The sequence below is a fragment of the Pongo abelii genome, chromosome 1, assembly GCF_028885655.2.
Source record: "Pongo abelii isolate AG06213 chromosome 1, NHGRI_mPonAbe1-v2.0_pri, whole genome shotgun sequence".
Taxonomy (NCBI): domain Eukaryota; kingdom Metazoa; phylum Chordata; class Mammalia; order Primates; family Hominidae; genus Pongo; species Pongo abelii.
Window position 1 is genome coordinate 143666760 of NC_071985.2, and position 72089 is coordinate 143738848.

Below are 72089 nucleotides of genomic sequence, written 5' to 3' on the forward strand. Positions count from 1 at the left end.
CATTAAACCTCTTTCCTTTATAAATTACCCAGTCTTGGGTATGTCTTTATTAGCAGCATGAGAAAGACTAATACACTAACAAAATCCATTTTGACATTAAAAGTGGCACTGCAATTCATGCTGGGAAATACTGAACTTGGAGGAGGTGGGGGACCAGGTAGTTTCTTGGTTGGGCTGCACCTTCAAAATCCCAATCTCAGTATATCCAATCATTCTTTATCTATTTTCCCACAGGAAAGTACTCCCCAAGGGTGGTTGTGATCTGGGCTACAATGGCACCATAATAGGGCCTCCCAATTCAAACCTGGAGGCAATGCTACTTTCTGGTGCCTCTCAATGTGGATGGAGAAAGGAGCAACAGAATGTTGAGGAACCAGCATTCCTCTGATCACACCTGGGACTCCAGGCCCCTCAATACAGCCAGGTGAAATTATAGAATATAACAAATGTGTTCAACATGTGATCCTCTTCCTGAATGGGACAACAAAGGCCAAAGGATTTGGGTCAAGCAATAAGGGCAGCATGTCCCTGCAGAAGTTGTAACCTTAGGGCTCAAATAGACAGCCTGAATGGCTATCCCAGGCAATCCTCACCCAGATAATTGGATAAGAGCATCTGCAGCCTTTGAAGGTTTGTGGATCAGCAGTAGAGTGAGGAAGCACTAATCTTTCCTCATCTCATTGCTGCAGAAGCCTCTGCCCCGCCTGGCATAACAACACCCTGAGGAGAATCAGCACAGCTATGGAGAGAGGAGATAAACAGTGCTGGATTTGTCATCCCAGAGTGAAGACTCTCTTGTCCTACAATCTTGTTGTGAGAGAATGACTCGTACACAACAACTTGGATGTTCTTCATGCTTCAAGACCAGTAAGTCTCACTGAACTCACTCGCCACCATAGTGATAGATAACTGAATAGCCTTCAGTTATGAGCTGGCCAAACAGGTAGGTATTGCCAACACCTGTTGCTGTTTATACCTTAATAATTTAGGGAATGTAGAAACTGAATTGGAGAAGGTGGGGTGCTCAACTGGGATGGTTATTAGCTGTACACCTGCATTCTCTCTACACTCATTTTTTTTTTACCTCTTTAGTTGGCTTAATCCAAGCACTCAGGTTGTTTGTTGAGGACCATTTTCCAGGAAGGCCTGATCATCCTCCTGGGTGTGGTTCTTCCAGTGAACATGATGAAGTGCTGTCTCAAAATGACAAGGAGGCTCTGAAAGCAAACTGCATCCATACAGGTTGTTCAGGGGCACAGCAGACTCAAACCCAGCTCCATCTTTAAATTTGAGGCAGGTAGTGGTCTTGTCAGATTTAAGAGGTTTTATCTGTCATTTCAGTGTCCCAGCAGGGGTCAGGGGAGGGGTGGACTATTGGGAAAGGTGGTCTCAGGTGCACAGTCTTTCAACCCCTTCATGACCACATAAGAGTGGCTTTGGGCCTGGGACACTTCCTTACAGGGTGATAAGGAGCCCTCATAGCCTTTTGTTGGGCATATCACTGTGTTTGGGAGTGTGTATCTCTATTCTGGTCTTGACAGATACTTTTTGTCCTACTTAAAGTGGGTATGTCATATAACACCTGGCCACCCTCACTGTTATATCTATTCCCAATAGGGACAGAATGGGGTGCTTTACCTGTAGCACAAGATGACTGTGTACAGACCCCATCTCCTTGTATTGGCTGTGGAACAAACCCACTAGCCATAGGCATTATTAAAGCTGATCTTGCACTATTTCTATGTGAGTGAAGAGTTGTTCCATCTAATACCTATGTGAGTCGTGTGTCTCTTGGCAATTACAATACCTTGCAAACCAGGCAGTGGGAAGACATCTGGGGACTGCTGCTCCTGATGGTGGGCACTGTTATACACTTTTCTATCTTCCACTTAGTGGGACTCCTCCCCTGGAGGTGGTAACAGGTGTCATTTTCTTGACATTAATTTTATGTATCAACTTGGCTAGCTTAATGTGCCCAGTTCTTTGGTAAAATGCCATCTAGATGTCACTATATAGGTCGCTTTTAGATGTAATTAATATTTAAACTCAAAGCAGACATTGAGTAATGCAAATTACCCTCTATAATATGAATGTGACTCAACTCATCAGTTGAAGATCTTTAAAAAGGCAAAAGTTCTCTAAAGAAAAAGGTGTTCTTTTCAAGACTGAAATGTAAAAATCCACCCTGGGTTTCTAACCCACTGCTTTGTGAATTTTGAACTGAAGACTGCAACATCAACTCTTACCTGAATGTCCAGCCTGCAGGCCTGCCCTCTGGATGTCAGACTTGCCAGCCCCACAGCTGATCCAATTCCTTAAAACAAATCTTTCTCTGTCTCTGTCTCTTTCTCTTTTTTTCTGTCTGTCTGTCCCTCCTCACACACACACACCTGCACACACACTTCCTCGGGAGAACACTGATTAATATACCATAATTATCAAAGAATTAGGCAGCTGTGTCATGGGAGAGGCAAGGATTTTGAGCATTGTCTATGCTGATGCAAATAAAAGACACAGCTGAAATATCTCCAGGAATTAGTAATCTGTAATCTGGAAACTTGAGGAAAGGCAATTCTCATTATAAAGTGGTAGAGGCCAGTCATAGTAGTTAATGCCTGTAATCCCAACACTTTGGGAGGCTGAAGTGGGAGGATAGCTTGATACAGGAGTTTGAAACCACCCTGGGCGACATAGTACCCCATTTCAAATAAAAACAAAACTTTTAAAAATAAATAAATATGTCCTTTGTAGGGACATGGATGAAGCTGGAAACCATAACTCTGAGCAAACTATCGCATGGACAGAAAGATAAACACTACATGTTTTCACTCATAGATACTGTGGCCTTGTGAATAGGAATGTCTGCCCATACATCAGGATTGAAAATAATGCGTGAAGATCAATTAATCAAAGAAGTCTTGGATAAATTCCTTAATTGTCATGAGCAAACATATGATGAAGAATTTCTGAACACTTTTACTCATCTTTCACAAGAGGATCTTGTGTCCAAAAGGGGAGTGTTTGGAACTGATTCTTCGGAAAACATTTTTACCTAAGCAAAGTTACTCATAAAAATGAAGCTAATGACTACCACCTTAGAAATAAAACCATTTTTCTTCATACTTCATGACAATGTTTGGAAGAACAGGTAGACAATTTCCTAGATTTGGAAGATTTGGACATGCATGAAGAGATGAAACCCCAAATAAGTGAGGATTTGCTGCTGCTCCCAGGAGAAGTGGAGTAGGATGTAAGCACCAGCATTCCTTCCTGTATCCTTCTGTGGCACAGCCTCCCACCTGTGAAGTGAAGCCAAAGCCTACTGTAAAAAGAATGGACAAACAGATGGAAGAGATATGTGGAGATGAAGTTCAACCCTTCTCACTTGATGAGGAATTCGATTATGACAATGTGACACTAACCTCCAAGTTTAGTCCTGCAGAGATAGAGACCATCAAAGAGCTAGGCAAGCAAAAGAGAAAGGTCACCAGCCCAGACTTAGAGGAACCCTGTGACTGATTCACAGAGGCATTTTTTGTGTGTTTATTTTAATTTTGTTCTTATTCAACTAACATTAGAATAAAAAATAATCCAACTATAAAAAATAAAATAAATAAATAAAAGTGGCAGAGAACTTGGCCAAATTGTGTTCCAGTATTTTGTGGAAATTAGACCCTTTGATGAACTTGGATATTTAGCTGAGGGGATTTCTAAATGAAGAGTTAAAGGTACAGCCAGTTTTCTTCTTGCTACTGTGATAAAATGAAAGGAGACAGATAAATGGAAGAAGAAACAACTAAGCAATTAAAAAAAAAGTAACAATGATTTGGAAGATTCTCAGCCTATCCAGATAGCATGCTCTGGACACAGTGACAAGGGGGTGGCTGGACAATCATTTGCTAAAGATACTAGGCATGTGACTCATGAATCCAATCAAGCGATCTCAGTAGAAGTCAGGAATAGAGATGTAGTTAGTCAGAAATGATCTGTAGAAGACTTTTTCTGATGGTGCAAACCCTTGTAAATCGCACAAGATTTTTGAGAATTTTACCCAAGTAGAAACATTGCTAGTCTTGAGGAAAAGAGACAGAGACAGGGTGAAGTGAAGAAATAATAACTTTGCAGAGCCGTGAATGTAGAGTCCAGCTGGGCTGCCAACACAGGCCCAGAGGACACAGGCCCAGGAGGTGGAGCTATCTTCTCCTTGGCTACCACCAAGGAAAGTGGAGCTACCACCCAGGCCTGAGAAGGTGGGGTTGTTGCCTGGGTGGGCCTGTAGGATCAGTCCACCACCCCAGTGGGCCCAGAGAACAGAGCAAGGTGGCAAAGAGGATGATTCTCAAGCTCCAAAATCTAATGGAATTTGTCATGCTATGTTTCTGACTTGCTTGGGACACAAGATCCCCTTCCTTCTAATTTCTTCGGAAATGAGAATGTCTATCCTTTACCTGTCACCATTGTATTTTGGAAGCAGATAACTTGTCTGTTTTTCCAGGTTCACAGCTGGAGATGAACTTCTCCCCAGCATGATTCATACCTGTAATCTTACCCATTCTTGATTTAGATAAGATTTGGATTTTGAGTTGATGCTAGAATGGGTTAATACTTTTGAGGATGTTGGGTTGGGATGAATATATTTCTTTTTTTTTTAAATTAATTAATTAATTTATTATTATTATACATTAGGTTTTAGGGTACATGTGCGCAATGTGCAGGTTAGTTACATATGTATACATGTGCGATGCTGGTGCGCTGCACCCACTAACTCGTCATCTAGCATTAGGTATATCTCCCAATGCTATCCCTCCCCCCTCCCCCCACCCCACAACAGTCCCCAGAGTGTGATGTTCCCCTTCCTGTGTCCATGTGTTCTCATTGTTCAGTTCCCACCTATGAGTAAAAATATGCGGTGTTTGGTTTTTTGTTCTTGTGATAGTTTACTGAGAATGATGATTTCCAATTTCATCCATGTCCCTACAAAGGACATGAACTCATCATTTTTTATGGCTGCATAGTATTCCATGGTGTATATGTGCCACATTTTCTTAATCCAGTCTATCATTGTTGGACATTTGGCTTGGTTCCAAGTCTTTGCTATTGTGAATAATGCCGCAATAAACATACGTGTGCATGTGTCTTTATAGCAGCATGATTTATAGTCCTTTGGGTATATACCCAGTAATGGGATGGCTGGGTCAAATGGAATTTCTAGTTCTAGATCCCTGAGGAATTGCCACACTGACTTCCACAAGGGTTGAACTAGTTTACAGTCCCACCAACAGTGTAAAAGTGTTCCTATTTCTCCACATCCTCTCCAGCACCTGTTGTTTCCTGACTTTTTAATGATCGCCATTCCAAATGTTGGGAGATGGTATCTCATTGTGGTTTTTAGCATGAAACATTGCTGAATTTTGTCAAAGGCCTTTTCTGCATCTATTGAGATAATCATGTGGTTTTTGTCTTTGGTTCTGTTTATATGATGGATTACATTTATTGATTTGCATATATTGAACCAGCCTTGCATCCCAGGGATGAAGCCCACTTGATCATGGTGGATAAGCTTTTTGACGTGCTGCTGGATTCGGTTTGCCAGTATTTTATTGAGGATTTTTGCATCAATGTTCATCAAGGATATTGGTCTAAAGTTCTCTTTTTTGGTTGTGTCTCTGCCCGGCTTTGGTATCAGGATGATGCTGGCCTCATAAAATGAGTTAGGGAGGATTCCCTCTTTTTCTATTGATTGGGATAGTTTCAGAAGTAATGGTACTAGTTCCTCCTTGTACCTCTGGTAGAATTCGGCTGTGAATCCATCTGGTCCTGGACTCTTTTTGGTTGGTAAGCTATTGATTATTGCCACAATTTCAGATCCTGTTATTGGTCTATTCAGAGATTCAACTTCTTCCTGGTTTAGTCTTGGGAGAGTGTATGTGTCGAGGAATTGATCCATTTCTTCTAGATTTTCTAGTTTATTTGCGTAGAGGTGTTTGTAGTATTCTCTGATGGTACTTTGTATTTCTGTGGGATCGCTGGTGATATCCCCTTTATCATTTTTTATTGCATCTATTTGATTCTTCTCTCTTTTTTTCTTTATTAATCTTGCTAGTGGTCTATCAATTTTGTTGATCCTTTCAAAAAACCAGCTCCTGGATTCATTAATTTTTTGAAGGGTTTTTTGTGTCTCTATTTCCTTCAGTTCTGCTCTGATTTTAGTTATTTCTTGCCTCTGCTAGCTTTTGAATGTGTTTGCTCTTGCTTTTCTAGTTCTTTTAATTGTGATGTTAGGGTGTCAATTTTGGATCTTTCCTGCTTTCTCTTGTGGGCATTTAGTGCTATAAATTTCCCTCTACACACTGCTTTGAATGCATCCCAGAGATTCTGGTATGTTGTGTCTTGGTTCTCGTTGGTTTCAAAGAACATCTTTATTTCTGACTTCATTTCGTTATGTACCCAGTAGTCATTCAGGAGCAGGTTGTTCAGTTTCCATGTAGTTGAGCTGTTTTGAGTGAGATTCTTAATCCTGAGTTCTAGCTTGATTGCACTGTGATCTGAGAGACAGTTTGTTATAATTTCTGTTCTTTTACATTTACTGAAGAGAGCTTTACTTCTAAGCATGTGGTCAATTTTGGAATAGGTGTGGTGTGGTGCTGAAAAAAATGTATATTATGTTGATTTGGTGTGGAGAGTTCTGTAGATGCCTATGAGGTCCACTTGGTGCAGAGCTGAGTTCAATTCCTGGGTATCCTTGTTGACTTTCAGTCTTGTTGACCTGTCTAATGTTGACAGTGGGGTGTTAAAGTCTCCCATTATTAATGTGTGGGAGTCTAAGTCTCTTTGTAGGTCACTCAGGACTTGCTGTATGAATCTGGGTGCTCCTGTATTGGGTGCATATATATTTAGGATAGTTAGCTCTTCTTGTTGAATTAATCCCTTTACCATTATGTAATGGCCTTCTTTGTCTCTTTTGATCTTTGTTGGTTTAAAGTCTGTTTTATCAGAGACTAGGATTGCAACCCCTGCCTTTTTTTGTTTTCCATTTGCTTGGTAGATCTTCCTCCATCCTTTTATTTTGAGCCTATGTGTGTCTCTGCACGTGAGATGGGTTTCCTGAATACAGCACACTGATGGGTCTTGACTCTTTATCCAGTTTGCCAGTCTGTGTCTTTTAATTGGAGCATTTAGTCCATTTACATTTAAAGTTAATATTGTTATGTGTGAATTTGATCCTGTCATTATGATGTTAGCTGGTTATTTTGCTCGTTAGTTGATGCAGTCTCTTCCTAGTCTCGATGGTCTTTACATTTTGGCATGATTTTGCAGTGGCTGGTACTGGTTGTGCCTTTCCATGTTTAGTGCTTCCTTCAGGAGCTCTTTTAGGGCAGGCCTGGTGGTGACAAAATTTCTCAGCATTTGCTTGTCTGTAGAGTATTTTATTTCTCCTTCACTTATGAAGCTTACTTTGGCCGGATATGAAATTCTGGGTCGAAAATTCTTTTCCTTAAGAATGTTGAATATTGGCCCCCACTCTCTTCTGGCTTGTAGAGTTTCTGCCAAGAGATCTGCTGTTAGTCTGATGGGCCTCCCTTTGAGGGTAACCTGACCTTTCTCTCTGGCTGCCCTTAACATTTTTTCCTTCATTTCAACTTTGGTGAATCTGACAATTATGTGTCTTGGAGTTGCTCTTCTCGAGGAGTATCTTTGTGGTGTTCTCTGTATTTCCTGAATCTGAATGTTGGCCTGCTTTGCTAGATTGGGGAAGTTCTCCTGGATAATATCCTGCAGAGTGTTTTCGAACTTGGTTCCATGGGATGAATGTATTTCTTATGTGAGAAGGACATGACCTTTGTGGGGACTGAGGAAGGAATGTGGTATTTACTTGTGTCAGCCCTGGAAAACAATAAGAAAAGATGTTTGCCCTGTTTTATTAATTTTTCATTGTTTAATAATAAAGTTTTAACTAATCTAGTTCAAAATGCTGCCAGAATCAGAAGTCTCTTGTAATTATTTGTATTTTCTATTCAGAATAATAACAAGTAAATAATTGATATTAGAATAAAATCCAGTACCATTGCTAAAATTATGAAACAAGTCCAAGTGAAACCCTAAGCTTACTGCCTCTTTATACAACACATTTATCTTATAGAAACAAGGATTTCTTTCAAGTCACAGAACCATCAAAATGAAACCTAACATGATAGAATGACAATGATAATGACAACAACAGTAACAAATACAAGAGCAACATGGGCTCATATTCACTAAATCATGTTTTGAGCATTTTGGGTTGGGATTTCTATAGTTGTTCTATAAGATCAAAAGGCTGCAATGCAAAGAACCAAGCTCATATGTGCTGAATGACAACAAAGTAAGCACTTTTAAACATGGATTACATTCAATCATTCAATAAATGAACATTGACCACTGACCACATGCTGGACACTAGGGAAAGGTGATGTCATCAGCAAAACAGCTATGGTTCTTAGATGTTTTTAGTCCAGAAGACAGACATTAACAAGTTGTCATGTCAACGAATATAATGTTTTAATTTCTGATAAGCATTGTAAAGGAATAGCACAGAATGTCACAAGTAAATGTAGAAAAGTGACCTAATTTAGATTAGCAGGTCAGAAATATTTCCCTGAGGAAAGCAGAGTTGAGGTTTTAGTGAGTACGGTTTAGTCAGGAAAGGAAAATGAGTGCCAGGCAGAGGAATTTTGTGCAAAGTTCCTGATTAGGGAATATCTTGGCATGTTTGATCCAGACTGAAAGTTCATGTAGTGAAGCTGAAATAGACTGGGTTTAGAGAGGGACAGGCAGGAACCAGATCGTGTAGAATCCTGCAGGCCATAGTGTGGAGACAAGACTTTTGCCTAAGTGCAATAGGAGTATTTTTAGACTTTTGTGCAAAAAAGTGACATAATTCAATTTATGTGTGTGTGTTTTAAATCACTGAGTCTAGCACATGGAGAATGAATTGAAGACCACTGAAAATGATGACCAAGTTATTAAGTCAGCCCTGGGAAGAGGCCTGTCTTCAGCTTCTTATAATGATAAACTTGTTTGTACAAATATTTTTAAGAGCTGAGTGCATGGCACTTGAAAAACAACAACAAACAAGGAGGCCTGGAAGTCTAAAATAATGATGTTTCTCCCTTATTCCCTCCAAATTGTATATGCTTTCAGACATTATGCTTTAAAATGACCTAGTATAATGGTTTTGCAGCCAGAAAAGCAGCCTCTTGGGCCAATTCAAGTCTACTTAAAACATTTCCTGAAATATAATTCAGATGGAAACTGAAAGCAACAAAGAGCTACTTACATACTAGGCTTGATTCTAGGAAATCAATTGCTTTTCTGTTCTAGAAAAACAAAAACATGATTTTTTAAAAAAAATCTAAACTTGCAGCACACCACATAAAAAAATCATGCAAGGATAACTAAACCACTATACTGTTGGGTGCTTCTGCAGACACTCTTTAGATATCACATTCTTCCATTGGGGCCACCTGTGCTTCAAGGTCCAGACAAATTTTATGGCATGTGCAGCTACTGCTTAGATAGGAACTTTCCTAGACTTCTCAAAATGTCTATTCAATTTAAACTCTATGCTTCTGTCCTCCCGTGGTACATTTTTCCACAGAGTTTCCAAAGTCCAGTGTCTGCACTATTTGCAACTGTCATTGTTTTGGCAGACAGTCTCCTCCTCTCCTGCAGCAGAATAGCTACTGAAATAACATATTGTAAAAGGTAAAGCTGAGTTTTATTATTTGAAATTTGACCCCAACATGCTTAGAGAGGGAAATGCTCATATTTGTAAAACCTCATGATGTGCCTATCGGAGCGGACAGAGAAAATATAAGGATTGAAGTACTAGAGGAAACCTAATAACAAATTATGCCAAATTGCTCTGTGGGAGAATTTTTATTTGCTCCTAAAAGCAAAGTAGTAGGTAGGAGGAAAGAAGATAGAATGAGGAAGAGGATAGAGTGAAGGCAGAAATGTGGAAAGGGGATATTCTTCAGTATAGTGAGAGCTTGAGGGTCCCCTCAATTTGTGATGGGCAAAGGAAACATAGAAAAAACATGGCTGCCCATATCCATATCTTCAGTAAAATCTATTACACCCATATGTGCTTTTTTGATTGTCTTCTATTTGAGAGTGACGGCTACAGAAGGTGCTATATCCTGCTTTCTCAGATTAAATAATTACCCCAACCGTCAGAAAATGAGGTCACCTTCATCATTACTACAATAGTCATACAGCAAGAATCAGCAGTGGCCCAGCGTGGTCTCAGCATGCCCTTGAAACCACCCAAATATTACAGGAAAATAATGAGAATCAGTCCTCAATTTGCTTTTTTTTCCTTTGGGAGGGCATGCAGTTTGAGATGGTATGCTTGAGGTAGAAAATATGTTTTGTTTCAGTAGGTGACTGCTATGGTTTGTATGTGGTTTCTGTCTGTCAAAACTCATGTTAAAATTTGATCCCCAATGTGGTAGTGTTGGGAGGTGAGGCTAGTGGGAGATGTTTAGGTCATGGGGGCAGATCCCTCATGAATAGATTAGTGACTTCCCATTGGGGCCAGTAAATTCTCACTCTTGCAGGAGTAGATTAGTTCCCAAGGATGCAGGTTGTTAAAAAGAGTCTACCTTCCTCAGTATTTCTTCCTTGCTTTCTCCCTCCCCACACTCACCCCTGCTTCTTCTTTCTTCCATGAATGGGCGTAACAAAAAGCTCTCATCAGATACATCTGCCTAATCTTGGCCTTTCTAGACATCAGAATCATTATCCAAGTAAACGTCTTTCAATTGTTTTTTAATAAAACAGGGATTCTGCTGTAGCAACACAAACAGACTAAGAGAGTGACTATGTCTTAGTCACTAAGGCTGTTGGAAACCTCACAATCATGGCAGAAGGCAAGGAGGAGCAAGTCACATGTTATGTGGATAGCAGCAGGCAAAGAGAGAGCTTGTGTAGAGAAACTCCCTTTTTTAACCCCTCAGATCTCATGAGACCCATTCAACTATCATGAGAACAGCAAAGGAAAGGCCTGCCCTTATGATTCAATTATCTCTCACTGAGTCCCTCCCACAACACGTGGGAATTCAAGAGGAGATTTGAGTGGGGGACACAGCCAAACCATATCATTCCACCCCAGCCCCTCCCAAATCCATGTCCTCACATTCAACACCAATTATGCCTTTCCAACAATACCCCAAAGTCTAAACTCATTTCAGCATTAACTCAAAAGTGCATAGTCCAAAGTCTCATCTAAGACAAAACAAGTCCCTTCCACCTATGAGCCTGTAAAATCAAAAGCAAGTTAGTTACTTCTGAGATACAATGGAGGTATAGGCATCAGGTAAATACAGCCATTCCAAATGGGAGAAATTGGCCTAAACAAAGGGGCTACAGGCCCCATGCAAGTCCAAAATCCAGCAGGGCAGTCAAATCTTAAAGTTCCAAATGATAACCTTTGACTCCATGTCTCACATCCAGGTCACACTGATGCAAGAGGTGAGCTCCCATGGTCTTGGGCAGCTCTGCCCCTGTGGTTTTGCAGGGTACAGCCTCCCTCTGAGTTGCCTTCATGGGCTGGGATTGAGTGAAGCTTTTCCAGGCGCATGGTCCAAGCTGTCAGTGTATCTACCATTCTGGGGTCTGGAGGATGGTGGCCCTCTTCTCACAGCTCCACTAGGCAGTGCCCCAGTAGGGACTCTGTGTGGAGGCTCTGACCCAACATTTCCCTTCCACACTGCCCTAGCACATGTTCTCCATGAGAGACCCACCCTTGCAGCAAACTTCTGCCTGGACATCCAGGCATTTCCATACATCCTCTGAAATCTAGGCAGAGGTTCCCAAACCCCAATTCTTGACCTCTGTGCACTGGCAGGCTCAACACCACGTGGAAGTGGCCAAGACTTGAGGCTTGCACCATCTAAAGCCACAGCCTGAGCTCTACACTGGTGCATTTTAGCTATGGCTGGAGCAGCTTGGAGGCACGGCATCAAATCCCTAGGCTGCACACAGCATGGGGACCCTGGGCCTGGCCCAGGAAACCACTTTTTCCTCCTAGGCCTCAGGGCCTGTGATGGGAGGGGCTGCTGAGAAGACCTCTGACATGCCCTGGAGACATTTTCCCCACTGTCTTGGGGATTAATATTCAGCTACGTATTACTTATGCAAATCTCTGCAGCTTGCTTGAATTTCTTCTCAGAATGTGGGATTTCCTTTTCTATCACATTGTCAGGCTGCAAATTTGCTGAACTTTTATGATCTGCATCCCTTATAAAACTCAATGTTTTTAATAGCACCCAAGTCACCTCTGGAATGCTTCGCTGTTTAAAAATTTATTCTGCCAGATACCCTAAATCATCTCTCTCAAGTTCAAAGTTCCAAAATCTCTAGGGCATGAGCAAAATGCCACCCATCTCTTTGCTAAAACATAACAAGAGTCAACTTTGCTCCAGTTCCCAATAAGTTCCTTATCTCCATCTGAGACCACCTCAGCCTGGATTTCATTGTCCATATTGCTATCAGCATTTTGAGCAAAGCCATTCAACAAGTCTCTAGGAAGTTCCAAACTTGGTACAGCAATTAGAGCATTGTGTTCAGAGAAGAATTTATGGCCAGGGCTCCAGTGCCTCAGAGGTGGGCTAGCATGAAACAAGCCAGGGCCAAGTACAAAGAGGTGGTGAGATGCTGAGATGCCATTCACAGTATATGGACTCAGAAATGGGGGACACAGAAGCCCATTCATAAGACGTGGCTACTCAGTGGGTTATAGGAGCTCAGGAATTAGGTAGGAGTCGATTCAATTTGTTGATCTTGCAGAACTGCAGTGTGTTGGTCTTCAGAGGCTGAAGTGTTGTCTACAAGTCGCAGTGTACTTTGAGAACAAATAGTGGCCTGAGAAAGAGACTGGGGCCAACTGACCCAGCTAGAGAAAGTTCAGGTTGAAGAAGGGAACACAGCAGAGCAGGGCTTTGCAGTGAGATCACCTATTCAATATCCCCCTCTGCAGACAAGGAAACTTAAACACTAAATAGACATTTTCTAAGAAAAAAATATTTTTAGCATTTGTAATGTATTTCCAAATACATTACCAGGTGTTACTTAGGTTTTACCATACTTTTACTGCCATCAATAATGATCATATGTTTTTGTATTTCTCTGTCAAGAATGTCATGTATCATAAACTTTACGAGTTCTTCATTATTAGGAAAAGTATTTATTTTGCATGTATCTATAAATGGCTTTTTTTCTTTATATAAAATTCGATCAGGTGTGGTGGCTCACACCTGTAATCCCAGCACTTTGGGAGGCCGAGGTGGACGGATCACCTGAGGTCAGGAGTTTGAGACTAGCCTGGTGAACATGGCAAAACCTTAACTCTACTAAAAATACAAAAATTAGCCAAGGTGGTGTGCACCTGTAATCCTAGCTAGTAGGGAGGCTGAGGCAGGAGAATCACGTGAACACCAGAGGCAGAGTTTACAGTGAGCCAAGATAGCACCACTGCACTCCAGCCTGGGTGACAGAGCAAGACTCCATCTCAAAATAATAATGATAATAGTAATAATAACAAAATTCTACATCACCAGATCATGTTTTCTATAGTGTTAGGGATGAGAAGCTTGATACTCCTTATGTTATAGGTAAATAATAGTCCATTGGAAAACTTTTAATTATCTTTGGACTTTGGAAACTGCACCAGGATAGATATAAATATTTGTAATAATAATAAAAGAAAAAAAGAAAAAAAAAAAGAAATGTTTAGCATGTAGACAACAATCTAACCCACATCGATAGTTTGCAAAGGTGTCAGTGTACTATGAGAACATGGAGGAAGTATTTAGGATTATATGAGTACTTTCCTTATCTTTTATTTGGCATAATTTTTAAGGCACCAATGTGTATAATATAATTTATAATAATTACCATCAAAAATAAATCGAGTAGATTTGAAAAAAAAAAAAAAAAAGATAAAGAAAATGTTCTTATGGTATTCTTTAATTATTTTTGGGAATCCTTTTGCTTCTATTCCTCCATCTGGAACTCCTATAATGCAGATAATGCACCTCCTGGATTTATTCTCTATGTGTTTTCTTTCATGGTGGGTCTATATTCATTTGCTATGCTTTTGAGGAGAATTTCTTGATCTAATTTTCTTAACATTAATCAGTTTTGAGCAGCATTCATTCTTCTCATTCAGTACCTGTTTTGATTTTATATCCAAACAATTGCATCTTTTTATTTTTGAGACCAGATGATATGGTTTGGCTGTGTCTCCATCCAAATCTCATCTTGAATTACCACATGTTGTGGGAGGGACCTGGTGGAAGGTAATTGAATCATTGGGGTAGGTCTTTCCCATGCTGTTCTCATGATATGTGAATAAGTTTCATGAGATCTGATGGTAATATAAAGGGGAGTTTCCCTGTACAGGCTCTTCTTTCGTCTGCCGTCATGTAAGATGTGACTTTCACCTTCTGCCATGATTGTGAGGCTTCCCTAGCCACATGGAACTGCAAGTCCAATAAACCTCTTTCTTTTGTAAATTGCCCAGACTCAGGTATGTCTTTCTCAGCAGTGTGAAAACAAACTAATTCACCATGTTAGTGTTCACAAGATGTTCCTTTTATCAGGAGAGACTTCTCTTTTAATCAGAGCAAAGGTACATCTATTCTCATATAGGATATGACTTAGAACTCCTTAAATAGCTGTACTGCTCCCAATATAATCTCTTCTTCAATTTGGCAAATTTATCCTGATTGCTTAGCTTAATCAGGATCTTCTGAACTACTGATTTACTACATGCGTCTAAGTATATATTTGTATGTTTGCTTGACCTGTCTTGTCATATCATTAAGAGTCTAAATCATTTGTCCTAAATTGAGGAAGCACCAATGTATTAGCTTGGTTTAGGTGCACACCATTGTACTAGTGAACTGTGATCAGTGGGGAGATGATCTGTTAGAGATTGTAACTGAGTTAAGTCTCTACCTTGAATTTGTATCATATTTTACAAATATTGAATATACCACAGGTCATTTGTTTACTCACCTATTTGTTAATTCATTTAAACAGTATTTGTTAAGTATCTGTTTTATACTATGTAGTATTTGAAGTGCTAGAGATAATAGCAGTGAACAAAACAGGTACAAAGACCCATCACATGAAACTTTCTAAAGGAGCTATAGAGGATATAAATAAATAAATAAATCAGCAAAATACATCAGATGATGATAAGTCCTATGGAAAAAAAGAGGGGAGAAATAAAAATTTGAGTCAGAGGAAGAGAGAAGTTTATGAATTTGAGTGTTCATACAAGATACCATACACCATTGATGTTTGGGAAAACGTTTGGAAGAAGAGAGTGAGTAGCAGTACATATCTGAAGGAAGAGTTTTGTAAGTACTTTGAATACCATGTGCAACATCTTGGACAGGACAAATCCTGTCAAGGAACAGCAAGAAGGGAGCAGCATGCAGTAGGAAGTGAGGTGCAGAAGAGGTTAGGAGAAAGATTTATTAAGCCAATATCAAGACTTTCGTTTTTAAGGATCTTTTAAAGATTTACAAGTCATTGGGAAATTTGGGGCATTGAAATTACATTATCTAACTTACAATGTAAAAAGAACCACACAAATTGTTGAAATAGAGAAAGAATAGAAGCAGAGAGTCATATTGGCGTTTCCTGTAATCATCTCAATGAGAGATAATGGCGACATACAGGAAAGGTGGCAGGAAAGGGGCCAAAAAGTGGTCAGAGTCTGGGTCTATTTTAAAAGTAGAGGTGTCACTTTATATATAATATATAATATATATATTATAATTATATATATTATATATATATTATATATTATATATATTATATATATATTATATATTATATATATTATATATTATATATAATATATATTTTTATTATATATAATATATATTTTTATTATATATATAATATATATAATATATATTATTATTATATAAATATAATGTATATATAATTAGATAACTAAGTACATAGATGTCCAGTATGGAATCTAAATTGTTACTAGAAGTGAAAGAAATTGGAAACAGAAAGTAGAGTAGGAATAAAAGAATACCGTAAGTTCCCTGTAATAAACTTGATTAATATTGGTATTCTGATATATAAAATAGTAAATTCCTGGTTGTCTAGCTTTAATTTCCTTCAAAGCATAGCCTGAAATGCCCGAAATAAAGGCTTGCTTGTAGATGGCTTAATTGGGAATATGATTCTAGGGAGCAGAAATGAGAAATAGAATGAAACAGGGAAGGAAGGAAAGTCAATCAAAGAATGGGTTATCAATTCAGCACTGCTGTGATAGAGACGTCAATTCAAATGGAGTCTTGAGAAATGTTACAGAATGCATTTCAGAACCATTCCCCCAACAAGCTGACAAAGGAAAGAATTTATCCATCAGTTCTCATCTTTTATTGATAAAGTTTGGCTTATGTTTCAATTTTTGAGAGAATGAGTGCTAAGTGTGTTTTAGTGTGAGATCTGTGCTGCAGGATCTGAAAAGCCTCATGGCAAGAAACAAATGCCACAGGGCACTGGACTGAAGCAAAGTGCTCATCAGCATGAAGCTTATCCCAGCCCATGTAGGACTGGTTCCAATAACAGAACCTGGAGTATGAAGTAGATCCATGATACATTTGAAGTGGTATACAAGTAATGCTGGTACAGTCCAACTCATAATACCATTCAATCCACTTGCCCTCTCCAGTGGGACAGCCCATCATAGAGTCTCTTTCAAGGTCTTATCAGGTGGGAATTGTTGAGATTTAACAAAAGGTTAGTAGGAAAAACTATCTCCTGCCTACAAGAGCAGATTTTGAGACTATGATTGATTGTTTTTATGAAGACATCTGAACTCTTTAATTATAGGGGTTTGAATGTTTTTTATGGCATGTGTCATTGAAAAATTATTTACGTAAGTTCTTGGGGAATAGGTGGTATTTGGTTACATGAGTAAGTTATTTAGTGGTGATTTGTGAGATTTTGGGGCACCCATCACCACAGCAGTATACACTGTACCCAATTTGTAGTCTTTTATCCCTTTTTCATCTGCCTCTTATACCACTTATCTTAGTCCTTCCATGCTGCTGTAACAAAATATCACAGACTAGGTCATTTATACATCAGAGAAATTCATTTTTCACAGTTTTAGAGGCTGGGGAGTCCAAGATCAAGGCACCAGCAGATCTGATGTCTGGTGAAGGCTCACTCTCTGCTTCCAAGATGGTGCAATGTATGTGTCCTGACACGAGGAAAAAGGCAAAAGGGATTAGGGCACCCCTTTCAACCTCTTTTATAAGAACACTAATCCTATTCGTGAGGGTGGCGTGCTCATGATGTAATCACTTCTTAAAAGGCCCACCTCTTAATACTATCACTTTCAGTATTAGGTTACAGTGTATAAATTTTGAAGGGACACATACATTCAAACCATAGCACCACTTATTTGAGATTTCTTTAATCCTCAGGCAGCACTTTGGATGTTGCAGTTTGTTTGTAAACTGAGCCAAACCTCACCCTAAGAAGTTTAAACCCTTAAGTTACCTTCATTTTTTTTTTAACTGTGGTGGCTGCTGCTACTGTGGTTTCATCTTTTGAAAAACCAACCATGAAACCACAGTAGCAGCAACAATAGCAAAGACTTGGACCCAACCCAAATGTCCAACAATGATAGACTGGATTAAGAAAATGTGGCACATATACACCATGGAATACTATGCAGCCATAAAAAATGATGAGTTCATATCCTTTGTAGGGACGTGGATGAAATTGGAAATCATCATTCTCAGTAAACTATCACAAGGACAAAAAACCAAACAACGCATGTTCTCACTCATAGATGGCAATTGAACAATGAGAACACATGGACACAGGAAGGGGAACATCACACTCTGGGGACTGTTGTGGGGTGGGGGGAGGGATAGCATTAGGAGATATACCTAATGTTAATGGTGAGTTAATGGGTGCAGCACACCAGCATGGCACATGTATACATATGTAACTAACCTGCACATTGTGCACATGTACCCTAAAACTTAAAGTATAATAATAAAAAAAAAAGAAAGAAAAACCAAGCAATGCCCTGTGGTTGCTGCTACCGTGGTTTCATTGCTTGAAAAAAACAAGCGATGCCCTGTGTTCCAAAAAATTAAAAACACCTCTAGTTCCTTATTGTGGTCAAGGCAAATTATACTTACCTATGCTCTGGTTATGTATTGCTACTTATAAATACATCAAAATTTAGTGGCTTGAAATAAAAAATATTTTATTGCAGTTAACTACAATATTGTATAACACATACAATGATTTCATTACTATGTCAGTCAGAAACTCAGGTTAGGCTTGACTGGGTGACACTTTGACTCCAAATGGTTCCAACTAAAGATCCTGTGGTATTTAGTTAACAGATGCACTGATTTTGTGGGGCCAGGATGGCCTCACTCACATGTCTGTGGCCTTGTTGACAACGTTAGAGGCTTGAGCCCATTTGTGAATATCAACTATAGTGCTTACATTTGGTCTTGTCTCTTCAGCATGACAGTCTTAGGGTAGTTGGACTTCTTACATGGCAGATTAGGGACCCCAAGGAACATTCATAGCTTATTATTTTCTTTTTCCATGGCTTTTCAGGCAATTAACAAATGTCAGCCAACTCTAACATCCTTATAATTACCGAAGACCCATATACCGTTTAAAGGCCCACAGCCTAACCCAATGCTTCATTTTCCACTTGCGTCTCATTCCAGTTCACCTACATGTAAGAAGTTACCATCTTTCCACTTATTACTGCCAGTATAGACTTTATGGATCTTTGGCCAATTAGTGATTCACTCTAAAATACCAACCCTATGGAGTTGTGTGCCAGGATCTCCATTACCATCTGTCTTATTCTATGTTCTCCCAAATTCAGAGCCTGGGAGAAAGGCCTGACTAAAAAGAATTTTCTTTAGAAAAATGACCCTAAAAGAAAATATAAAGAAACAGGAGACAGGATCAGGGAAGTAAAACAGGAAAGGAGGATAGGCCAATGAAATAATGTTATTGATTTGGTCACCACTGTGGGTCACTGCTATTCCATTTCACCACAGTTCTCTAAAACATGTTATGAGAGGCACGTCAGAATGGAACACACAGAAAACAAGAAGGAAAGGCATTTCCTTATTGGCTTCTAGCATGCATGATAACTTTCTCACAGTTCTATGTTATACATGAAAAGGTGTTGAGCAAGTTCTTGCTGGAATACTAGCTGCAGAAGCATTGAAAATATGAAGCACCAACCCAGTGATGCCTGTGCAAAGCTGCTGAAATGGTGATGTCAGCAGAGGATATAGTAAGATATGAGGCCAGTGGAATTTTGAAAGTGTATACAAGAAGTTTTCAACATACCTGAGAACATAACTCCAGGCATAAAATTATCTGTTCTAATTCCAGTCTTTGGGTTTTCCTATTTTTTTGTCTGAAAAGATCTTTATTTTTAGTTTTAATACTAATTAATTTTTACAATAGTTAGAATTTTAGTTGGATTAGTTTTTGTTTATTTTTATTCATAAAAATTCTATTAGTATAGATTTAGGGAGTACAAAGGCAGATTTCTTACATGCCTATATTGTATAGCAGTGGAATCTTGGCTTTTATTGTATCCATCACCCACATAGTGAACATTGTACCTAATAGGTAACTTTTCAACCCTCTCCCCACTTCTACCTACCCATCTTCTGTAGTCTCCAATGTCTGTTATTTATAGAAGCCAAATTGAAATACATTGCTGCTGCAGCTAGGGATGGCCCCCAAAAATATTGCTGTGAAATGTTCTCTGTGGACAGATTTTAAACAGTTGACAGGTAAGCAATTTTGTGTAAAGGAAAAAGTGGCCTGAAGTAAGGCTATGTACAGAATCTTGAGCAGTGGAGAATGGTTTATGTAGTTGGCCTTGGCACAATTGTAGGATCAGAAGTAAGCAGGTCTGTAGGTAAATCTATAGGAGTGAGTGCCTAAAGTGTGTGGATCTTTATGTCTTAAGTCAATGTCAACCAGAGCATATAGGTTTTAGAGAGACACTGAACAAATCAGGTGGCTAAAAAGACTTATCCAGTAGATTTGAGCCAGGCTTTATCCTCAGCTACCTAGTGTTTGCACAGAACAGATACGGTGGCAGGGATGAAATCTTTGCATGGACCCATCAACCTGGGCTTCCTCTCACCAAGGCCAATCTCACTACATGTTAAATATTGGCCCAAAGACAACAAAAATTGACACTGAGCCTTCAGTATAGTACCACCCTTCAAGAAGACCAACCAGACCACTAGATGTCAAGGTGATCAAATCAGTCCTTTTGCACCTTGGAGGAGTCCGTGACTTTTTTTTTTTTTTTTTTACTGAAATTGACATAAATTCTGGGTATGGATATTCCCCTGTTGAGAGTGGTTCAGCCAGCACCTATTCGAGGACTTGTAGTGTCTGTTTAAATGTCATGAAATCCTACTAAACATCAGCTTAGAGAAAGTTTTGAAAGTTTTACTTTAAAATAAAGAGGCACAACCATGCGAATGTAACCATGGAATCCACTAGTCCTTATACATCATTGAAAAGCTGCCAGCCTAACAAAACTGGAATGGCCAGTAGAGACCACTGTGGGGTTGGGGACTGTCATTCAATATGCAGTATATAATTGGATAACTAAAGGATATTATATGCTAGCTGGAATATATGAGCCTGGGAACCAAAGAGTTAAAGTAGGAGTATTCTCCATCGAATTATTTGTGAATTTGTGATCCATTGTCTAGTCTGCTGGACTAGAGGGCCACTTCTCAGGGTGAAGTTAAGCAGTTTTTCTACCAGGGGTCATAGTAAAGTTCTACTAAATCTGAAACTATAGCTGCCACCTGGTCATTTTATGAATTTCATGTTTGTAGACAAGCCAGCAGGCAATTAAAAGGATTGATCTACTGGCAAGCTTAAATGATTATGGTTTCTGTGAGGAAATAATATATAATGGAAGCAGGGAGGAGTATGGCTGGCACTCAAAGGATTCCCTGGGATACTCTTGGTGCTTGCATGGCCTGTTAAGATGCACTGGAAGTAACCACAGCCTTATTAAAGCACAGAAATAGGTCTTCTGGTTTCTCAGAAATGAAGAAATGTTTCTCTCCACTGAGAAGGCAACCTAGACAAGGAGAACTCCTGATCAAGTATGAGCAAAACCTAGAATGGGTAATAGAGGAGAAGATCTTGAATATCAGTTATGTTCATAAAATCAGTTGCAGCAAAGAGGACTATAGCTTAGACTTTCCTATTGTGTGTGTGTGTGTGTGTGTGTGTGTGTGTATATATGTATTTAAACTAAGGACCAGCCACAAAATTGAAGAAGCCATTAAGGAAAGGTTGATCTTTGCATAAGATGGGGCAATATGGATGGGATACCCACAACATCTGTGAAGTCCATCTCCCTTTATCACTCACCCTTGCACATTCCAATGGCACCTCACTGCAAACATCAGAGATCCTTCATCTAAGGATTTTTTCTCAGCCCACACGTGGGCCAGGTCAGGAGTGCAAGGGGGTTATGCATTCAGGACCAGTCCTTATCCAGAAATGAAAGGAAGTTGGAAGAAAAGTACCCCAGGTTTCTAAGCCACCCAAGAGGGAAATTGGAGGCAGATTTTACATTGTTTCCTAGAGTTACCTGAGGAGATCTAACTCCTGGTTCCCACAACAAAACCTGCTAGATATGTTCCCAGTCACTGGCTTCATTCCGTTCCAGTTTTCACTTTCCCACTGTCCTACCCCGTTTCTTATGAGCACCTTCCAAATAAATATCCCTTTCTCACAAATCCTTGTCTAGGAACTAAAGCTCCAAAAATACAGCCTAACAGCCACTCTGTTCATTGTAAAATAAAGATAGAAAAATAAATTGTCTTGTAGGATTGAAATCAAGATAATATGAGATATTTAGTGTCCAGATCTTAGAGTCCATTTATTAAAAAGGGACAATAATAATGATGATTATGATGATTCACTCAGCAAACACAAAAGGACTACAATAAAGTGCTTGGGTTTCAGTCTTAAGATCCATTTATTAGCAGCTCTGTGATTTTGGGCAAGTTACTAAATTTCCTTGTGTCCTAGCTTTTCTAAAATTGGGAGAAAACATTTGTTGGGAGAATTAAAATAGAATAATCCACACAAAGTAGTGAAACCTGTCCAGGGCATTACAAATGTCTAATAAATAATATCCTTGTTATCATTCATTGTGTACTAAGTGCCAAAAACTTTGTCCTTGCCTGTGAGTTAAAATTCTCAGCTACTGAACCTACTGCGAAAGTAATAAACTTAGTCCTGTGTGAGCAGCTCTAACATTTCGCAACAATAGACCTCAAAAATCTTATGAGCTCTTCCCCTGGCCCGCTCCCAAACTGGAGATGAATGTCAACATATTTCAAGCTAGGTTTGAAATACCACATACTTTGAACAACTGTGAAAGATCTCAAATTTCTCTTCTAGTAACAACAATGGAAGCAGGGAGGAGTATGGCTGGCACTCAAAGGATTCTCTGCAGTTTCTGGGAAACATGCAGTTTCCAAGAAGTCAGCTCAAATACATCCAGCCTATCCACACTAGGCAACAGTTGGGAAATTCCCTTTGTCATCTGGCTTAGTCACTGAATTTCCTTTTGGTTTCTATTTCCTATAGAGAACTTTCAAAAATCCCCCTTTCTGTTATTCCATATTTTGTATTCAAATTGTCTCCTTTTTCGAGCAGGGAAAACGGGGTGGGAAGAATAAAAACCCCAGGACTGAGTGAAGAAAAAGTAAACGAGAAATCACCACAGTGAAAGTAAACGACGAGAGTTTGAACTCCTAGCAAGTTCTCATTGAAGCAGCTTTCTTTTTTCTTTGAGACCGAGTCTCGCTCTGTCGCCCAGGCTGAAGTGCAGTGGCGCAGTCTCGGCTCACTGCAAGCTCTGCCTCCCAGGTTCAAGTCATTCTCCTGCCTCAAACTGCGGGGACCACAGGCGGCCGCCACCATGCCCAGGTAACTTTTTGTATATTTTTAGTAGAGACGGGGTTTCACCGTGTTAGCCAGGATGGTCTCAATCTCCTGACCTCGTCATCCACCCGCCTTGGCCTCCCGACATGCTGGGATTACAGGCTGAGCCACCGTGCCCAGTCCCTCATGGAAGCAGCTTTCTTACTAGCTCTAAAATACCTCTTCTTCCGATTTTATAATCAAGATAATGAGAGGTGACAGCGTGCTGGCAGCCCTCGCAGCCCTCCCTCAATCTCGATGCCTCCTCTGCCTGGGCATCCACTCTGGCGGCCCTTGAGGAGCCCTTCAGCCCTCTGCTGCACTGTGGGAGCCCCTTCCTGGGCTGGCGGAGGCTGGAGCTGGCTCCCTCAGCTTGCCGGGAGGTGTGGAGGGAGAGGCATGGGTGGGAACTGGGGCTGCGCCCGGCACTTGAGGGCCAGCGCGAGTTCTGGGTGGGCTTGGGCTCCGCAGACCCTGCACTCGGGGCGGTCCCTGCACTCGGAGCGGCCCCGGGCAGTGAGGGGTTTAGCACCTGGGCCAGCAGCTGCTGTGCTAGACTTCTCACGGGGCCTTAGCTGCCTCCCAGTGGGGCAGGGCTGGGGACCTGCAGCCTGCCATGCCTGAGCCTCCTCCCCTCTCCCTCTTCCCACCCCACCCTGCCATGGGCTCCTGCGCTGCCTGAGCCTCCCTGAGGAGTGCCGCCCCCTGCTCCACAGCGCCCCATCCCATCCATCGCCCTGTCCCATCCGTCGCCCAAGGACTGAGGAGTGCCAGTGCATGGCGCGGGACTGGCAGGCAGCTCCACCTTAGGCCCAGTGCAAGATCCACTGGGTGAAGCCAGCTGGGCTCCTGAGTCTAGTGGGAACTTGGAGAATCTTTATGTCTAGCTAAGGGATTGTAAATACACCAATCAGCACTCTGTATCTATTTAATCTGGTGGGGACTTGGAGAATCTTTATGTCTAGCTAAGGGATTGTAAATGCACCAATCAGCACTCTGTATCTAGCTCAAGGTTTGTAAATGCACCAATCAGCACTCTGTATCTAGCTCAAGGTTTGTAAATACGCCAATCCACACTCTGTATCTAGCTAATCTAGTGGGGACGTGAAGAACTTTTGTGTCCAGCTCAGGGATTGTAAACGCACCAATCAGCACCCTGTCAAAACGGACCAATCAGCTCTCTGTAAAATGGACCAATCGGCTCTCTGTAAAATGGACCAATCCGCAGGATGTGGGTGGGGCCAGATAAGAGAAGGAGCCAGCAGTGGCAACCCGCTGGGGTCACCTTCCAGGTTGTGGAAACTTTGTTCTTTCACTCTTTGCAATAAATCTTGCTGCTGCTCACTCTTTGGGTCCACACTGCCTTTATGAGCTGTTGACACTCACCATGAAGGTCTGCAGCTTCACTCCTGATGCCAGCGAGACCACAAACCCACCAGGAGGAACAAACAACTCCAGACACGCAGCCTTAAGAGCTGTAACACTCACCGCGAAGGTCTGAAGCTTCACTCCTGAGCCAGCCAGACCACGAACCCACCAGAAGGAAGAAACTCCAAACACATCCGAACATCAGAAGGAGCAAACTCCGGACACGCCACCTTTAAGAACTGTGACACTCACCGCTAGGGGCCGTGGCTTCATTCTTGCAGTCAGTGAGACCAAGAACCCACCAATTCCGGACACAGTAAGACTGGGGCAAGAGGTGGAAGAGATTTGCAAGATTCAGTTGGTTTTAAAAACATTCTACAAAGGATAGGATGCAGCTTAGCCTGATGTGGTATATCAGACCTCAGTAAAGAATAAATTGTATTCTTATCAGACAGGCAGCAGAATTCATTAAGTACCAGCTGTGTCTGCCTCCTGCTTAATTAGACACCAATGTGTGTGGTGACTAAACTAAGAGTTTGAAATGCCTTCAAATTATTTTTCTTCCTTTGCAATTTTATGACTTATTCGGGAATCATAATTTCCACTTAAGTTACCTTCGTCCTTCATAAAATCTGATTAAACTGACTTGAACTTCAGCATGAAAGTTTCAAGAACTATGATTGTTATTATTTTCGTGAGAAAGAACAATGAATATGATGCAATGTAAGTAGCTTGCAAACATTAGGTCAAGAAAAAAATGTTGAAACCCGGAGAGAAGTTTCATGAAAACAGTAATGTATTTTTAGTCATAGTCTTGTACTTTGTTTGAAAGTAGATTTCTTCCTTTAGCATTAGCCCTGACTTAATTCATGTTGGTTTCTTGGCATCTACTCACTTAACTAACCCCTTTTGTGTTGGGTTCTGCTTCTACTACTCTATTGCCTTTACTATTATGAATCACCTAATTTAACAGTTGCCCAACTGGACCCCTCAATACTGTCTGGCAACTGTTCACTCATTGAAGTTCTCTCCTTTGAATTTCTTACCATGACACATACTTCAAGCATTTTGTACTAGTTTGATTTCCATTTATATCCCCAATAAGAGCCTTTTCCTTTTCCTCGAAATTCAAACCAAAAACTATGCAAAATAAGCAAAAGCAAGCAATAACAACTACATATACAAATGCAGGCGCAAAACCCAAACTAGAATTGTATGGCTGAAAACAGCTGTTTTCTTTCAGAAATCCTTCCACTACCACTTCTGAGCATTTTCTCTTAGTATTTTTTTTTTGGAATTTTCCTTCTTTGCACTTTTTAAAATCTCCTGCAGCTCACTGTCTCTCTTTCATAAGCCAGCAGTTATACTGATGTTAATAAATCGTTGTTTATTTACTTTTACTTTTTTAGAAAACAAGCTGAAAGAATTGAGTGAAATGCCACAGAGATACAGATAGCCAGTTGTAGGGCTGGGGTTGGAAATCAAGTCTAATTTAATGCAAGGGCAAAATGTGCATTTTGTGTGTGTATTTTGAACCATTCTTGCATTGTTTTTATTTGCAAAGGTTATAGGGCTCAAACAGGGAGAATGCATCCCAGAACACTAAGTTATGAATAACAGAGCAACAGTTATGTTTGTGGCTTGAACACATTAAATCTGCAATAATGTTTTAGAAATTTGGCTTTACTAAAAGCATTAAAGATGCTATCCAGATGACATTAGGGGACAACATGTAAAATACTATTATTAATATAGATATACAATGCTATTGTCATTCATAAGAAAGTCTGAACACTCAGACACATTCATTACCTCTCCCACTAGTGATATCATCCCAAAGCATAAGATCTTGTAAGCTCTCAATATCTGCTTATAGATTTGGCTTATGTATCTTTTGTTTTTCTAGCTAATTGTTGTAGATCATCACTTCAAGGTGCCCGTGTCTTTCTAGTGTAAAAATTATTCTGGCCTCCGCTGCATACAAATCAGGCAACAAGAATTCTACAAATATAAGGTACTAATATTACATTGAAAGTAGATTAGAATGAGAAGAGACCTGGCATTTGAGTCTCTAAATTTATTGCAGAATTGCCTCTTTCTGGGTCAGGCTTGCACTAGGCATTTCCTGACTCCCATGTCCTAGTGCTACACCATTTGCAAATGGAGCTTCTATTTTCTGCCGCCAAGCAGTTTCTGTTTTAATTTATGTCAACATAATGATTTCCAGGGCATTAGCTATGAGGAAGCAGGGAGAATGGGTCTTCATAATTGTAAAATGACAGTTTTTGAAATCTGCTAGTAAAGAGATGGAGAATCCAAACCTTTTCATTGTAAGATTTTAGTGAAAGAACTCGTCAAGCGGATACTGAAGTTTTAGCTGCTTTAGTAAATAACCACCTTTAAAATGGAAGAAAACTATTCTTTATGATAAGGCAAAGTAGGAAAGCATATTTTTTATGGCATTTGCTTTTTCTCATATAGCTCAAAATGTTTTTTTAACCAGAGACTCTTTAGGTTATAGGGATTGATGCTCAGAAGTTAGAAAAAAACAGGTTAAGTATTATTAAAGGAAGTTGTTTTACTCATTCAGTCAATCATAAAATAATCATGCTTTGCAGTTTTGGTTTAATAAAGCACATTAGTAACTATGTAAAAAATTTTAAATATATCTCTAAGAAGCAAACAACTATGATTTGTTAGATAATGCTGCATAATGACTTGGTAGTATTTAATGTAATGCAATTTGACTGGACATAGATCTAACTATGAAAAAATGAAGCTGACACAAAGTAAAATGAACAGTGTAATATATTAATAAAGAATATCATAAAGAATTAATATAGGAACCCAGGGAGGTAAAAACTAAAAAACATAACTAAGCCAAAAACCAATGGAATAAGAGTTAGATTCAAACTAGTAGGTTAGACGCAGGAAATGGATTTTCGTATGCCTATCAAATATTTAAGAACCAGTAGAATGGCCTATAGTAGACATATAAAGGGCCTAGGACTTATTTTTATTTTAAAATAAAGTCTCTTTATTTTATAGGACTCTTTTTATTTTAAAACATTTTTTTTTCCAGAAACTTAGGCAATGCTGGGGAGTAGTATGTCCCCAGGTTCAGTAAGCAGAATGACTTCCTTTGCTTATTAAACAAACACTAGAAATTCCAGCCTATCCCATCTGTTCCCTTGCAGGCAAAGTAACATCCTAGACATGGCTTTAGAGATCCACATGTCAGACCCCATGTGCCTCATCGAGAACTTTAATGAGCAGCTGAAGGTTAATCAGGAAGCTTTGGAGATCCTGTCTGCCATTACGCAACCTGTAGTTGTGGTAGCGATTGTGGGCCTCTATCGCACTGGCAAATCCTACCTGATGAACAAGCTGGCTGGGAAGAACAAGGGTGAGTGGTACCAGCAAAGCTCTGCCAAACCCTTCTGTCCATTCACACAGTCACCATCCAGTACAGGGAAGCAAGGAGAGAGTAAGACATGAGGATGAATATTAAAAGCCAATGTTTAGGTCACAGCTGGTCTTTTTATCTTTTGGAAGATGAAGACCAGTTCTCTGTTCCTGACATATCACCTCTTTTTTTTTCTTTGCCTTGATTTCTTCTTGTAAAATGTATAATATATTCTCCTTGTAAGGAGTAAGACATCAATGAAGTAATTCCCATATACATAATTATAAACTAGCAACATTTTAGTAGCATAATTTTTTTTAATATCAAAGTTCCAACCTATGGTATTTGATATTGTTTTTCCATTTCTGCATCATCATTCAAATCAATACTGGTTGTACATTCTGCTATCTCCTCATCTTGCTTTCCTTAAACTCTAGCTAAATGATCAAGCAAATCCCCAATTTCCAGAGTTTCTCTTCTATTACAACCTCTCACTCCCCCTGCCAGGCTTCTCTGTTGCATGTACCGTGCAGTCTCAAACCAAGGGAATTTGGATATGGTGTGTGCCTCATCCCAACTGGCCAAATCACACATTAGTTCTGCTTGACACTGAGGGCCTGGGAGATGTCGAGAAGGTGAGGAAGAAGGATTCCTTTTTATAACCTCCTAATCTCTGAACAGTCTCTTCACAGGGAGATTTTGGGTTTATTTTTCTAAATTTGTAGTTCCACTTGACCAATGTATATCCCCCATTGTTTTCCTTTGTATTTTTACTATTCAGAGTTTGGAAGCCTGACGTGAGAAAATACATTTATAAGCCAGAATCAGTATTAGAAGAGCAGTGTTGATGTTGAGCTAGGCAATTAACGCAAATGCATAAACATGATGCATATAAAATCACTGTTACAAGCCTGATCCTGTAGATTATACTACTTAATAGTGGGTTCTGTTCTTAAATGAACTTGTGTTCCAATCAGAGCTCTAGCACTTGTAGCTTTCTGACTTTGATAAGAGAAGTAAGTCTCTCCAAATGTTTTATTTTTTCTTTGGTCTTTCTTATTCAACTCACTACTTAAAAACAGTAGATACATGGGCCTTTCCTAGTTATATGCTGGTAAGTACTTAACAACCAGCTCAAGGACAAAACAACAAAAACAAAAACAACCATGATTTGTAGCACTTGACTATTTTCTGAATACTCCCATCATAATTGATTTCAAGCTACCAAGGTTAATTCACTAAACTCAGACTTGGGAAGACATGCACACAATTTGCTGTCATGAGTTGGTATCAGTTGGCTCCAGCACACAAGTGAATCTTTCTCTTGAACTTCCATTGTTTTTTTTCTGTGTGTTTTTTTTCTTTGTTTTTGATTTGCCAGGATTTAAAGATGATAAGCCACAATTTAAGCCTCAGTTTCCTTACCTACAAAATGGAGATACTAACTATAAACTCATCTCACAGCACTATTTTTTAGAATTCGATAAGATCATTAATGTGAACTGCATTATTGATACTGATTATTCAATAAAATAGGTATATGTACTGGGTATATAGGCCAATTTTGTTTTATATGCTGGAAAATCTTGGTTTTAAGTACTCTGATCACCCCACTAATTTTAACTATCCCTTTTGCAAGTATGTAGAGGGACTGGTGAGTTAATAAGATATGGATCGGTATAAAATTATCAATGTTAAGAGAACTATTCAAAGTTAATATTTCTAACAATCTTTTTTTTTGTCTTGTTCAACATTTATGACAAGAGCCTATTTTTAAATATAGCTCATCTGGGAATCCCATGAGACATGACTTAGATTTGGTCTGACTTCTAGGCTGACAACAAGAATGATATCCAGATCTTTGCACTGGCACTCTTACTGAGCAGCACCTTTGTGTACAATACTGTGAACAAAATTGATCAGGGTGCTATCGACCTACTGCAGTATCCTTTTGTGGTATAGGGTGGCACCAAAGTCCGACAGAACTCCTCTATTTACCAGCTGCGTGTCTGTGAGACTTTGTGAATCACAAAAATGGAAACGTGATGAACACTGAAAATACAAAGAAAGGAGCACTCATAGGGGAAAATAAAGGTTTGGGGGAAAATGGAATTAAGTATGGGTTTAGATGCAATCCTATTTCTGCCAGTTTTCTTTAATTGCATCTCAGCAATGTGACAGAACTGACAGATCTGCTCAAGGCAAGAAACTCAGCCAACCTTGACAGGGTTGAAGATCCTGCTGACTCTGCGAGCTTCTTTCCAGACTTAGTGTGGACTCTGAGAGATTTCTGCTTAGGCCTGGAAATAGATGGGCAACTTGTCACACCAGATGAATACCTGGAGAATTCCCTGAGGCCAAAGCAAGGTAACAGGGACTTCAGTTTTAGAAAGATTTTTTAAAAAGTAATCTAAGAAATTATCTCTTTTGTTTAGGTGGTTAAATTTATGGTTTTCTATATATATTCACCCAGCTCTCCTAAAAAATAAATAATAAATATTTTTGTTTATAATGAACAAGTAGATTCAATATTAAATTGCATTTTTCCTTGTTCTTAGAACAAATTTCTTTTCTTTTTTACTTTCCCTGATTAGTTACCTTTTTTCTTTTTACTTAGAGTTTATGAAGATATATTAATCTAAGTGACATCAGGTGGAAGGACATTTATTTGAGGTAAATAAATGAAAATGAATGCAAAGTCTATGCTAAATAAATCCTATTTTTTATTCTCCAGGTAGTGATCAAAGAGTTCGAAATTTCAATTTGCCCCGTCTGTGTATACAGAAGTTCTTTCCAAAAAAGAAATGCTTTATCTTTGACTTACCTGCTCACCAAAAAAAGCTTGCCCAACTTGAAACACTGCCTGATGATGAGCTAGAGCCTGAATTTGTGCAACAAGTGACAGAATTCTGTTCCTACATCTTTAGCCATTCTATGACCAAGACTCTTCCAGGTGGCATCATGGTCAACGGATCTCGTGAGTATTATTTTTAGGATTTTCCTTCAGCTTAATGTAAACTATAAGGGACACTTTTTATAAGATTATCCTTGCATTGTCCATGTTGACAAATGCATAGGCAATTGCTACTGTGAAAATCATATATATCATATTTATTAAGTTTCAGTGGGTATCACATATTACTAAGTGTGTGTAGTAATACCTTTAAAGTTACATAAAATAGGAACAAAACCTGAAGATAAGATAAAATTAAAGATCTGTTGAACTGGATTAATCCACATGGGCTGGCAGCATTTGTTCAACAAATACGTTGGATTTTTATTATGTGTCACAGTATTTGATAGGCACAAGATGAACAAGACATACATGTTCCCTGTATAAGTGAAATTTGGTTGATAACAAACTTTAAACAAAGGCCCAAATTGTCTAAAACCCTAAATGAAATCTAAGCAGACTTTTGGGCCTAGTTTTTCTTAAGAACTCTGTGTAAATAATTGCTACATTAAGCTGGGACTGCAGGCGCACGCCACCATGCCCGGCTAATTTTTGTATTTTTAGTAGAGTAGGGGTTTCACCATGTTGGCCAGGATGGTCTCGATCTCTTGACCTCATGATCTGCCGGCCTTGGCCTCCCAAAGTGCTGGGATTATAGGCGTGAGCTACCACGCCCGGCCAATAACACTTTCTTTAACACTATTAGGAAAATACCTGGAAAAAGCAAGATGACATAAGTGTAGGGCATTGTGGATCAAGGAATGTCAGCATCACATGATCATCTAACCAGAGGCAGATTGAAAGAAAAAAAAAAAGGAGGAGGACTTATATCTAAGAAGTTCCCCACATAAAATACTGTAAGTAGGTCCAGATGCCATTAACCTTAAAAATGTGTATCCTACTGTAATATATATGGTTTCATTTTCTGCATGAGACATGACTTTAAAGGTTTAGGAAGAAAGGTAAGGAAGGCATCTGTCAAAAGCAACACTCTTGACAAAATGAGGGCTCAAGATGTGCTGTTTTGTGATCTCCCATGCTATTTTGAAAACAGCTGGCTGGCGATCAGGAAAGGTCAGTGATAGTCTTGCTCTTTCTGTAACCCAGTTTTAGAAATCTGCCACCCAAAAAGAATGGAACAACTCTTGAAGGATTCCACAGTCTGGCGATCAGACCATGGTCAGCCTCTGCTTTCCTATGAAAGCCCTACACATTGTTCGCTCGTTCTCTGCTGTGTTCTACATATAACATGAAAGCAGTAACGGATGATCCCTTTTATGTTCTTTATTTTTTAGAATTGGTACATTTATGTCGTGATTAATATTGTTAGAGATTGTAAATTCCTAGAAAGTTACAATAAAGTACTTTAGTCTCCTTAAAAAAAAAAAAAAAAAAAAAAAAAAAAAAAAATAATTGCTACATTATAGAAGGAAGTTGACTGGAAACAAAAGTGTGCAAATGACAAGGACGTAAAACAGGAAAGTTCAAACAAACATTAAGAGAAACCTGGTTTACATTGCTTACTTTGCACTTTTTTTTTTTTTTTTTTGAGGTGGAGTCTCTCTCTGTCGCCCAGGCTGGAGTGCAGTGGTGCGATCTTGGCTCACTGCAAGCTCCGCCTCCTGGGTTCTCACCATTTTCCTGCCTCAGCCTCTTGAGTAGCTGGGACTACAGGTACCCGCCACCACACCTGGCTAATTTTTTGTATTTTTTAGTAGAGATGGGGTTTCACCGTGTTAGCCAAGATGGTCTCGATCTCCTCACCTCGTGATCTGCCCACCTCGGCCTCCCAAACTTTTTAAGAGGAGGGTAGCTCTCATACTAGCTTAACTATACTAAAGTGAAATAGAAAAAGGAATTCTGTACCCTAGAACTTAAAGTATAATAAATATATATATAAATAAAAAGAAAAAGGAATTCTGAAGAGAACAGAAAGCTGAGGGAAAAAGGGAAGATTGAAGAGATAGAAGCCTATATAGCATTGTAGCCAAATGAATATGTTTGACTTTTATATGATCATCTTCTCATTTCTCCATCAGAGAAGGATGAACTGTAGACTATCACAAACACCTTGAAATTTCCTCTATTTTCTTATTTGAACACAGTTTCCTTTCCCAAAGAATGAAAAACTTGGCTTCCTGATAGCACAATTTCCCAAATAAACTTATTTGGGCCACTTGACTACTGTCCATAATGCTAAACAATTTCAGGCAATGCAACTATTAAATGTACATTCTCAGAAATTACTATATCGATCATGTCTTCTTCCTTTGCAAATAATATAAACATTTCTTTCTTCCATGAAGGTCTAAAGAACCTGGTGCTGACCTATGTCGATGCCATCAGCAGTGGGGATCTGCCTTGCATAGAGAATGCAGTCCTGGCCTTGGCTCAGAGAGAGAACTCAGCTGCAGTGCAAAAGGCCATTGCTCACTATGACCAGCAAATGGGCCAGAAAGTGCAGCTGCCCATGGAAACCCTCCAGGAGCTGCTGGACCTGCACAAGACCAGTGAGAGGGAGGCCATTGAAATCTTCATGAAAAACTCTTTCAAGGATGTAGACCAAAGTTTCCAGAAAGAATTGGAGGTGATATTTTTGTTTCTAGTTCATGGAGATTAAGGTCAAGAAGACGAAGTATTGCTTTGAATGATAAAATAGGACTTAGTTAAGAAAAAAAATACTAGATTGGAAAATAATAATCAATATATAGCCATGATACCACTTTTATTCTGAAAACAAAGGAACAAACATGTAATTACTCTGGACCTCGTAGATTCTGAAGTTTTCCCATATGCATACATTTACCATGTTATACCCATGAACTGAATTTTAATTAATTTTCTGTCTTTGGCCAATTGCATTTACAAAGTATTAAATTTTCTTTTTTATTAATCAAGCATATAGAATTACCAATTTAATCCACTAAAATATGATGTATCCAGGATTAATAGAATAAGTTGATATCATTCCAGCCAACTATTCTGCTTTGAACTTTATCATTGGAAATCCCGAGTAAAACACTGAAATACTGGAAGGAATGTTGTAAACTAGTAGGCTGCATTTAAAATTAAAGCATGAAGCTAGAGGTCTGTGGCATGAAGATTACACCTAAAGCAGAAATAACAAGAGATTCAAACCCAAAAGTAAATGTCATTTTTCTATAGAGTATCATCCTTGGAATTTTTCCAGGTTTGGTGGAAAGGATATAGTCTTGCTTATATGTGTCTTGCTGTAAGTTTGTAGAAAAAAATATGGATTCTTTTTCAGAATTATTTCCAGAAATACTGAAGTATTGCTAACATCTTTTCCATGGGTTTTTGTCTCTTTGAAGACTCTACTAGATGCAAAACAGAATGACATTTGTAAACGGAACTCAGAAGCATCCTCAGATCATTGCTTGGCTTTACTTAAGGATATTTTTGGTCCTCTAGAAGAAGCAGTGAAGCAGGGAATTTATTCTAAGCCAGGAGGCCATAATCTCTTCATTCAGAAAACAGAAGAACTGAAGGCAAAGTACTATCAGGAGCCTCGGAAAGGAATACAGGTATCCCTAGTTCTACCTATTAATTGTGGAGAATTGCTGAGGGACCTCTTTGAAAAATCAGTGAGAACAGGAAAAATGCCATGTATACAGGCACACAGATGAGGTTTATGTCTCTGTCTAGTAGTAATCCTTTTCTTAAATAAGAATTTATGGAAAAACAATGTGCCTGGTGTTGGTGTTCCTCACACAGAATTTATATCTAATGGTAGCAGTGGGATTAAATTGAACCATCACCATAATCACCAGACTTGCTTTGTGACCAACATTCATTGCAACAAAGAGGCCTTTTTGGTTACATTGGACAGAATGCCAATACTTGAAACTAACCTAAGAAACACCAGTAATTCATTGGCTTACACAAACTAAAAGCAAAACATTTTAATTTAGTTTCAAGTATAGATGCATTCAGAATTTTAAACAATATTATCCCTTTTCCTCCTTCCTTCTTTCTGTCATTTTTCTGTTTCATTTTCCTGACTATTGGCTTCATTTCCAGGCAGCCTCACCCCACGTGACAATAAAGATAACACCAACAGGTCCAAGCTTAACTAGTCCTCACTGCCCTCAGTCTCAGGGGAAAGAGAGCACCTTTTCCCCAGCATATATCTGTCATTCAAACACAAAAGCATCATCAATTTTCATACTCTTTGCAGTATTTTTCTCCCTGTGAACAAGTCCTTTGCATCTAGTGGACTTGCATGCTCTGACTGACTATGGAGTCATGCCCAAACTTGTGACAGGAGCGGGTGTTCCACAAGCCTCTCCTGTCTCAATTGGCAGTTCCACCAAGTGCAGGGTGGAAGCCTGTATAGGCTCCACTTCTCCTATGGAGCCTCTCCTATGGCAAGCCTCTCCTATGAGGAGTAGATGCTGGAAGGAACAAGACAAAGATGTTTACAACATTCCTAATCACCATTTCCTGCTTCTAACTGCATGTTTTTGGGGTTACTAGGCTGAAGAAGTTCTACAGAAATATTTAAAGTCCAAGGAGTCTGTGAGCCATGCAATACTACAGACTGACCAGGCTCTCACAGAGAAGGAAAAAAAGAAGAAAGGTGAGAAGAAAGTGGAAATTATGCAAGATAGAATAAAATCTATAAATTTTAAATAAATTTGGCCTGGCCCTCATGGGATGTTAAACTAGAGCAAGAATGGCAAAGATGCTTCTTAGCTCCTCAAGCATATCTGACTGTGGCATGATCCTGCATTGTGGTTACCTGGAAGGGAAAAACAACCCCTGGGAATTTTATCCAGGAAGTTGGAACAATCACAAACAAAAGTGGGAGGAAGAAGGAAGAGGCACATTAATCCTGGAGAAGTTTATCTTTTTCTCCTCAGAGGCACAAGTGAAAGCAGAAGCTGCAAAGGCTGAAGCGCAAAGGTTGGAGGCGATTCAAAGGCAGAACCAGCAAATGATGCAGGAGAGGGAGAGACTCCATCAGGAACAAGTGAGACAAATGGAGATAGCCAAACAAAATTGGCTGGCAGAGCAACAGAAAATGCAGGAACAACGGATGCAGGTATTCATCAATTGTTTCATCTCTCCCCTCCCTGTAACGATGAGAGTATGAAGCAGTGGCAAAGAGGGAGAGGCAGCAAGATCTTGTGGCTCTCAGCAAGGAGTCTGGAGCCAGAAAGCCTGGGTATGAATCCAAGCCCCACCTCTTAGTAAGTATATGGTTTACGCAAGTTATCTATCACCTCTGTGCCTAATTTTCCTCTTGTGTAAAATGGACACAGTGATGATATCTATGTTATAGGGTTATTTTGATAATTAAATGAGTTAATATTTGTGTTTAAATGGTGCTTGATACAGAGTAAGCACTATATGTTGTTAAATAAAAACCAAGGCATTTCTAGGCTGCAGTAACTGGTCTTTCCTGTTGACTTGTTAATTGTCCTGAATGATCTTTTGCTTTGGTCATAGATACTTTGTTAATTTGATTTCATGTTACTGTGTCTATGCGCCTGTGCTTGCCTTGATCATCTCTGTTCTGAAGGCCTTTAATTTGCCAGTTTGTTTCATCTGGTCCTTTAGTTTTATTTACCAATCACTGTCAGTAGTTACCAAGCACTCTCCAGTAGTTCTTACTTATCAGTCACTGTCATAGCACTTTATATGCATTATCTCATCTAATCCATTCACTGTAAAGCAGAACTACTGTGTCCTCATTTTTCAGATGAGATAAGTGGGGTTTCAAAGAGATAATCAATGCAAATATCACACAAGCCTAGCACATTAACAAAATTGCCTTCCAAATGAGTGGAATCTGGAATGTTTTTGCTTCTGCAGACCTGGTGTAAAATTCCTATGTCAGCACCCTAATGAGACAAACGACATCCTAATTCTTCCCCTTGGCTTGCCAGTTTGTAGGTACTAGTTTTTCGGAAGTTACTCTAAAATATTTCTGATTGCAGCTCCTTCCTAAAGAGCAGTATGAGCAACATGTGGTTATTTATGTCTTCATTCTTTTCTCCTACTTCTGTGGTGATCTGGAACAAATTCTCTTATCTAAAGATTGGACAGCCCACCTGATTCCGATGTCACTTAGATACACTGTTTTTGTTTCAGCCTCTTCTCTTAGAAGTATATCTGACAGTCTCCTGTGTGTGTATGAGAATTGAAGTCAAGATGTGACTAAGATTGCCCAAAGAAATTGTGTGGTTTAAGGGGGAAGGGAGCTTTGGTTTGGAATCCTGGGGACATCAATATTCCAGGGATGAGAAATGACCATTTCTGGAGCTAGAGAAAGACAAGGAGGATGAATAATTACAGAAATAGGTTAGATGCATGTGAATGGAAGAGAGAGATATTCAGGAACTGTTTATTGCTACTGTAGATGAAAAGAAGTAAGGACAAGTGAGTGACTTAGGCAATCAGTAAGAAGCTTGATCTTACTTTCTGTTTATCACTCTTTAGGAAGAGGCTGCACGGCTCAGCACAACATTCCAAGCTCAAAACAGAAGCCTTCTCAATGAGCTCCAGCATGCCCAGAGGACTGTTAATAACAATGATCCATGTGTTTTACTCTAAAGTGCTAAATATGGGAGTTTCCTTTTTTACTCTTTGTCACTGATGACACAACAGAACAAGAAACTGTAGAACTTGGGACAATCAACATTTAAATAAATTTTATAATTATTTTTTCAAACTTTCATATAGAGTTATAAGATTATGATGCTGGTATCTGGTAAAATGTACATCCCAGTAGTCCAATAGTTTGAATGATTATTGCTTCCTTTAAGAGATTATAAATTGTATAAGGGACATTGTATCGCTGCCTTCATTTATGCGTGATATTGGGATGGTTTCATCAGGAGATGCTTTCCCTTGCATCTCAATGCCATCTGTCTAATTTCTCATAAGGGGATTATGTTACCTAGAGCAGGACTTCCCAACCCTCAGGCCATAGACTAGCTCTGGTCTGTGGCCTTTTAGGAACCTGGCCACACAGCAGGAGGTGAGCAGCAGGTAAGTGAGCATTACAGCCTGAGCTCCACCTCCTGTCAGATCAGCAGTGACATTAGATTCTCATAGGAGTGGAAACCCTATTGTGAACTGTGCATGCAAAAGATCCAGGTTGTGTGATCCTTGTGGAACAATATAAACCAGAAACCAATAATGCCACCCCACCTCCAACCCCCACCAACCCTCTGTGGATAAATTATCTTCCACGAAACTGGTCCCTGATGCCAAATAGGTTGGGGGACCGCTGACCTAGAGGAAGTTATGCACATGGGCTTGTAATATTAGCTGAGAGAAAGGACAAGAAGACCCAAAATCTGGCAAGCAAATTTATTAACCTGCCGGGCTGCTCCACAGAAATCAGAGGAGGCAGCCGCCGGGCTTACAGGCTAAGGGGTATAAGTAGGTCTGCAGGGGTTTTGTGTGTGTGTGCGGGGGTGTCGGTGGGGCAAGGCCATTTTGGGGACTTTTCCTCCCAGTACGGCCACATCCTGCAGTTTGTCAGTTTTTGCCCCTACCTGGCTCAGGGTACCAGGATGTGGTTTAGCTTAGGGGAGGTTATAGCGGCACCTAAGTTCTGGGAACTTGGGGTGGGGGCGACCTTTTGGAAGAAAAATAAGCTGCAGGGCATCTAGGGGAGGGGGCTTGTTATATTCCTCTGGGGGCAGGGTGTCCCTAACTGGGCTCAGTCGGAAGGAATTTGACCAAAGTCTTGGCTCAGTTGGGCATTACCCAGGCTAATGGTCGTGTGCTGGATGCCATCAGAGGGAAGTACCAATGGTAAAGTGGAAACAATGTGCAGCTTTCAGCTGGGTGGAGGCTGCTATTCTATGGACAGTGAGATGATTCCTTGGCACTGTCAATAGACAATCTGCATAGAGAAATTCCAAGCTAAAAGCCAATCATGTTATAATAAAATAGAGATTCTTCAGAAGATGAAAGGAATTACCAGCATGGAAATTGTATCATAGGCTTAAGGGCTAAAGAAGAAGCCTTTTCTTTTCTGTTCACCCTCACCAAGAGCACAACTCAAATAGGGCATTTTATAACCTGAAACAATTTATATTAGACTTAATTATTATGTGTAATGTGTTTATAATCCTTTAGATCTTATAAATATGTGGTATAAGAATGCCATATAATGTGCCAAAAATCTGAGTGCCTTTAATGCTTACTTATAATGCTAAAAAATGATCTTAATTCTTTGCAATTATATATGAAAAATGACTGATTTTTCTTAAAATATGTAACTTATATAAATATATCTATTTGTACAGATTTTAACCATAAAAACATTTTTGGAAAACCATAAATCAGTTCCTTTGTTTGTATTTTTCTCAAAGTTAAAAGTCTATAGAGAAAGACTGAATTTCCCTAAGGAGATTAAGAATTGCTTTAAGACTAGAATTAAAACACACTTTATTACATCTTTTTATGTACTTTTTGTTACTTTGTTTTGTATATCTCCAGTAAAAATTTTTGCTTAAATTATAGAAACATTACATAAAGCTCTGTTTTTCTCCCTTATAAGTACTTACTCATATAAGGAATTTTCCACTTAGCTAATACGATGGGAGCTTGAATTTTTTTATCACCCAAAATATGGTTTACTTATATACAGAAAAAAGAAGAAAAATTTTAGTCTCTGCTCTTTTTACTGTTCTTTGTAGAGCTTTAATATGAGGAATTTTTCATATCAGATAGGATGTGGTGCTACTCAGCAGTATTTCTAGATTTGAACTGAAGTTCAGAAGGTACCAGCATATTCAACTGAGCATTTCTCTAGCAATACCCTACAATTACCTTTTCAAGCTGTGCAATTTATAAAGAAAAAAATACACTTTATCATCCAAGGAAATGTTATCAGTAAAAAGAATAGCTCTATCTCCAAATTAAATATTGATATCTTTATTATCCGTCTTAAAGAAATTTTTTAAAATCCTGAGACTCAGCAAAATTAAGTCATTTAAAGTTTCACACCTTGTTACTGTTAACCTAGACCATGTTACAAAGTAGTTGATTTCTAGTCTAATTTAACTTTTTCTATTATATCTCCCCCACCAAAAACCAGAGAAGCACGCTGCTTTCATTAGTGATCCACAGATATTCTTCCCCACCAGCTTCCCTGGATCCCACTCATCCCCAAATATTCTGATCTCATAGGTTAGAGATCTGTCACTGGGTGCAAAAGAACAAGAAAAGGCACTGTAAGGTAAACATTGATGATTTCTTGAAACTACCAGTAAGTAGCTTATATTTTATGACTTTCTTTGTCTTACTGCTGTGAAATCAACTGATTTAGTTTTAAATGTAATGAAAAGCAAAGCAATAGATTCTCCCCTAGAGCCTGCAGATGGAATGCAACCTTGTTAACATCTTGATTTAAGCTTCACAGACTTCTGATTTCCAAAACTGTAAGATAATAAGCTTCTGTTGTTTTAAGCCACAAAATTAGTAATAATTTGTTATAGCAGCAATAGGAAACAAATACAAAATCTTTATAAGTTAATACTATGAATAGTTATTCATACCAGCTAAGAGACATTTGGGATTTATTATGTATCACTTTATTATGGTCACTGTAGTAATTCATCTGTTGCTCATAAAAACCTTATAAACATTTAGTATTGTTTTATGGCAATTGTTATTTTAAACAATATTATCAATGTATGTTAGTGTTATCATTATTAAAGTTATTATTGTTAAAGCATTGAAATTAAATAAATTAAGGGCAGTACCACAGAAGGCCTTTTGAATTTAGACCCCACATTAATAACCATCTTGTGGTACTTTCTTATCTTGCTTAGTGATACGGTTTGGCTGTGTCCACTCAAATCTCATCTTGAATTGTAGCTCCCATAATGCCCACATGTTGTGGGAGGGATCAGGTGGGAAGTAATCGAATCATGGGGGTGGGTTTTCCTCTGCTTTTTTCATGATAGTGAATAAGTCGCCTGAGATCCGATGGTTTTATAAAGGGCAATTCCCCTGCACATGCTCTCTTGCCTGACACCATGTAAGATGTGCCTTTGTTCGTCTTTCACCTTCTGCTGTGGTTGTGAGGCCTCCCCACCCATGTAAAACTGCAAGTCCGTTACATCTCTTTTCCTTTATCAATTACCCAGTCTTGAGTATTTCTTCATAGCAGTATGAAAATGGACTAATATACTTAGGAAAACATAGAAATACTGAATAATGTGTTTAGAAGGAATTACTAAAATAATTGAAATCAAAAGCATAGCTTCAAAACAATATATAAGAATTCGGCACAAAATAAGCAGGTAAAGAAATTTCTAAAATGAAGTGGAGAAAATGTGGTAATGACTCTAGTGTATAAAGATCACCAACAGAATAGAAAGTCCAAAAAATAGACTTTATAGGAATAATACAGGGTAAAGATAGACTTCTTAGTAGGTTGGGACTACTGGATGGCCATATAGGAAAAGATCAAGTTGTAACCAGACCTCACACACAACACCCTAAAATAAGAAAAAGGAACCACACCCAAATTGATAAAATAGAAAATGTAAAACTATGAAAACGCATTTGAAGAAATCAAGGTTATGTTCTTCATAAACCTATAAAGGAGAGGGCCTTTCTAAATGCGACTCAAAACTCTTGAAATATCTCTTGACCCCATGTCTCAGTCAGTTTCAACACAATCTTTTGTTCCCTTTCAAAGCAATATTTTAGTTAGTTACATCCCATTCTCTCTGTTTTTCAAAATTATTAAATGTGACACATACTGAAGAGTACAAAAAACATAAAATGTGCAATATTCAATATAAATAAATTACAAAATGAATGCACAAGTAACAACCCAGGTACATACATTCAGCATTACTAAAACTCTATAGGTGTATATGACAACTTCTGACAACCCTGCTAGAGCCAACTAATATCACAACTTTCACAACTATTTTCTAGGATTTTATTATAAACATGTGAGCTCCTAAGTAATGTAATTTTGTTTGGGCTGTTTTCAAGCTTTATTTAAATGGAATTACATTGTTTGTATTCTTTTATGCCTTGCTTCATTTGTTAATAAAATCTTTATAAGATTCATCTAGTTCATTGTATGTAGTTGTAAGCTATATATATTCTACTGTTTAAAGATAACCATTCATTCTACTATTAATACATATCTGGATTTTCAGGTTTACCTTATGAAATGTTATTAAAGACATTCTTTTTTTTTTCTTTTTTTTTTATGAGACAGAGTCTCACTCTGTCACCCAGGCTGGAGTGAAGTGGCATGATCTCGGCTCATGGCAGCTTCTGCCTCCCAGGTTCAAGCAATTCTCATGCCTCAGCCTCCCAACTAGCTGGGACTACAGGCACACACCACTGTGCCTGGCTAATTTTTGCATTTTTAGTAGAGATAGCGTCTCACCATGTTGTACAGGCAGGTCTTGAACTCCTGGCCTCAGGTGATCCACCCACCTCGGCTCCCCAAAGTGCTGGGATTACAGGTATGAGCCACCGTGCCCGATCAGAACATTCTCGAACATATACACTTGTGCATGTATATATAAAATTCCCTCTGTAACACTAAAGTCTTAGAGAGTGGATATCCAGTTTTTCTTATTTATTAAATTTTTTATTATTTTTAATTTTTGTGGGTACATAGTAGGAGTATATGTTTACAGGGTACATGAGATGCCTTGATACAGACATGCAGTGCATAATGATCAGATGGAGAAGGGGTATCTATCTACTCAAGCATTTATCCTTTGTATTACAAAAATCCAATTATACACTTTTAGTAATTTTAAGAAGTACAATTAAATTATTATTGACTATAATCTCCCCTTTGTGCTATTAAATATTAGGTCTCATTCATTCTTTCTAACTATATTTTTTGTACTCATTAAACATCCTCACCTCACCCGTATCACCCTACCCCACTACACTTCCCAGGCTCTGGTAAAGATCCTCTACTCTCTACAGTTATGAATTCAATTGGTTTGATTTTTAGATCCTGCAAATAAGTGAGAACATGCAATGTTTGTTTTAATATGCTTGGCTTATTTCACTTAACATAATGATCTCCAGTTCCATCCAAGTTGTTGCGGATGACAGGATCTCATTATTTTTATGGCCGAATAGCACTCCATTGTGTAAAAGTACCACATTTTCTTTATGCATTCATGTGTTGATGGATACTTGGCTTGCTTCCAGATCTTGGCTATTGTGAAAAGCGATGCAACAAACATGGGAGTGGGAATATCTCTTCAGTATACTGATTTCTTTCTTTTGGGTTATATACCTAGCAGTGGGATTGCTGGATCATATAGTAGCTTAATTTTCAGTTTTCTGAGGAACCCCCAAACTGTTCTCCTTAGTGGTTGTACGAATTTACAATCCCACCAACAATATACAAAGACTTCCTTTCCTCCACATCCTTGCCAGCATTTGTTACTGACTGTTTTTTGGACATAAGCCATTTTAACTGGGGTGAGATGATGTCGTTGTAGTTTTGATTTGCATTTCTCTGATGATCCATGATGTTGAGCACCTTTTCATATGACTGTTTTCCATTTGTATGTCTTTTTTTGAGAAATGTCTATTCAAATCTTTTGCCCATTTTTTGATCGGATAATTAGATTTTTTCCTATAGAGTTGTTTAAACTCCTTATATTTTCTAGTTATTAATCCTTTGTCAGATGGGTAGTTTGCAAGTATCTTCTTGTATTCTCTATGTTGTGTCTTCACTTTGTTTATGGATTCCTTTGCTGTGCAGAACCTTTTTAATTTGACATGATCCCATTTACCCATTTTTGCTTTTGTTCCCTGTGCTTGAGGGGTATTACCCAAACAATTTTTGCCCAGACCAATGTCCTGGAGAGTTTCCCCAATGTTTCTTATAGTAGTTTTATAGTTTGAAGTCTTAGATGTAAGTCTTTAATCCACTTCGATTTGATTTTTGTATATGTCAAGAGATAGAGGCCCAGTTTCATTCTTTTGCATATGGATATCCAGTTTTCCCAGCATCATTTATTGAAGAGATTGTCTTTTCTTTGGTGTATGTCCTTGACATCTTTGTTGAATATGAGTTTACTAAAGGTGTGTGGATTTCTTTCTGGGTTCTGTATTCTGTTCCACTGGTCTATGTGTCTGTTTTTGTTTTTGTTTTTGTTTTGTTTTGTTTTGTTTTGTTTTGTTTTTGAGACGAGTCTCACTCTGTCGCCCAGGCTGGAGTGCAGTGGCGCGAACTCGGCTCACTGAAAGCTCCGCCTCCCGGGTTCTCGCCATTCTCCTGCCTCAGCCTCCCCAGTAGCTGGGACTACAGGTGCCCGCCAACATGCCCAGCTAATTTTTTTTTTTTTTTTAGTAGAGACGATTTTTCACCGTGTTAGCCAGGATGGTCTCTATCTCCTGACCTCATGATCTGCCCACCTTGGCCTCCCAAAGTGCTGGGATTACAAGCGTCAGCCACCGCCCCCAGCGTATGTGTCTGTTTTTATGCCACTACCATGCTGTTTTGGTTGCTATTGATCTGTAATTTGAAGTTAGGTAATGTGATTCCTCCAGTTTTGTTCTTTTTGCTCAGGATAGCTGTGGCTATTCTGGGTCTTTTGTGGTTTCAAATAAATTTTGGGATAGCTTTATTTTTTTCTATTTCTGTGAAGAATGTCATTAGTATTTTGATGGAGATTGCATTGAATCTGTAGATTGCTCTGGGCAGTATGAACATTTTAACAATATTGATTCTTCCAATCCATGAAGATGGAATATCTTTCCATATTTTTCTGTCCTCTTCAATTTCCTTCATCAGTGTCTTATAATTTTCATTATAGAGATCTTTCACTTTTTTAGTTAATTCTTGAGTATTTAATTTTATTTGTGGCCATTGGAAATGGGATTACTTTTATTTTTCACATTGTTCACTGTAGGCATACAGAAATGTTACTGATGTTTGTATGTTGATTTTATATCCTACAACTTTACTAAATTGGCTTATCAGTTTTCAATTTTTTTTGGTGGTGTCTTTAGGTTTTTTGAAATATAAGATCATATTATCTGCAAATAATGATAAATTGACTTCTTGCTTTCCAATTTGGATGCCCTTTATATCTTTCTCTTGTCTGATTGCTCTAGTTAGGACATCCAATACTATGTTGAGTTGCAGTGGTGAAAGTGGGCATCCTTGTCATGTTCCAGTTTTTACAGTAAAGGCTTTCAGGTTTTTTTCCCATTCAGTATCATAAAAACTGTGGGTTTGTTGTATATGGCTTTTATTATGTTGAGATATGTTTCTTCCTTACCCAGATTTTTTAGGGTTTTTATCATGGAGGGATGTTGAATTTTATCAAATGCTTTTACAGCATTAGCTGAAATGACCATATGGCTTTTGTCCTCCATTCTGTTGATATGAAGTATCACAATGACTAATTTTCATAGGTTGAACCATACTTGAATCCCAGAGATAAATCCCACTTGGTCATGATGAATGGTCTTTTTAATATACTGTTGAATTTGGTTTGCTAGTATTTTCTTGAGGGTTTTTACATCAATACTCATCAGAGATATGAGCCTGTAGCTTTCTTCTTTTTTATGTGTCAATGTCTGATTTTGATCAAGGCAATACAGGCCTCATTAATTGAGGTTGAAAGTATTCCTCCCTACTCTATTTTTCACAAAGTTTGAATATATTTGATATAACTTCTTCTTTAAATTAAACAGTGAAGTCATTGGGTCCCAGGCTTTTCTTTACTGGGAGACTTTTTCTTATGGCTTCACTATCATTACTTGTTATTGGTCTGTTCAGGTTTTGGATTTCTTCATTGCCCAATCTTAGTATTTGTCTAGGAATTTTTCCATTTCTTCCAGATTTTTCAATGTATTGGCATATAGTTTTTAATAGTAGCCACTAATGATCCTTTGAATTTCTGCAGGACCTATTATAATGTCTCCTTTTTCATCTCTGATTTTATTTATTTGAATACTTTCTGTTTTCTTCTTAGTCTGACTAAAGGTTTGTTAATTTTGTTTAATTTTTTTAAACACAACTTTTGTTCTTTTGGCTTAGGATTGACTTGGCAATGCAGGCTCTTCTTTGGTTCCATATGAACTTTAAGGTAGTTTTTTCCAATTCTGTGAAGAAAGTCATTGGTAGCTTGATGGGGATGGCATTGAATCTATAAATTACCTTGGGCAGTATGGCCATTTTCACGATATTGATTCTTCCTACCCATGAGCATGGAATGTTCTTCCATTTGTTTGTATCCTCTTTTATTTCATTGAGCAGTGGTTTGTAGTTCTCCTTGAAGAGGTCCTTCACGTCCCTTGTAAGGTGGATTCCTAGGTATTTTATTCTCTTTGAAGCAATTGTGAATGGGAGTTCACTCATGATTTGGCTCTCTGTTTGTCTGTTATTGGTGTATAAGAATGCTTGTGATTTTTGTACATTGATTTTGTATCCTGAGACTTTGCTGAAGTTGCTTATCAGCTTAAGGAGATTTTGGGCTGAGACGATGGGGTTTTCTAGATATACAATCACGTCATCTGCAAACAGAGACAATTTGACTTCCTCTTTTCCTAATTGAATACCCTTTATTTCCTTCTCCTGCCTAATTGCCCTGGCCAGAACTTCCAACACTATGTTGAATAGGAGTGGTGAGAGAGGGCATCCCTGTCTTGTGCCAGTTTTCAAAGGGAATGCCTCCAGTTTTTGCCCATTCAGTATGATATTGGCTGTGGGTTTGTCATAGATAGCTCTTATTATTTTGAGATACGTCCCATCAATACCTAATTTATTGAGAGTTTTTAGCATGAAGGTTGTTGAATTTTGTCAAAGGCCTTTTCTGCATCTATTGAGATAATCATGTGGTTTTTGTCTTTGGTTCTGTTTATATGCTGGATTACATTTGTTGATTTGCGTATATTGAACCAGCCTTGCATCCCATGGATGAAGCCCACTTGATCATGGTGGATAAGCTTTTTGATGCGCTGCTGGATTCGGTTTGCCAGTATTTTATGGAGGATTTTTGCATCAATGTTCCTCAAGGATATTGGTCTAAAATTCTCTTTTTTGGTTGTGTCTCTGCCCGGCTTTGGTATCAGGATGATGCTGGCCTCATAAAATGAGTTAGGGAGGATTCCCTCTTTTTCTATTGATTGGAATAGTTTCAGAAGGAATGGTACCAGTTCCTGCTTGTACCTCTGGTAGAATTCGGCTGTGAATCCATCTGGTCCTGGACTCTTTTTGGTTGGTAAGCTATTGATTATTGCCACAATTTCGGATCCTGTTATTGGTCTATTCAGAGATTCAACTTCTTCCTGGTTTAGTCTTGGGAGATTGTATGTGTCGAGGAATTGATCCATTTCTTCTAGATTTTCTAGTTTATTTGCATAGAGGTGTTTGTAGTATTCTCTGATGGTAGTTTGTATTTCTGTGGGATTGGTGGTGATATCCCCTTTATCATTTTTTATTGCATCTATTTGATTCTTCTCTCTTTTTTTCTTTATTAGACTTGCTAGCAGTCTATCAATTTTGTTGATCCTTTCAAAAAACCAGCTCCTGGATTCATTAATTTTTTGAAGGGTTTTTTGTGTCTCTATTTCCTTCAGTTCTGCTCTGATTTTAGTTATTTCTTGCATTCTGCTCGCTTTTGAATGTGTTTGCTCTTGCTTTTCTAGTTCTTTTAATTGTGATGTTAGGGTGTCAATTTTGGATCTTTCCTGCTTTCTCTTGTGGGCATTTAGTGCTATAAATTTCCCTCCACACGCTGCTTTGAATGTGTCCCAGAGATTCTGGTACAGTGTGTCTTTGTTCTCTTTGGAGGCATCATGCTACCTGACTTCAAACTATACTACAAGGCTACAGTAACCAAAACAGCATGGTACTGGTACCAAAACAGAGATATAGATCAATGGAACAGAACAGAGCCCTCAGAAATAACGCCACATATCTACAACTATCTGATCTTTGACAAACCTGAGAAAAACAAGCAATGGAGAAAGGATTCCCTATTTAATAAATGGTGCTGGGAAAACTGGCTAGCCATATGTAGAAAGCTGAAACTGGACCCCTTCCTTACACCTTATACAAAAATTAATTCAAGATGGATTAAAGACTTAAACATTAGACCTAAAACCATAAAAACCCTAGAAGAAAACCTAGGTATTACCATTCAGGACATAGGCATGGGCAAGAACTTCATGTCTAAAACACCAAAAGCAATGGCAACAAAAGCCAAAATTGACAAATGGGATCTAATTAAACTAAAGAGTTTCCGCACAGCAAAACAAATTACCATCAGAGTGAACAGGCAACCCACAAAATGGGAGAAAAGTTTCGCAACCTACTCATCTGACAAAGGGCTAATATCCAGAATCTACAATGAACTCAAACAAATTTACAAGAAAAAAACAACCCCATCGAAAAGTGGGCAAAGGATATGAACAGACACTTCGCAAAAGAAGACATTCATGCAGCCAAAAGACACATGAAAAAATGCTCATCATCACTGGCCATCAGAGAAATGCAAATCAAAACCACAATGAGATACCATCTCACACCAGTTAGAATGGCAATCATTATAAAGTCAGGAAACAACAGATGCTGGAGAGGATGTGGAGAAACAGGAACACTTTTACACTGTTGGTGGGACTGTAAACTAGTTCAACCATTGTGGAAGTCAGTGTGGCGATTCCTCAGGGATCTAGAACTAGAAATACCATTTGACCCAGACATCCCATTACTGGGTATATACACAAAGGACTATAAATCATGCTTCTATAAAGACACATGCACACATATGTTTATTGCAGCACTATTCACAATAGCAAAGACTTGGAACCAACCCAAATGTCCAACAACGATAGACTGGATTAAGAAAATGTGGCACATATACACCATGGAATACTATGGAGCCATAAAAAATGATGAGTTCATGTCCTTTGTAGGGACATGGATGAAATTGGAAATCATCATTCTCAGTAAACTATCGCAAGGACAAAAAACCAAACACCGCATGTTCTCACTCATAGATGGGAATTGAACAATGAGAACACATGGACTCAGGAAGGGGAACATCACACTCTGGGGACTGTTGTGGGTTGGGTGGAGCGGGGAGGGATAGCATTAGGAGATATACCTAAGGCTAAATGGTGAGTTAATGGGTGCGGCACACCAGCATGGCACATGTATACATATGTAACTAACCTACACATTGTGCACATGTGCCCTAAAACTTAAAGTATAATAATAACAAAAAAAAAACTTTTGTTTCATTGATCTTTTGTATTGTTACTCTAATTTCAATTTCATTTATTTCTGCTCTGCTCTTTATTATTTATTTTCTTCTACTAATTTTAGGTTTGGTTTGCTCTTGCTTTTCTACTTCTTTAAGATTAGTCATTAGGTTGTGTGTTTCAAGTTTTTCTTTTTTTTAATGTAGGCACTTACAGCCATAAATTTCCCTGCTAGTACTGCTTTTGCTGTATCTCATAGGTTTTGCTATGTTGTATTTTATTATCATTTGTCTCAAAAAGTTTTTCAATTTCCTTCGTAATTTCTTCATTGACACACTGGTCATTCAGGACCATATTGTTTAATTTTCACGTATTCTTATAGTTTCCAAAAATTGTCTTGTTAATTTCTAGTTTTATTCCATTGTGGTCAGGGAATATGCTTGATATTATTTTAATTTTTAAAATGTGTTAAGACTTGTTTTGTTACCTAAAATATGGTCTATTCTTGAGAATAATCCATGAGCTGAGGAAAAGGATGTGTGTTCTGCAGCCATTGGATGCAATATTTTGTAAATATCTATTCGATCCATTTGGCCTATAGTGCAAATTAAGCCTAATGATTGTTTGTTGATTTTCTGTCTGGAAGATCTGTTCAATGCTGAAAGTGGGGTATTGAAGTCTCCAGCCATTATTGTGTTGCAGTCTATCTCTCTCTCTAGCTCTAATAATATTTGCTTTACATATCTGGATGCTCCAGTGTTTGGTGCATATATACTTAAAATTGTTATATTCTCTTGTTAAATTGACCCCTTTATCATGATATACTCACCGGCTTTGTTTTTTCTTATCATTTTTGTCTTGAAACCTATTTTGGTCTGATATGAGTACAGCTACTCCTGCTTGTTTTGTTGTTTCCATTGGCATGGAATAACTTTGTCCATCCCTTTCTTTTCAGATTATGAGTGCCTTTATAGGTGAAGTGTGTTTCTTGTAGCAGCACATCAGTGGGTCTTGTTTATATGTCCATTTAGCCACATCTTTTGATTTGGCAGGTTTAGTCCATTTTCATTCAATGTTATTATTGATAAGTATTACTCCTGCCATTTCATTATTTGTTTTCTGGTTGTTCTGTGGTCTTCTCTTACTTCTTTCTTTCCTTACTGTCTTTCTATAGTGACAGTGATTTTCTTTGGTTATATGATTTAGTTTTTTGCTGTTTCTTTTTTGTGTCATCTGTTGTATGTTTTTTGGTTTGAGGTTACCATAAGTCTTGCAAATATTGTCTTATAACCTCCTGTTTTAAGCTGATAACAAAACTTTTGCATAAACAAACTACAAACAAGCAAAAAGAAAACTAAAAAAACTCTATGCTTTAACTTTGTCCCCCAACTTTTTAACTTTTTATTGTTTCTATTTATATCTTATTGTACTGACTGTGTCCTGCAAAGTTGTTGTGGTTAATTATTTTGGATTAGTTTATCAGTTAGTCTTTCTACTTGGGATAAGAGTAGTTTATACACCACAGATACAGTGTAATCATATTCTGTGTTTTTCTGTATACTGACTATTATCAGTGAGTTTTGTACCTTCAGATGATTACTTACTACTTACTAATGTCTTTTTCTTTCTGATCGAAGTAATCTCTTTAGCCTTTCTTTTTATACAGGTCTGATGTTCATGAACTCCCTCAACTTTCGTTTGTCTGGGAAAGTCTTTATTTCTTCTTGACGTCACCAAATACACTATTCTAGGGTAAAAGCATTTTTTTCCCTTAGCACTTTGAATACATTATGCCACTCTCTCATGGCCTCTAAGATTTCCACTGAAAGGTCTGCTGCCAAATATATCTGGAGCTCCATTGTATGTTATTTGTTTCAGTTCTCTTGCTGCTTTAAGGATCCTTTCTTTATCTTTGATTTTTGGGACTTTGATAATTAAAAGCTTTGAGGTAGTCTTCTTTGGGTTAAATTGGCCTGGTGTTCTTAATCTTCTTGTACTTGAATATTGATATCTTTCTCTAGGTTTGGGAAATTCCCTGTTATTATCCCTTTAAATAAGCTTTCTACCTGTGTCTCTTTCTCTACCTCCTCTTTAAAGTAAATGAATCTTAAATTTGCCCTTTTAAGGTAATTTTCTAGATCCTGTAGGAATGGTTCATTGTTTTTTATGCTTTTTTCTTCTGTGTCCTCTGACTGTGTATTTTCATTAGCCTGTCTTCAAGCTCACTAGTTCTTTATTCTAGTTGTGCAATTCTGCTAGGGAAAGACTTTCATGCGTTCTTCAGCATGCCAATTGCATTTTTTTCAGCTCCAGAATTTCTGCTTGATTCTTTTTAATTATTTCAAACTCCTTCTTGAAATTTGTCTGATAGAATTCTTAATTCTTTCTCTGTGTTATCTTGAATTTCTTTGAGTTTCCTCAACATAGGTATTTTGAATTCTCTGTCTGAAAGATCACACATCTCTATTTCTCCAGGACTTGTCCTTGGTACCTTATTTTGTTCGTTTGCTAAGATTATGTTTTCCTGGATTGTCTGGATACTTGCAGATGTTTGTTTCTGCGAAATTGAAGAGTTAGGTATTTATTGCAGTCTTCACCATCTGGACTTGTTTGTACTTATCCTTCTATGGAAGGCTTTCCAGATATTTCAAAAAAATGTGGGTGCTGTGGGAAAAAATGTGGAAGAACCCAATAATTCTGTGGTTCTTCCAGACTTGTAGAGGTAGTGCCTTGATGATCTTGGACAAGATCTAGAATTCTCTGAATGACCAGGCAGAGACTCTTGTTCTTTTCCCCCACTTTTTCCCAAACAAACAGAGTCTCTCTGTCTGTTATGAGCCAATCGAAGCTCAAGGTGGACTGACACAGCACCACTGCGCCCACTACTACTATTACTGCACTGGTCAGGTCTGAAGCCAGCACAGCATGGGCCTGCTATAAGCACTCTTGGGCTACTGTCTATGTTTGCTTAAGACCCTGGTGTTCTACAATCAACAGGTGGCAAAGTCAACTAGGCCCGTGTTTTTTCCTTCTAGGAAGTGAGATCCCCCAGGCTTCCAGGCAGGTTTGGAGGTGCAGTCCAGGAGCCAGGGACTAGAATCAAGAATCTTAGGAGTCTAACTAGTGTTGTATCATACTGCAGCTGAGCTAGCACTCAACCCACAGGACACAGTCATTCCTACTCTTGCTTCATATATCCAAAGGCAGATGAGCCTCACCACATGGCTGCCACCACCACAGGCCTATAGGGAGGACTGCTGGACTACTGCTAATGTTCCCTTAAGGCCCAAGGGCTCTTTCATTAGCTTATGGTGAATGCTGCCTGCCCTGGGACTCACCATTCAAAGCAATGGGCACCCCTTTGGCCCAGGGCAGATCCAAAAATGCCATCCAAGAACATGTCCTTGTATCGGGGAACCCAAGAACCTTCCTGATGCTCTTCCCTCCTGTTGCTGACCTGGTACCTAAAGTTCAAGACAAAATCCCTGGTACTCTTCTCTCAGTCTTTCTCAAGCAGAAGTCTTGTCTCTTAGCCACTAAAGCTGTGAATGTGCTGAGTCTCACATGAAGCCAGCAAGTCTCAGTCTTCTGAGGCCCTTGATGTAGTACCTGGGCACAGCTACTAGTTATTCAGGGTCCAAAGGCTCTTAAATTAGCAGGTGATGAATCCTGCGAGGACTTCCCTTCATGGAAGTGGTTTTCCTTCTGGCCTATGGTATGTCTGGAAATGCTATCTGGCAGTTAGGGCCTGGAAAAGGGTCCTCACAACTCTACTCAATGTCCTATTCTGCTATAGCTGGGTTGGTATCTGGGATGCAAGACAAAGTCCTCCCTATTTTTTCCTCTCCTCTTTTTAACTGGAAGGAAGGGGTCCCTTTTGTTGCCATGAGCTGTATGCAGTCTAGGGTTAGGGAAGGGGTGATGCCAGAACTCCTTTAGCCACCTTAGCTGGTATCTCAGTAGGTCACATGCCCCACAAGTCTACTGGCTCTGGGCCCAGTTCAGCACTAAAATGCAGGGAAGTCCTGGAAGGATTCAGTAAACTATTCAAGAGTTGAAAGATGAAATGGCCATTTTCAAAGAGAACAAAATCGATCTCAGAGAACTGAAAACTCACTACAAAAATTTCATAATACACCTTGAATTAACTTTTCTATAAGGTGTAAGGAAGGGATCCAGTTTCAGCTTTCTACATATGGCTAGCCAGTTTTCCCAGCACCATTTATTAAATAGGGAATCCTTTCCCCATTTCTTGTTTTTGTCAGGTTTGTCAAAGATCAGATGGACGTAGATGTGTGGTGTTATTTCTGAGGGCTCGGTTATGTTCCATTGGTCTATATCTCTGTTTTGATACCAGTACCATGCTGTTTTGGTTACTGTAGCCTTGTAATAAAGTTTGAAGTCAGGTAGCGTGATGCCTTCAGCTTTGTTCTTTTTGTTTAGGATTGTCTTGGCAATGCGAGCTCCTTTTGGTTCCATATGAACTTTAAAGTAGTTTTTTTCCAGTTCTGTGAAGAAAGTCATTGGTAGCTTGATGGGGATGGCATTGAATCTATAAATTACCTTGGGCAATATGGCAGTTTTCATGATTTTGATTCTTCCTATCCATGAGCATGGAATGTTCTTCCATTTGTTTGTGTCCTCTTTTATTTCATTGAGCAGTGGTTTGTAGTTTTCCTTGAAGATGTCCTTCACATCCCTTGTAAGTTGGATTCCTAGGTATTTTATTCTTTGCAGCAGTTGTGAATGGGAGTTCACTCATGATTTGGCTTTCTGTTTGTCTGTTCTTGGTGTATAGGAATGCTTGTGACTTTTGCACATTGATTTTATATCCTGAGATTTGGCTGAAGTTGCTTATCAGCTTAAGGAGGCTTTGGGCTGAGACAATGGGGTTTTCTAAATATACAATCATGTCATCTGCAAATAGGGACAATTTTACTTCCTCTTTTCCTAATTGAATACTCTTTATTTCTTTCTCTTCCCTGATTGCCCCTGCCAGAACTTCCAACACTATGTTGAATAAGAGTGGTGAGTGTGGGCATCCTTGTCTTGTGCTGGTTTTCAAAGGAAATGCTTCCAGTTTTTGCCCATTCAGTATGATATTGGCTGTGGGATTGTCATAAATAGCTCTTATTTTTTTGAGTCACGTTCCATCAATACCTAGTTTACTGAGAGTTTTTAGCATGAAGTGCTGTTGAATTTTGTCGAAGGCCTTTTCTGCATCTATTGAGATAATCATGTGGTTTTTGTCATTGGTTTTGTTTATGTGATGGATTACGTTTATTGGTTTGTGTGTGTTGAACCAGCCTTGCATCCGAGGGATGAAGGTGACTTGATTGTGGTGGATAAGCTTTTGGATGTACTGCTGGATTCAGTTTGCCAGTATTTTATTGAGGATTTTTGCATCGATGTTCATCAGGGATATTGGTCTAAAACTTTCTTTTTTTGTTGTGTCTCTGTCAGGCTTTGGTATCAGGATGATGCTGGCTTCATAAAATGAGTTAGGGAGGATTCCCTCTTTTTCTATTGATTGGAATAGTTTCAGAAGGAATGGTGCCAGCTCCTCTTTGTAGCTCTGTAGAATTTGGCTGTGCATCTGTCTGGTCCTGGACTTTTTGGTTGGTAGGCTATTCATTATTGCCTCAATTTCAGAGCCTGTTATTGGTCTATTCAGAGATTCAACTTCTTCTTGGTTTAGCCTTGGGAGGGTGTATGTGTCGAGGAATTTATCCATTTCTTCTAGATTTTCTAGTTTATTTGTGTAGAGGTGTTTACAGTATTCTCTGATGGTAATTTGTATTTCAGTGGGATCGGTGGTGATATCCCTTTTATTATTTTTTATTGCATCATTTGATTCTTCTCTCTTTTCTTCTTTATTAGTCTTGCTAGCAGTCTATCAATTTTGTTGATCTTTTCAAAAAACCAGCTCCTGGATTCATTGATTTTTTGAAGGGTTTTTTGTGTCTCTATTTCCTTCATTTCTGCTCTTAGTTATTTCTTGCCTTCTGCTAGCTTTTGAATTTGTATGCTCTTGATTCTCTAGTTCTCTTAATTGTGATGTTAGGGTGTCGATTTTAGATCTTTCTTGCTTTCTCTTGTGGGCATTTAGTGCTATAAGTTTCCCTCTACCCACTGCTTTGAATGTGTGCCAGAGATTCTGATCTGTTGTGTCTTTGCTCTCCTTGGTTTCAAAGAACGTCTTTATTTCTACCCTCATTTTGTTATTTACCCCATAGTCATTCAGGGGCAGGTTGTTCAGGTTCCATGTAGTTGTGCAGTTTTGAGTGAGTTTCTTAATCTTGAGTTCTAATTTGATTGCACTGTGGTCTGAGAGATAGTTTGTTGTGATTTCTGTTCTTTTATATTTGCTGAGGAGTGCTTTACTTCCAATTATGTGGTCAGTTTTAGAACAAGTGTGATGTGGTGCTGAGAATGTATATTCTGTTGATTTGGAGTGGAGAGTTCTGTACATGTCTATTAGGTCCGCTTGGTGCAGAGCTGAGTTCAAGTCCTGGATGTCCTTGTTAAACTTCTGTCTCATTGATCTGTTTAATACTCACAGTGGGGTGTTAAAGTCTTGCATTATTATTGTGTGGGAGTCTAAGTCTCTTTGTAGATCTCTAAGGACTTGCTTTAGGAATCTGGGTGCTCCTGTATTGGGTGCATATATATTTAGGATAGTGAGCTCTTCTTGTTGAATTGATCCCTTTACCATTATGTAATGGCCTTCTTTGTCTCTTTTGATCTTTGTTGGTTTAAAGTCTGTTTTATCAGAGACTAGGATTGCAACCCCTGCCTTTTTTTGTTTTCCATTTGCTTGGTAGATCTTCCTCCATCCCTTTGTTTTGAGCCTATGTGTGTCTCTGCACATGAGATGGTTTTCCTGATTACAGCACACTGATAGGTCTTGACTCTTTATCCAATTTGCCAGTCTGTGTGTTTTAATTGGGGCATTTAGCCCATTTACATTTAAGGTTAATATTGTTATGTGTGAATTTGATCCTGTCATTATGATGTTAGCTGGTTACTTTGCGCATTAATTGACGCAGTTTCTGCATAGCATCTATGGTCTTTACCATTTGGCATGTTTTTGCAGTGGCTGGTACCGGTTGTTCCTTTCCATGTTTAGTGCTTCCTTCAGGAGCTCCTGTAAGGCAGGCCTGGTAGTGAGAAAATCTCTCAGCATTTGCTTGTCTGTAAAGGATTTCATTTCTCCTTCACTTATGAAGCTTAGTTTGGCTGGATATGAAATTCTGGGTTGAAAATTCTTTTCTTTGAGAATGTTGAATATTGGCACCCACTCTCTCTCTCTCTTTTTTTTTTTTTGAGACAGAATCTCACACTGTCGCCCAGGCTGTAGTGCAGTGGCATGATCTCGGCTCACTGCAAGCTCTGCCTCCCAGGTTCATGCCGTTCTCCTGCCTCAGCCTCCTGAGTAGCTTGGACTAAAGGCGCCTGCCACCATGCCAGGCTAATTTTTTATATTTTAGTAGAGACAGGGTTTCACCTTGTTAGCCAGGATGGTCTCAATCTCCTGACCTTGTGATCTACCTGCCCTGGCCTCCCAAAGTGCTGGGATTATAGGCGTGAACCACCATGCCTGGCCCCCACTCTCTTCTTAAATGTTACACCTAAAACCATAAAAATCCTAGAGGAAAACTTAGGCAATACCATTCAGAACATAGGCATGGGCAAGGGCTTCATGACTAAAACACCAAAAGCAATGGCAATAAAAGTGAAAATAGGCAAATGGGATCTAATTAAACTAAAGAGCCTCTGCATGGCAAAAGAAACTACCATCAAAGTGAACAGGCAACCTGCAGAATGGGAGAAAATTTTTGCAATCTACCCATCTGACAAAGGGCTGGTGTCCTGAATCTACGAAGAACTCAAACAAATTTACAAGAAAAAAACAAACAAACCCCATCAAAAAGTGGGCAAAGGATGTGAAGAGACACTTCTCAAAAGAAGACATTTATGCAGCCTATGGACACATGAGAAAAAGCTCATCTGGTCATTAGAGAAATGCAAATCAAAACCACAATGAGACACCATCTCACACCAGTTAGAATGGCAATCATTAAAAAGTCAGGAAACAACAGATGCTGGAGAGGTTGTGGAGAAATAGGAGTGCTTTCACACTGTTGGTGGGAGTGTAAATTATTTCAAACATTGTGGACGACAGTATGGTGATTCCTCAAAGATCTAGAACTAGAAATACCATTTGACCCAGCAATGTCATTACTGGGTACATACCCAAAGGATTATAAATTATGCTACTATAAAGACATATGCACACATATGTTTATTGAGGCACTATTCACAATAGCAAGGTCTTGGAACCAACCCAAATGTCCATCAATGATAGACTGGATTAAGAAAATGTGTCACATATACACCATGGAATACTATGCAGCCATATGAAAGGATGAGTTCATGTCCTTTGCAGGGACATGGATGAAGCTGGAAACCATCATTCTCAGAAAACTATCACAAGGACAGAAAACCAAACACCGCATGTTCTCACTCATAGATGGGAATCGAATAATGAGAACATTTGGACATAGGGTGGGGAACATCACACACCAGGCCTTGTTGGGGGGTGGGGAGCTGGGGGAGGGATAGCATTAGGAGAAATACCTAATGTAAATGACGAGTTGATGGGTGCAGCAAACCAACATGGCACATATATACCTATGTATCAAACCTCCATGTTGAGCACATGTACCTTAGAACTTAAAGTATATAAAAATATTCATAATATAATTGGAAGCATTAACAGCAGAATACACCCAGCTGATGAAAGAATCTTAGAGCTCAAAAACCAGTTCTTCACGTCAACTCAGTCAGACTAAAATAAAGAAAAAATAATTTGAAAAATGAACAGAACCTCTGAGAAATATGTGATTATGTAAGGAGACTAAACCTATGACTCATTGGCATCCCCAAAATAGAGGGTGAGAAAGCAAGGAACTTGGAAAACATATTTGAGGACATTGTTTATTAATATTTTCCCAACCTCACCATTCAGAGGTCAACATTCAAATTCAGGAAATTCAGGGAACCCCTGTGAAATACTATACATGATTAACATCCCCAAGACACATAGTCATAAGAGTCTCATAGGTCAATGTGAAAGAAAAAAAATTAAAGGCAGCTAAAGAGAAGAGGCAGGTAAAAAAAAAAAAAAAAAAAAACCTGATAAGGCCAACAGTGGACCTTTCAGCAGAAATCCTACAAGCTAGAAGAGATTGGAGACCTATATTCAGCATCCTTAAAGGAAAGAAATTCCATCCAATAATTTAATATTGTCAAAATAAGCTTCATAAGCAAAGGAGAACTAACATCCTTTTCAGATAAGCAAATGTTAAGGGATTTGTTACCACCAGACCTGCCTTACAGGAGCTCTTTAAGGAAGTGCCAAGCATAGAAATGAAAAACCAGTGCCAGCAACCGCAAAAACACTCTTAAGTAAATAGACCATTAACACTATAAAACAATTACACAGTAAATTCTACATAACAGCAAACTAACAACATGATGACAGGATAAAATCCACAGATATCAATATTAATCTTGAAAGTAAATGGGCTAAACATCTCACTTAAAGACACAGAGTGGCAAGTTGGATAAAGAGGCAAGATCCAGGCTGGGCGTGGTGGCTCACACCTGTAATCCCAGTACTTTGGGAGAATGAGTCAGGCAGATCACGAGGTCAGGGGATTGAGACCGTCCTGGCTAACACGGTGAAACCCCGTCTCTACTAAAAATACAAAAAATTAGCTGGGCACGGTGGTGGGTGCCCGTAGTCCCAGCTACTCGGGAGGCTGAGGCAGGAGAATGGCGTGAATCTGGGAGGCGGAGCTTGCAGTGAGCCGAGATCGCGCCACTGCACTTCAGCCTGGGCGACAGAGCAAGACTCCATCTCAAAAAAAAAAAAAAGCAAGATCCAACTGTGTATTGTCTTCAAGAGAACCATCTCACATGCAATGACACCCATAGGCTCAAAGTAAAGGAATGGAGAAAAATGTATGAAGCAAATGGAAAACAAAAAAAATAGCAGGTGTATTAGTCTGCGCTCACATTGCTATGAAGAAATACCTGAGACTGGGTAATTTACAAAGAAAAGAGGTGTAATTGGCTCACAGTTCTGCAGTCTGTATGGGAAGTATAATTCTGGCAGCATCTGTTTCGCTTCAGGGGAGACCTCAGGAAACATACAATTATGGCAGAAAGTGAAGAGGAAGCTGGCACATCTTACAAGGCCAGAGCAGGAGGAAGAGAGGGAGAAGGAGGAGGTGCCACACACTTTTAAAGAAACATATCTCATGAGAACTCATTCACTATACAGTACCAAGGGAGTATAGTGCTAAACCATGCTTGAGAACTCCACCCCCCGGATCCAGTCACCTCCCACCAGACCCCACTTTCAACACTGGGGATGGCAATTTGACATGAGATTTGGATGATGACACATTTCCAAACCATATCAGTAGGGTTTGCTACTTTTATTTCTGACAAAACAGATTTTAAACCAACAATGATCAAAAAGGACAAGAAAGGCATTACCTAATGATAAAGTGTCCTATTCAACAAGAAAACTTAACTATCCTAAATATATATTCACCCAACACTAGGGCACTCAGAGTCATAAAATAAGTTCTAAGAGACCTACAAAGAGATTGAGATAACCACACAATTATAGTGAGAGACTTCAACATCCAATGAACAGTATTACATCATTGAGGTAGAAAACTAATGATGATATTTGAGACAAACTCGACACTTGACCAATAAGGGCTAACAGATCTCTACAGAACACTCCAACCAACAATAAGAGAACATACATTCTTCTCATTCACACAAGGCACACATTTAAAGTGGACCACACACTCAACCATAAAGCAGTTCTCAACAAAGAAAAGAAAAACAATATCATACCTACCACACTATGGAACCACAGTGCAATAAAAATAAAAACCAATACAAAGAAGATCTACCAAAACTATTCAAGTAGATAGAAATTTAACAATCTTCTCCTGAAGGGTTTTTGGGTAAACAATGAAACTAAAGAAGAAATCGAGATATTATTTGAAACCAATAAAAACAAAGATACAACATATCAGAATCTTTGCAAACCAGCTAAAGTAATGTTAAGAGGAAAGTTCATAGCACTGAAGGCCCACATCAAAACGTTAGAAAGCTCTCAAATTAACAACCTACAAATTAAACAACATAATGACAGGACAAAATCCACACATAACAATGTTAATATTGAAAGTAAATGGGATAAACACCCCATTTAAAGGCACAGAGTGGCAAGTTGGGTGAAGAGGCAACATCCGAGTGTATGATGTCTTTAAGAGACCCATCTAGAAGAACTAGAAAAACAAATCACAGAGCTGATGGAAGAAAAAAAGTAATCAAAATCAGACCTGACTGAACAAAATGGAGATGAGAAAAGCCATACAAAAGATCAATGAAACCAAAAGTTGGTTCTTTAAAGAATAAATAAGATAAATTGAGTGATAACTAGACTAATAAAGAAAAAATGACAGAAGATCCAAATACACACAATCAGAAACGACAAAGATGACATTACCATAGAACCAACATGTATGCAAAAGAAAAAAAACAAACCTGGAGACTGCTATGAACACTTTTATGCACACAAACTAGAAAACCTAGAAGAAATAGATAAATTCCTGGAAATATACAACCACCCAAGAGTAAACAGGGAAAAAACTGAAACCCTGAACAGACCAATAATGAGTTCCAAAATTGAATTAGTAGTAAAAAACCTACCAAACAGAAAAACCCCTGGACTGAAATGATTCATACCTGAATTCTACCAGCTGTATAAAAAAGAGCTGATGCTAATCCTACTGACACTCTTCCAAAAAGTTGAGGAGAAGGGACTCCTCCCTAACTCATTCTATGAGGTCAGCATTATTCTGATACCAAAACCTGGCAGAGGCAAATGAAAAAATAAAACTTCAGGTCAATATCCCTAATAAACACAGATACAAAATTCCTCAAACCAAATCCAGCAGCACATCATAATGCTAACCCACAATGATTAAGTAGTCTTTATTCCTTGAATATAAGGTTGGTTTAACATATACAAATCAGCAAAAGTGTTTTATCACATAAAAAGTCTAAAAACCACATGATCATCTTAATAGACACAGAAAAGTCTTTCAACATGCCTTCATGTTAAAAATCTTCAACAAACTAAGGATCGAAAGTACATACCTAAAAATAACTAGAGCTGTCTATGACAAATCCGTTCCCAAGATCATACTGAATGGGCAAAAGCTGGAAGTATTTTCCTTGAGAACCAGAACAAGACAAAGATGCCTACTCTCACTGCTTCTATTCAACGTAGTACTGGAAGTACTAGCCAGAGTAATCAGGCAAGGTTGGGGGTGGGGGTGGGGGGACACATATCCAAACAGGAAGAGAGGAAGTCAAGCTATCTCTCTCTGCAAATGATTTGATTTTATACCTAGAAAACCTCATAGTCTCTGGCCCAAATGTTCCTAGAACTGATAAACAACTTCAATAAAGCTTTAGGACACATAATTGACATGCAAAAATCAGTACAATTTCTATATACCTATAACATCTAAGCTGATAGCCAAATCAGGAATGCAGTCTCATTCATAATAGCTGCAAAAAGAATAAATTAACTATGAATACAGCTAACCAGGGAGGTGAAAGATCTCTACAATGAGAATTACAAAACACTGATGAAAGAAATCTGAGACTACACCAACACATGAAAAAACATTTCATGCTTATGGGTAGGAAGACTCAATATTGTTAAATAGCCACATTGCCCAAAGTAATTTACACATTCAATGCTATTTCCATCAAACTAATGTCATTTTTCACAGGAGCAGAAAAATTATTCTAAAATTTATATGCAACCAGAAAAGAGCCCAAATCACCAAAGCAATCCTAAACAAAAAGAACAAAGCAGAGGTATCACACCACCCAAAATCAAACTATACTACAAGGCTCAGTAACCAAAACAACATGGTAAAGATACAAAAACAGACACGTAGACCAATGGAACAGGATAGAGAACTGAGAAACAATGTTGCATACCTGCAACCACCTGCTCTTCAACAAAGCCAAAATGTGATACCATATCACACTAGTTAGAACAGTTTTTATTAAAAAGTCAAAAAACAGCAGATCAGCCAGTCAAGGGGCTGAGGATTTTCATTTGCAGATTTTTGCATCTTTGTAGCCCATTTTTCTGTAAATCTCCTTTAATCCAATAATGTCATACCTCATTGCAAATCAATGTTGTGCCATTCGTCTAAGGCAAGCAAAATCAATTTCTGTTCAGAGACAACAGACAAGAAAGTAATTTTGGAAAACAAAAGAGGGTATCTATCCAATGTGGTGTGGGGAATCAACTTATGTTTGGTTTCCTCAGTAGTTGTATAGACTTCATGGATTAAGTATTTGGCAAACATTTATTGAATGATTCACTAATGAAGAAAAAGGGTTAGAAGTACTTTTCTGGTCTTATTGTATCTTTGTAAGAAATAAGAGGTGGGACTTTAAAAAGAGATACCAAAAAAGGATAGGATACTGTTGGAAAAAATTACAGTAAAAGGACAGATGATACCCAACTTCATTAAGAAAAACTTTTATAAATATCAGCCCCAACAGGCACACACCACAAATATTCCTTTACCTGAAAATTCTAAATAGTAATGTTAACTTCTACAATTCTATAACTAATAGAATTATAGAGTAATGTTAATTATTAAAATTCTGAAGAGTCAAATGTAATTTGAAGACCTCTTTGCTTTCCAATATCAGAGTTTTTTAGATTTGACAGAAACTTGCAGAGTGATCCAGGGGCAAACAAAAGTATTCAGTAAATATTTGTTGAATGATTGAATAAATGAACGGATAAAGAAAAAATTGATATTTTCTTTAGATCCTATCAGTTATCCACCTTGCTAAATAATACTATATATAAGAAATGTAGGTGGAGGAGCCAAGATGGCTGAATAGGAACAGCTCCAGTCTACAGCTCCCAGCGTGAGCGACACAGAAGATGGGTGATATCTGCATTTCCTTCTGAGGTACCGGGTTCATCTCACTAGGGAGTGCCATACAGTGGGCACAGGACAGTGGGTGCAGCACACCATGCACCAGCCAAAGCAGGGCGAGGCATTGCCTCACTAGGGAAGCACAAGGGGTCAGGGAATTCCCTTTCCTGGTCAAGGAAAGGGGTGACAGATGGCACCTGGAAAATCGGGCCACTCTCACCCCAATACTGCGCTTTTCCGACGGGCTTAGGAAAGGGCGCACCAGGAGATTATATCCCGCACTTGGCTCAGAGGGTCCTATGCCCACGGAGTTTCACTGATTGCTAGAACAGCAGTCTGAGATCAAACTGCAAGGCAGCAGCAAGGCTGGGGGAGGGGTGCCCGCCATTGCCCAGGCTCGCTTAGGTAAACAAAGCAGCTGGGAAACTCGAACTGGGTAGAGCCCACCATAGCTCAAGGAGGGCTGCCTGCCTCTGTAGGCTCCACCTCTGGGGGCAGGGCACAGACAAACAAAAAGACAGCAGTAACCTCTGCAGACTTAAATGCCCTGTCTGACAGCTTTGAGGAGAGCAGTGGTTCTCCCAGCACGCAGCTGGAGATCTAAGAAAGGGCAGACTGCCTCCTCAAGTGGGTCCCTGACCCCTGACCCCCAAGCAGCCTAACTGGGAGGCACCCCACAGTAGGGGCAGACTGACACCTCACATGGCTGGGTACTCCTCTGAGACAAAACTTCCAGAGGAACAATCAGACAGCAGCATTCGCAGATCATGAAAACCTGCAGTTCTGCAGACACTGCTGCTGATACCCAGGCAAACAGGGTCTGGAGTGGACCTCCAGCAAACACCTACAGACCTGCAGCTGAGGTTCTGTCTGTTAGAAGGAAAACTAACAAACACAAAGGACATTCACACCAAAAACCCATCTGTACAACACCATCATCAAGGACCAAAAGTAGTTAAAACCACAAAGATGGGGAAAAAACAGAGCAGAAAAACTGGAAACTCTAAAAAGCAGAGTGCCTCTCCTCCTCCAAAGGAACGCAGTTCCTCACCAGCAACGGAACAAAGCTGGACGGAGGATGACTTTGACGGGCTGAGAGAAGAAGGCTTCAGATGATCAAACCACTCCAAGCTACAGAAGGAAATTCAAACCAAAGGCAAACAAGTTGAAAACTTTGAAAAAACTTTAGACGAATGTATAACTAGAATAATCAATACAGAGAAGTGCTTAAAGGAGCTGATGGAGCTTAAAGCCAAGGCTCGAGAACTACCTGAAGAATGCAGAAGCCTCAGGAGTCGATGCAATCAACTGGAAGAAAGGGTATCAGTGATGGAAAATGAAATGAATGAAATGAAGTGAGAAGGGAAGTTTACAGAAAAAAGAATAAAAGAAATGAACAAAGCCTCCAAGAAATATGGGACTATGTGAAAAGACCAAATCTACATCTGATTGGTGTACCTGAAAATGATGGGGAGAATGGAACCAAGTTGGAAAACACTCTGCAGGATATTATCCAGGAGAACTTCCCCAATCTAGCAAGGCAGGCCAACATTCAGATTCAGGAAATACAGAGAACACCACAAAGATACTCCTCCAGAAGAGCAACTCCAAGACACATAATTGTCAGATTCACCAAAGTTGAAATGAAGGAAAAAATGTTAAGGGCAGCCAGAGAGAAAGGTCGGGTAACCCTCAAAGGGAGGCCCATCAGACTAACAGTGGATCTCTTGGCAGAAACTCTACAAGTCAGAAGAGGGTGGGGGCCAATATTCAACATTCTTAAAGAAAAGAATTTTCAACCTAGAATTTCATATCCAGAAAAACTAAGTTTCATAAGTGAAGGAGAAATAAAATCCTTTACAGACAAGCAAATGCTGAGAGATTTTGTCACCACCAGGCCTGCCCTAAAAGAGCTCCTGAAGGAAGCACTAAACATGGAAAGGCACAACTGGTACCAGCCACTGCAAGATCATGCTAAAATGTAAAGACCATCGAGACTAGGAAGAAACTGCATCAACTAACGAGCAAAATAACCAGCTAACATCATAATGACAGGATCAAATTCACACATAACAATATTAACTTTAAATGTAAATGGACTAAATGCTCCAATTAAAAGACACAGACTGGCAAGTTGGATAAAGAGTCAAGACCCATCACTGTGCTGTATTCAGGAAACCCATCTCACGTGCAGAGACACATATAGGCTCAAAACAAAAGGATGGAGGAAGATCTACCAAGCAAATGGAAAGCAAAAAAAGGCAGGGGTTGCAATCCTAGTCTCTGATAAAGCAGACTTTAAACCAACAAAGATCAAAAGAGACAAAGAAGGCCATTACATAATGGTAAAGGGATCAATTCAACAAGAAGAGCTAACTATCCTAAATATATATGCACCCAATACAGGAGCACCCAGATTCATACAGCAAGTCCTGAGTGATCTACAAAGAGACTTAGACTCCCACACATTAATAATGGGAGACTTTAACACCCCACTGTCAACATTAGACAGATCAACAAGACTGAATGTCAACAAGGATACCCAGGAATTGAACTCAGCTCTGCACCAAGTGGACCTCATAGGCATCTACAGAACTCTCCACCCCAAATCAACAGAATATACATTTTTTTCAGCACCACACCACACCTATTCCAAAATTGACCACATACTTAGAAGTAAAGCTCTCTTCAGTAAATGTAAAAGAACAGAAATTATAACAAACTATCTCTCGGATCACAGTGCAATCAAGCTAGAACTCAGGATTAAGAATCTCACTCAAAACTGCTCAACTACATGGAAACTGAACAACCTGCTCCTGAATGACTACTGGGTACATAATGAAATGAAGGCAGAAATAAAGATGTTCTTTGAAACCAACGAGAACAAAGACACAACACATCAGAATTTCTGGGACACATTCAAAGCAGTGTGTAGAGGGAAATTTGTAGCACTAAATGCCCACAAGAGAAAGCAGGAAAGATCCAAAATTGACACCCTAACATCACAATTAAAAGAACTAGAAAAGCAAGAGCAAACACATTCAAAAGCTAGCAGAAGGCAAGAAATAACTAAAATCAGGGCAGAACTGAAGGAAATAGAGATGAAAAAAACCCTTCAAAAAATTAATGAATCCAGGAGCTGGTTTTTTGAAAGGATCAACAAAATTGATAGACCATTAGCAAGACTAATAAACAAAAAAAGAGAGAGGAATCAAATAGATGCAATAAAAAATGATAAAGGGGATATCACCACCGATCCCACTGAAATACAAACTATCATCAGAGAATACTACAAACACCTCTACGCAAATAAACTAGAAAATCTAGAAGAAATGGATAAATTCCTCAACACATACACTCTCCCAAGAATAAACCATGAAGAAGTTGAATCTCTGAATAGACCAATAACAGGATCCGAAATTGTGGCAATAATCAATAGCTTACCAACCAAAAAGAGTCCATGACCACATGGATTCACAGCCAAATTCTACCAGAGGTACAAGGAGGAACTGGTACCATTCCTTCTGAAACTATTCCAATCAATAGAAAAAGAGGGAATCCTCCCTAACTCATTTTATGAGGCCAGCATCATCCTGATACCAAAGCCGGGCAGAGACACAACCAAAAAAGAGAACTTTAGACCAATATCCTTGATGAACATTGATGCAAAAATCCTCAATAAAGTACTGGCAAACTGAATCCAGCAGCACATCAGAAAGCTTATCCACCATGATCAAGTGGGCTTCATCCCTGGGATGCAAAGCTGGTTCAATATACGCAAATCAACAAATGTAATCCAGCATATAAACAGAACCAAAGACAAAAACCACATGATTATCTCAATAGATGCAGAAAAGGCCTTTGACAAAATTCAACAACCCTTCATGCTAAAAACTCTCAATAAATTAGGTATTGATGGGACGTATCTCAAAGTAATAAGAGCTATCTATGACAAACCCACAGCCAATATCATACTGAATGGACAAAAACTGGAAGTATTCCCTTTGAAAACTGGCACAAGACAGGGATGCCCTCTCTCACCACTCCTATTCAACATAGTGTTGGAAGTTCTGGCCAGGGCAATTAGGCAGGAGAAGGAAATAAACGGTATTCAATTAGGAAAAGAGGAAGTCAAATTGTCCCTGTTTGCAGATGACATGATTGTATATCTAGAAAACCCCATCGTCTCAGCCCAAAATCTTCTTAAGCTGATAAGCAACTTCTGCAAAGTCTCAGGATACAAAATCAATGTACAAAAATCACAAGCATTCTTATACACCAATAACAGACAAACAGAGAGCCAAATCATGAGTGAACTCCCATTCACAATTGCTTCAAAGAGAATAAAATACTTAGTAATCCAACTTACAAGGGACGTGAAGGACCTCTTCAAGGAGAACTACAAACCACTGCTCAATGAAATAAAAGAGGATACAAACAAATGGGAGAACATTCCATGCTCATGGGTAGGAAGAATCAATATCGTGAAAATGGCCATACTGCCCAAGGTAATTTATAGATTCAATGCCATCCTCATCAAGCTACCAATGACTTTCTTCACAGAATCAGAAAAAACTACTTCAAAGTTCATATGGAACCAAAAAAGAGCCCGCATCGCCAAGTCAATCCTAAGCCAAAAGAACAAAGCTGGAGGCGTCACGCTACCTGACTTCAAACTATGCTACAAGGCTAGAGTAACCACAACAGCATGGTACTGGTACCAAAACAGAGATATCGATCAATGGAACAGAACAGAGCCCTCAGAAATAACGCCACATATCTACAACTATCTGATCTTTGACAAACCTGAGAAAAACAAGAAATGGGGAAAGGATTCCCTATTTAATAGATGGTGCTGGGAAAACTGGCTAGCCATATGTAGAAAGCTGAAACTGGATCCTTTCCTTACACCTTATACAAAAATTAATTCAAGATGGATTAAAGACTTAAACATTAGACCTAAAACCATAAAAACCCTAGAAGAAAACCTAGGCATTACCATTCAGGACATAGGCATGGGCAACGACTTCATGTCTAAAACACCAAAAGCAATGGCAACAAAAGCCAAAATTGACAAATGGGATCTAATTAAACTAAAGAGCTTCTGCACAGCAAAATAAACTACCATCAGAGTGAACAGGCAACCCACAAAATGGGAGAAAATTTTCACAACCTGCTTATCTGACAAAGGGCTAATATCCAGAATCTACAATGTACTCAAACAAATTTACAAGAAAAAAACAAACAACCCCATCAAAAAGTGGGCAAAGGATATGAACAGACACTTCTCAAAAGAAGACATTTATGCAGCCAAAAGACACATGAAAAAGTGCTCATCATCACTGGCCATCAGAGAAATGCAAATCAAAACCACAATGAGATACCATCTCACCATCTCACACCAGTTAGAATGGTGATCATTAAAAAGTCAGGAAACAACAGTTGCTGGAGAGGATGTGGAGAAATAGGAACACTTTTACACTGTTGGTGGGACTGTAAACTAGTTCAACCATTGTGGAAGTCAGTGTGGCGATTCCTCAGGGATCTAGAACTAGAAATACCATTTGACCCAGCCATCCCATTACTGGGTATATACCCAAAGGACTATAAATCATGCTGCTATAAAGACACATGCACATGTATGTTTATCATGGCACTATTCACAATAGCAAAGACTTGGAACCAACCCAAATGTCCAACAATGATAGACTGGATTAAGAAAATGTGGCACATATACACCATGGAATACTATGGAGCCATAAAAAATGATGAGTTCATGTCCTTTGTAGGGACATGGATGAAATTGGAAATCATTATTCTCAGTAAACTATTGCAAGGACAAAAAACCAAACACCGCATGTTCTCACTCATAGATGGGAATTGAACAATGAGAACACATGGACACAGGAAGGGGAACATCACACCCTGGGGACTGTTGTGGGGTGTGGGGAGGGGGAGGGACAGCATTAGGAGATATACCTAATGCTAAATGGTGAGTTAATGGGTGCAACACACCAGCATGGCACATGTATACATATGTAACTTACCTGCACATGGTGCTCATGTACCCTAAAACTTAAAGTATAATAATAATTATATATATATATATATATATATATATATATAAAAGAAATCACTATGAGTGATGGTAAGTAGGACCACCAGTCTCTTTACCCTTGTCTCCAAACCTATGTATTAGACCTGTTGGGTACACACCAACTTCTAATAACTTTGGGTTTAAGATATTTGCTACAACCTGGAGAATGGTGTGCCATTCACTTAGAGGATCATGCCTAAACTGGTCACTCTGTTGCATTTTAAAAAGTCTACTTCACAGCTCTATTTGGCCACCAAATTTTAAATGGTCTGATAAATGATAGAATCAGTGGAATCCTGGTCACATGATTTTAAATTCACTCTATTTTGTGTAAATGGTGAAACTCATCCACAAGAATAGAAAAAAAAAGGTTATATTGGGAGGAAGACATTGATGCCATGCCATGGTCCTAGTATCCAGAAGAGATAGGAGTTAAATTAAGAGCTATAGCTTTAACAGAGGATTATAAGTTTTCCTCCAGATTTGGCTGCACTATCAAGTAGGACACTCCCTTCCTGTCATTGTGAAGGGCAGAGAGATATCATGCCTGATTGGAGTGGGCTTCTGTCAGGTCATGCAGGACTGTAGTTTCTATTTCCCTCACATCCAAATAAATATAAGAACACATACAAAAATAAGTTAGAATTTAAATCATTCCTATGCATTAATTAGGTAGGCAAGAATTATGTTGCTTAAGATTTGCACTATACTCCTGCAATTGTCATGTGATTATTACCCCAATATTATTAAAGAGTAGTAAAGATGAGTAAGAGATTAAACACTCCTGGTGAAGTATGAATAGATTCAAGAAAATTAGAGGAATGTGCAGCACTGAATAAACTCTCCAATACAGTGGAAGAAAGCCAGACACTTAGATCTTTAGGTATATATTAGATCCTGCTTTCTCCTCCAGTGTAGTTTTAATGGACATAAAGACTCCCATACACAAGATACAATATTAACGTCTATAAACTTTGAATATGTAAACTCTTTGATATTCCCCCAACTCCTGCAAATGGTAAAAGGAAATGTTAAGCAAGGAATAAATTTTTGCTTTTATAAATAGAATCTGAAGAGGTTTAGTCTGAGCACTGTTAGTGCAAAGTGAGGGTTTAGTTTGAGCACTGTTGGTGGGAAGTAAGACCTGACTCCCAAGTAACAAATCTAAAATAGATAATCTCTGACAAGTGTTGTGTGTTAAACAGGGTAGTTTTTGATGTATGGCCTAACAACAATCTACATACATATGTCTTCCCTATACTAAACCGGAGGTGTTGAGAATCAGAAGGGACGAAACCAGCTAACGCTTGTTAAGGTATTTCCCAGTTGGATCTCCAGAAGAAGAATGACGTGCTTTTTCCCAAGAGTCTCCTTTGCAAGTTACTGGACCTGCTCTCTAAGGGAGTCAGAGCAATGAATATGTAATGAGATAGATGCAATGAGATAAATAAACAAACATCTAAAGCTATAACTTGAGCGGTGTCTGTAGTCTTTATCTGTGATGTGTCACAAAGCTAACACTTACTTCCTGGAAGGGTGGAAGTATGAAGTGAGGCAGCATAGCCTGAACCAACTTGGACATGAGGCACAGAAGACTAGCCTTTGTCTCTCCAAAAGCAGCCTGAGACACTGTAGACTTTTATAAACTCATAAATATGCAATACTAGGATTGCAATATAATAGCCTAACTTGAGACGATTTCTTCCCATCGATCTATTCTGCAAATTAAAAGATCTGTTAAATTCAGTTTTCCCTTTAAGCTCCATGTTCCAGGTACAATAAGACTGAATTGAGGGTATACTTTTCTCAAGTGATGCATCTCCAATTCATCTTGAAAAAGTGACATCACAGCCAACTCAACGAGTGAGTTCCATTGCCTGACTTTTTGGGTAGTTCTAAAAGCCTTGTCTTTATCCTGTCTATTTCTATGCCCAATAATATCCTAGGTGGTTTTAGTTTGCCTTATTTTTACTGGTTTTCACAGTGACTATACTCTCCTATTCTAGAATTCCCCAAGGCTATGAATCTTATCTTTAAAAGACCATTTTTTTTTGTCTCCACATTTTTCCTAACTGAAGAATTTACAATGAATAAGTTTCTTAGCTGGAACTGATTCAAGTCTGTGTTTCTCAAACTCAGAAGGACTGGTCTATATGCAGCTTTGTGGTCTTTTACCAATCTCTATCTAGCAAGGCATTAAAATCATACCCTTCCTGTCTGAGAATTTTCAGTAGTCGCAAAGCTGAGTATACTACGGGTCAAAAAACAAACTTTCTAAAATAAGATGTTAAATCACTGGTTCTGGAGTTAAATTAGCAGAATACTTAAAAAGTCATTTTCATTAAATCAAGGCTTATTAAACTCCTTTATTGTAAGAAACCATTTTAATAGTATTCTTTTACCCATTCATATTTTTGTGGATTAGACTTATGGAATATGATTTTAAAAGATTTTTTTCCTTGTGGCATTTACAAGTCATGGAAGCTGGAAGTAGGACTCCAAATTTATTTATTTTTCCTCCATTGAAAATAACATAAATCATGTTTTGGAGCAAAAAACTAACTGGCTTTGCATTCTGGGTCTCTAGACTCACATCTTTATACACTCATTTTAAAAAATGAGAGAGATGAGAGAAAAAGGAAGTTATCTAGAATAAGAGAAAGAGTGAGAGGGAGAGAGAGAGAAACTTTTTGGATCTAGGTAACTGAGAAAGGACTGCTTTTATTTGGTCTTAGGTCATATGCTCATTCTTCCTCTAAATCAATCTTTATGACTCAGAAAGTATGGGACCACTATAATTATCTCAGATTAGGTTTGTTTCTGGAGTCTGCCAAGTTTAATTACAAGATTTCAAAAAAATTCTAATATTATTGCACATACTTTTAGAGTTATAATGTATCTTTCAGGTCT

General features: G+C 38.8%; 1 protein-coding gene and 1 pseudogene across 4 annotated transcripts; both read left to right on the top strand.

Annotated features, from left to right (window-relative positions):
* The first annotated feature begins 2855 nt into the window (after positions 1-2855).
* LOC100431817 (intraflagellar transport-associated protein-like) lies at positions 2856-3614 on the top strand (annotated as a pseudogene).
* A 19002-nt stretch (positions 3615-22616) lies between these two features.
* On the top strand, positions 22617-39118 carry GBP5 (guanylate binding protein 5). 4 transcript variants are annotated; one of them, XM_063711257.1, is made up of 13 exons: positions 23486-24079; positions 24121-25158; positions 26342-26449; positions 27633-27841; positions 28349-28476; positions 29675-29784; positions 30012-30208; positions 30576-30818; positions 33101-33381; positions 34127-34339; positions 35292-35394; positions 35678-35859; positions 37260-39118. In XM_063711257.1, the coding sequence occupies exons 4-13, from the start codon at positions 27652-27654 to the stop codon at positions 37371-37373; spliced, it is 1761 nt and encodes a 586-aa protein (XP_063567327.1). In that variant the 5' UTR covers positions 23486-24079; positions 24121-25158; positions 26342-26449; positions 27633-27651; the 3' UTR covers positions 37374-39118. The 4 variants fall into 4 exon arrangements, with proteins under 4 accessions (XP_054387517.1, XP_009246405.3, XP_063567327.1 ...); XM_054531542.2 differs by having other exon boundaries at positions 22617-25158; XM_009248130.4 differs by lacking the exons at positions 23486-24079; positions 24121-25158 and adding an exon at positions 22694-23073.
* Positions 39119-72089: the final 32971 nt, after the last annotated feature.

Excerpts from the sequence above, each read along its gene's own strand:
- GBP5 (XM_054531542.2), top strand. The coding sequence starts at position 27,652 with ATGGCTTTAGAGATCCACATGTCAGACCCCATGTGCCTCATCGAGAAC. Across the intron at positions 30,209-30,575 it reads TTCCCTGAGGCCAAAGCAAG|GTAGTGATCAAAGAGTTCGA; the intron begins GTAACAGGGACT and ends TTTATTCTCCAG. Across the intron at positions 35,395-35,677 it reads GAAGGAAAAAAAGAAGAAAG|AGGCACAAGTGAAAGCAGAA; the intron begins GTGAGAAGAAAG and ends TTTTCTCCTCAG.